This window comes from Puma concolor, chromosome D1 (assembly GCF_028749965.1).
Source record: "Puma concolor isolate L17-30 chromosome D1, mPumCon1.1.hap2, whole genome shotgun sequence".
NCBI classification, from domain to species: Eukaryota; Metazoa; Chordata; class Mammalia; order Carnivora; family Felidae; genus Puma; species Puma concolor.
In genome coordinates this window covers 94,135,361-94,196,308 of record NC_141676.1, presented here as the reverse complement: position 1 = coordinate 94,196,308, position 60,948 = coordinate 94,135,361, and the positions used below count along the sequence as shown (strand labels likewise).

Sequence of the window (60,948 nt, the reverse complement as noted above, 5' to 3'; positions counted from 1 at the left end):
ACAATCATGAGATTGAGCCCCACATGGGGGTCTGTGCTGAGCGTGGAGCCTGCTTAAGGTTCTCTTTCTCTCTCTTTGTTCCTCCCCCACACTCCCTCTCTAAAAAAAATAAAAATAAAAAAAAGTGTATTCTGAATCCCCTTCACCTATTTCACCCATTGCCCCCCCCATCTCCCTCTAGTAACCATCTGTTTGTTCTCTACAGTTAAGAGTCTGTTTTTTTGGTTTGTCTCTGTTTTTCTTTTTTTTGTTTCTTAAATTTTACATGAGATCATACGGTATTTGTCTTTCTCTGACTTATTTCACTTTGCACTCTCTCTAGATGCATCCATCTTGTTGCACCTGGCAAGATTGCATTCCTTTTATGGCTGAATAATATTCCATTGTGGGGTGTGTGTGTGTGTGTGTGTGTGTGTGTACGTGTGTGTACATGTGTACGCACACCTGTGTATATCTCATATCTTCTTTTTCCATTCATCTACGGATGTACACTTGGGCTTCTTCTATAATTTGGCTATTGTAAATAATGCTGCAATAAACGTAGGGATGTATATATCCTTTTAAATTAACATTTTGTATTCTTTGGGTAAATACCCAGTAGTGTGATTTCTGGACCAGATGGTAATTCTATTTCAAAAATTTTGAGGAGCCTCCATACTGTTTTCCAAAGTGGCTGTGCCAGTTTACATTCCCACCGATAGTACATGAAGGTTCATTTTTCTCCACATCCTTGCCAACATGTGTTGTTTCTTACGGGTTTTTTTTGTTTGTTTTGTTTTGTGTTTTTTTTTTTTAGCCATTCTAACATGTGAGGTGATAGTTCCTTGTGATTGATTGTTTATTGTCCTTTTTCTTTTTCTTTCCTATTGGCATTTTCAGGTTGCCAGATTCTTCACCTCCATATCTGGAATATCTGAGGGTAAAAAAAACAAACAGGGAACTTAACACTGTTTTTCCTTGCATCCCGAGGTCCCTAGCTAGTTTACTTTCTTGTCTCCTCCTTTCAGATTCATATATTTTATAATGTCCAGGGGTTTTGGTTGTCCTTTGAGGGAGGCATAGGGAAAAGTATGTTTACTCCATCTCACAGAAGCGGAAGTTTAGACGTGTATCAGTTTTAAGTGTCAACGTATGGAATATATTTTAATTCTTTGAGACATTATTATTTTATTTATGCAATGTAGATTGAGCCAGATTCTTCTTTTCCTTTTCTTTCTTCCTTTCTTCCTTTCTTTCTTTCTTTCTTTCTTTCTTTCTTTCTTTCTTTCTTTCTTTCTTTCTTTCCTTCCTTCCTTCCTTCCTTCCTTCCTTCCTTCCTTCCTTCCTTCCTTCTCATTTCTTCTTATGGAGTTTCTGGGATAATTTTCCTTTTGTTTGAAGTTCATCTTTTTAATTTTTCCTTTAGGGTCTGTTGGTGGTGATACTCTTAGTTTTCACTTGTCTGAAAATGTCCTATTTTTTTTTTTATATTTCTTTCTTTTTTTTATTGTTTATTTTTTTTTTAATTCTTTTTTTTTTTTTTTAATTTTTTTTTTCAACGTTTATTTATTTTTTTTGGGACAGAGAGAGACAGAGCATGAACGGGGGAGGGGCAGAGAGAGAGGGAGACACAGAATCGGAAACAGGCTCCAGGCTCTGAGCCATCAGCCCAGAGCCCGACGCGGGGCTCGAACTCACGGACCGTGAGATCGTGACCTGGCTGAAGTCGGACGCTTAACCGACTGCGCCACCCAGGCGCCCCTTAATTCTTTTTTTTAATGTTTATTTATTTTGAGGGAGAGATGGTGAGCAGGAGAGGGCAGAGGGAGAGAGAGAAAAAAATCCCAAGCAGGCTCCACACTGTCAGTATGGAGCCCAGTGTGGGGCTCAAACCCATGAACCCCGAGATCATGACCTGAGTCGAAGTCACTCGCTCAACCTACTGATCCTCCCAGGCACTGCTAAATATTTTAAATATTTTCCAGTATTTTTGGTTTTGTTTTTTTTTTTCAGTATGAGGAGTAGTCCAAATAGCCTGTTTCAGTTGGTGTTATTTTTCCTCTGAATAATTCAATATGCATTTCCTAGGAACAAGGACCTTCTCATAGACAACCTAGTTTAGTTTATAGAAATCCAGAAACTTAACACTGATATAATACTCTTATCCAGTTCATAGTGTATATTCAAATCTTATCCATTTTCTCAATAATATTCTTTAGAAAAATGTTTAGGTCAGGGTCATGCATGGTTTTCATGTCTCCTTATTCTCCTTGAATTTGAAACAGTTCCTCTGTCTTTATGTTTCTTGACCTTGACATTTTTGAAGATTATAGACCTGCTATTTCATATAATTTCCCTAAGTTTTGTTTTGTATGATGTTTTCAGATGATTAGGTTCAGATTATGTATTTTGGGTAGGAAGATCACTGATGGTGTGTCCACAGTTTTTGATGTTTGGATTTTTGTTTACCATATTGACACTCTTTGTCTACCAGTTTTCAATTTGGCCCAAGGGATTGTTCTTTTATTTTTTTTTTCCTTTTCTACCTTATTTGAGTTAATCAAATATTTTTTTAGTATTCCATTTAAAATTTTCTATTGGGTTTTTAGCTATCGCTTTCTGTATTTTTTTAAAATTTTTTTTAATGTTTATTTATTTTTGAGACAGAGAGAGACAGAGCATGAATGGGGGAGGGGCAGAGAGAGAGAGAGAGACACAGAATCTGAAGCAGGCTCCAGGCTCTGAGCTGTCAGCACAGAGCTCGACACGGGGCTCGAACTCACGGACCGTGAGATCATGACCTGAACCGAAGCCGGACGCTTAACCGCTTAACCGGCTGAGCCACCCAGGCGCCCCGCTTTCTGTATTTTTTAAAATGACTTTTCTCTAAGGATTACTCTATCTTTTCTCAGTTGAGTTAAATTAATATTGTACTATTTCACTTAAGAAACTTTTGAAATACTTCCAGTGACCTCCCCTGTCCTTTGTGCTATTATTGTTATATATATTATATCTTCCTACATTACAAATAATTTTACCTTTAAGTGAGCATGACTTTTAAAATTATGAAAAGAAGGGGCGCCTGGGTGGCTCAGTCAGGTAAGTGTCCGACTTTGGCTCAGGTCATGATCTCACGGTTCATGAATTTAGCCCCATGTCAGGCTCTTTGCTGATGGCTTGGAGCCTGGAGCCTGCTTCGGATTTTGTGTCTCCCTCTCTCTGCCTCTCTTCTGCTCACACTCTGTCTCTCTCTCTCAAAAATAAACATTAAATTTTTTTTTAGTTAGGAAAAGAAATAGTATACATGTCTTAAATTTACCCACATATTTACTTTACCTGTTCTCCACATTTCTTCCTGTAGATCAGAGTTGCCATCTGGCATCATTTTCCTTTAGCTTCCTTGCACATGAAGAAATTCCTGTAGCTTTTTTTTTGTAGTATGGGTCTGCTGGTTGTGAATTCTCTTCCTGTTTGGTTATATGAAAATGTCTTCATCACCTTCATTTTTGAAGGGTAATTGTCTTGTTTGTAACATTCTGACTGACAGGATTTTTTTTTTCTTTTATGGCTTTAAACATGTAATTCCCTTGTTTTCTGTTCTTTTTTTTTTTTTTTTGATAAGAAGTCAGCTGACATTTGTATCAGTGTTCTATATAATAATGTATCTTTCGTTGGGACGAATTTTGAGTTTTTTCCCCTTTATCTTTGAATTTTAGTAATTAGACTGTTACGTGCCTATGTGGTTTTCAATTGTATTTCTCCTACCTTCAGTACACTGAACTTCTTAGATGTGTAAGTTTATGTTTTTCAACCCATTTGCGGAAATTTGGGCCATTATTTTTTTTTTTCCGTCTCATTATCTCTCCCCTATTCTTCTGGGACTCCAATTACCTATATGTTATGTTGCTTGATATTGTCCCGTGCAAGTTACTGAGGATTTGTTCTCTTTCTTTAATATTTTTTCTCTGTTTTTCAGATTGGATAATTTCTGTTGAGCTCTCTTCAAAATTGCTGACTCTTATGTGATCTCTAATATGCTGTTAAAAGTATCTAGTGATTTTTTTTCAGTTATGGTCCTTTTCAGTTCTGAAATTTCCATCTGATTCTTTTTTATAGTTTCAGTTTCTATGTTGAGATTCTGTATCTGTTCGTTCATATGACACTATTTTCCTTCAGATTCTTGAACATATCTCTAATAGCTGCTTACTGCTTTTGTTCACTGATTCCAATGTCTGGTACATCTTGGGGTCAGTAACCTTTTTTTTCTTTGCTATGGGTCACATTTTAATTTCTGTGTCTATTAATTTCTTATATATTGGACATAGTGAATGATGCATTGTAGAGATTCTGGATTCTGTTCCTCTGAAGTGTGTCGACTTGTGTTCTACTAGGTAGTTATCTTAGGTTGACTTGTACTCCAAACTCTATCTCCTTTGAGGTATACAGCAGCACAAATCTCTGCTCAGTTCTTTTAGCTTCCAGCTGCTATTGTTGTCAGACCTCCTGAAGTCAGTGATCAGCCAAGAATTTGGTCACAGTTTATACACATTTTGAGGCTTATCTGTGGCTTCTTCCTTTCCAGAATTTCCCTAATTTTACAGCTGCTTTGCCAGCCCTAATCTTGGTTCTCTGAATCTTCAAACCAGTAAACTGTGGGGTTGTGCCCTCCCTGTGTTACGTGGATGAAGAAGTGCCCTTAGGTAGAAAGCCACAGACTTGTAAATCTCACCCATTGCTGTTCCTATCTTTTTAGGGGTGACTTCCCTCCAGTTCCTTTCTTTTTTATTTTTTTGTGTATTTATTTTGAGAGTGTTCACATGAGTGAGAGTCGGGGAGGGGCAGAGAGAGAGGGAGAGAGAGAGAATCCCAAGCAGGCTCTGCACTGTCAGCACAGATCCTGATATGGGGCTCAGTCTCACAAACTGTGAGATCATGACCTGAGCCAATCAAGAGTCAGACACTTACCCAACTAAGCCACCAACGTACCCCTCTTCATTTCCTTTCAAGGAACTTTTAAATAGTTTTTTCTTGGGGCCCCTGGGTGGCGCAGTAGGTTAAGCGTCCGACTTCAGCCAGGTCACGATCTCGCGATCTCGCGGTCCGTGAGTTCGAGCCCCGCGTCGGGCTCTGGGCTGATGGCTCAGAGCCTGGAGTCTGTTTCCGATTCTATGTCTCCCTCTCTCTGCCCCTCCCCCGTTCATGCTCTGTCTCTGTCCCAAAAATAAAATAAACGTTGAAAAAAAAAATTAAATAGTTCTTTCTTATATTTTACCCAGTTTATAATTTGCAGGCATGAGCAAGACATCCAACTTGTATATTCTTATCTAAAGGAGGGGTAGTTCAACCAAACTATTCCACTGTTAATGGAAGCCAGAACTTCCCTTCTTTTAAATTTTAACATATTTGAACTTATTTCCTCAAAATACATAGCTAATAGATTTAGCTATATTTTATAGAATAGATTTAGCTGATAATTATCCCCTTCCCTCAAAAAAAAAAGTGTCAACTCTGTTAGTAGGATTTCATTTTCATTCTTGCCCTCAGTAGACCATATTTCAATTGAGAATTCATTTGTAATTTTAGTTCCAGGTTTGGGGGGTCTTTAGTTTTGAATGCCAGTTTATCAAGGGATAGTACTATGTATCTAAAATAATTCTCACTCAGAAATTTGAAAAGGAGTGTGAAAGAGTCTCGATACCACTGCCGTTTATTTTAGCTTGTGACAAGATTCTCCAGTTTGTCTTGCTTAGGATTCTGCAATTTTAACAATTTTGTATGGTTGTTTTCAAGATTAAAAGAGAAAGCATAAACAAAACTGCTTCTCATGGCACAGAGTATATATTCTGTAAATGCTATTCCCACCCTCTTCACACTGATGATTGTCTTCATGGAAATACATACACAACATCAGTGCCCAACTCATTCATTTGGTTCTTAAATAGGATATATTTAAATCCATAGGTGAAAATGCTAAATTAACCACAGCTTATATTTCTCTATTAACGTACAAAAATGTTGAATGTGTTGTCAATATGGATATTCCCATAAAAAAAAAAAGTATGAATGTAACCATCACTGAGTTTTAGCCAACGGAAATACATGCCAAGAAACATGTTGTTTTGTTTTGTTTTAAGAAATTTGAAGTTCCATTGTCTTCCAGGCAACAGTTATTGCCAACAAAGAGTCTGTTACCAATATGTTTTTGGGAGAGGGTTCATGGTGTGTGTGTGTGTGTGTGTGTGTGTGTGTGTGTGTGTGTGTGTTTAATTTTTAAATTTCACAAACAGTAAAATTTGTTTCTTGATGTACTATTCCAAGAGTTCTTAAGCATGAAATCTAAAGCCCTGTACATAAAAGAAAAAAAAAATGATAAATTGGATTTTACCAAAACTAAAGGCTTTTGCTCTGCAAAAGACATTGTTAAGACCACCCAGCTGACTGAAAACTATAGAAAGCTTATGAAAGAAATTGAAGAAGACACACACACACACACACACACACAAAGGAAAAATATTCCATGCTCATGGATTGGAAGGACAAATATTGTTAAAATGTCGATACTACCCAAAGCAATCTACATATTCACCACAATCTGTATCAAAATAACACCAGCATTCTTCACAGAGCTAGAACAAACAATCCTAAAATTTGTATGGAACCAGAAAAGACCCTGAATAGCCAAAGCAATCCTGAAAAAGAAAACCAAAGCTGGAGGCATCACAATCCTGGACTTCAAGATGTATTACAAAGCTGTAATCATCAAGATGGTATGGTACTGGCACAAGAACAGACACTCAGATCAATGGAACAGAATAGAGAACCCACAAACGTATGGCCAACTAATCTTTGATAAAGCAGGAAAGAATATTCAATGGAATAAAGACAGTCTTTTCAGCTAATAGTGCTGGGAAAAGTGGATGACGACATGCAGAAAAATGAACCTGAACCACTTTCTTCCACCATACACAAAAATAAACTCAAAATGGATGAAAGACCTAAACATAAGACAGGAAGCCATCAAAATTCTAGAGGAGAAAGCAGACAAAAACCTCTTAATCCTTAGCTGCAGCAACTTCTTACTCAACACCTCTCTGGAGGCAAGGGAAACCAAAGCAAAAATGAACTATTAGGACCTCATCAAAATAAAATTTTTTGCACAGCGAAGGAAACAATCAACAAAACTAAAAGGCAACCGGCAGAATGGGAGAAGATATTTGCAAATGACATATCAGATAAAGGGTTAGTATCCAAAATCTATAAAGAACTTATCAAACTCAACACCCAAAAACAAACAATCCAGTGAAGAAATGGGCAAAAGACATGAACAGATACTTCTCCAAAGAAGACATCCAGATGGCTAACAGACACATGAAAAAATGCTCAATATCACTCATCATCAGGGAAATGCGAATTAAAACCACAATGAGATACCACCTCACACCAATCAGAATGGCTAAAATAAACAACTCAGTCAACAATAGATATTGGCAAGGATGCGGAGAAAGAGTATCCCTTTCGCACTGCTGGTGGGAATGCAAACTGGTGCAGCCACTCTGGAAAACAGTATGGAGCTTCCTCAAAAAATTAAAAATAGAACTACCCTACAAATTGCACTACCAGGTATTTATCCAAGGGACACAGGTGTGCTGTTTCAAAGGGATACTCCAGTGTTTATAGCAGTGCTATCAACAGTAGCCAAAGTATGGAAAGAGCCCAAATGTCCATCGACGGATGAATGGATAAAGAAGATGTAGTATATATATACGCTAGAGTATTACTCGGCAATCAAAAAGAATGAAATCTTGCCATTTGCAACTACGTGGATGGAACTAGAGGGTATTATGCTAAACGAAATTAGTCAATCAGAGAAAGACAAATATATGACTTTACTCATATGAGGACTTTAAGATATAAAACAGATGAATATAAGGGAAGGGAAGCAAAAATAATATAAAAACAAGGAGGGGGACAAAACATGAGAGACTTAAATACACAGAACAAATTGAGGGTTGCTGGAGGGGTTGTGGGTGGGGGGATGGGCTAAATGGGTAAGGTGCATTAAGGAAGACACTTAGGATGAGCACTGGGTGTTATATATAGGGGATGAATCATGGGAATCTACTCCTGAAATCATTATTGAACTATATGCTAACAAACTCGGATGTAAAATTTAAAAAAAAAAAAAAAAAAAAAAAAGACCACTCAGCTGATCTCAGGAGTTTTAAACAGAGGTTTGGGGGAGCAGTGGCTGAAAGGAGATGGGCTTGCGTAGGAAGAGAGGATTGATTTTGGTCTTGAAAGAACCATTCTGGCTAATATTTATAGTGTAGTGGAAACAACTCAAATTGACATCATGCAGATTTGGTTTTGAAATCTGGCCCTGGCTCACTGTAGCTCTGTAACCATGGCAAGTTTGGAACAACATGAAATATGAATAAATTCTGTGTGTTTGTACACTAAAGATGATGCTATCTTTTTTGTCTACTTTTCTGGGCTCTTTTCTGAGGATCAGATGAAACCATGTGTGTGAAAACACACTGAAGAATATAACACTAATACAGGTAGGTGAGGGACTATTAATTTCCACTCGCCCCTCTATGCTGATATGATCCCGTAACATTGTGTGAGAAAAATATTTAAGCAGTATGACCTACTACATATTTATATAGCAAATAAATTTTTAAAAAGAGTCATTTTATTGTTAAAATCAAGAGTAGACTCTTGAATACTGAAAATTCTCCAGAGCCAAAGAAGGTGAGTTTTAGACATCCTGACAAGTAGACAGGGGTGGGGTTCCTATTGAGATGGAAAGGTAGGGGGTTCAGAGAAGGTTCCACAGTGTTGTTTAAGCTACTTTGCATTTCTCTTTGTGGTCTCTGCCCTGGGGGACCCCTCCACTTTGAGGAAGGTGGAGTGATTTAAAATGCATCCACTTTAAGCTCCGGCTGACCCTGCAACTGGCTAATGGGAAAAGAAGTCTGTCGCCAGCCTATATTCTTTACCATACGAATTTATTGAGAAAGAAAAGAATGTTAAGAGATGGGGTAAGGGAAGGCAGATGACAGAGAAGAATGGCTTATAGGGCATGGATAGGAGAGGAAAGGTGAGGGATTTGAACATCCTGTCTGACACTCAGGCGGAGACAGATGTGGTTAGTTATAGACTGGGGGAGAAACAATATAACTTGAGCCCAGTAGGGTAATGGAGAATTTTTGCTGCCTGAGTCAGAGCGGGAAGCAAGGGCACAGGCTTCTAGATCTTGTTGCAGAAAGATTGATTCCGACAGCATATAATTTGCATCCTGGTTCCATGGGAGAAGAGGTTCATTGATGGGCACATATTCTCACAACCCTGAACCATGAATTGGAGTTTTCCACCTGAAAGAAGTAGAGATAGACTATAGTGAGCAGAAGGCTTCCTTCTCCCACCTTAGCCTTCATCCATGGTCCCCGGTGTCCCCATACAGGCACGACCAAGGTCTCCAGCTTGTATATTCTTCCACCCCTTCTCTTTCCATCCGCCTTTTCTGGGCCCTTCCCCATATCTGTTGCCCACTGCCTCTATTGAGGGACTAGACAAACCACAAGGGAAATCAGGCAGTGTGGTTCACGGGAAATCAGGCAGTTTTGGTGATGAGGAGTGAGTATAAGAGTAGAGAGGTATGAGACTATACTAAGATAGTTCTGGCAACCTATGAACACTGACTGATAGACAATTCTTTATTCATTTATTCAATATTCACTAAATGCCTTCCATGAACTAAACATTGTGCTAAGTGCTAGGAATATATAGCCATGAACAAGACAGACATAGTCCCGGGCTTATGGTCAATGTGTCAACATCTCAAAGTGCAACTCACACATTTCTTTAATACAAAGAGTCTCCCTGTCTCCTTTTAAGACATCATAGGCTTGCTCTATGGAGGGCCTCTACCTCTCCATCAGTAGCTGGAATGCTGCTCTTAATTCTTGAAAGGATAAGGTTCTCCTGAATCTCCAAGTTTCTGGGGAATCACAACTTGACCCCTCCTCAGACTGCCACCACTGCAACTACTCCCAAGAGTACTCAAGTTAGTGGATGTGTTTCCCTGGCAAAGATTGTATCATGAAGTCCCCACATACCTTCAAAGATCTTCTTTAACATGCACTGCTGGGAATTCTGAGTGGAGCAGACTCCCTCTCCACGAAGACATTTTCCTTGATCATTCATATATGAGCATGTGTGGCAATTTAATATTGGGCCTGCCAATTTAAGATAAGCCTAATGAAATTCCCTGGTGGTCCAGGTGTATAGCTATGAGTCACAAGGGGTGGGATGATGGGTAGCAAGGAGCCTGGATACACACATTTCATTGCTTGGCTCTCACTGAGCATCTGAGGGCCCTGCGTCTGATAGAGCATAGTCTCTGTTCTGTACCTGAGGAAATGCCTTCATTCTTACTGCTTCATCTATGATTTTCATTGCTGAAGAATCCCAGATTGCTCCCTATATTACTGATGTTTGTTCCATGCCCCCACTGGCTTCCTGGATATTTAGTTAGATGCCCTTCTGCCACGTCTGACTCCATAGGAGCAAAGTAGAACTTTTGTCACTTGACTGGCTCCCCTTTGTACTCCCCTGTCATGCTCTTACCCATACGGGACAAATGGAGTAAAAACTGATTAATAAGCTATGTTAGAATACTCTAACGTTGCAAACTCTGTAAAGGGTGATCAGTCTCCAATTTCAAACTGACCTTCAACAATGTCAATTTGTCACAAAGGGCATTCTTTTTGAAATGCTTCCGTTTTGCCTCTTTTGCTATCTCCATTCCCAATTCCCTAGTTGAGGAAGCACAAAGAAATCGAAAGGATGTGGGCTGAAGAGTCAGGCTGACCCAAGTTTGAATCCAAGGATTGCTCCTCTCTAGCAATGTGATGTTAGCCTTACTTCTTAGAAGATTTGGAATACTACTACTTATGCAATGGGAGGAAATATGAAGTACTTATATTTGGTAATATCTTGAGACATCAAACTCTGGGTCTTGTTTTCCTTCCTTGGACAACCCTTTTTAGTAAGAGCTAAAACATTGCAGTTTTACTGGGAACTTATTTGTGGATCTAATAGACAAAAGTGTGCTCATGCTTTATTGTCCATGTTCAAACAAAACAGAGCCACCTAGCCAGGGCTAGATATCCACTTACAGAGTTTGAAAAGCATTCTAACATAGTTTGTTGGGGCAGATTTAGCATGAAGCTCATGGAGCCTAGTCTTCCACGAGCCCCTTCCAAGGGAGTGTATTCATAGTTTCTTATGTAGAATAAAGATGGGGGGACTGCTGGCATTTTGTATTTGTGTGTGTGTGTGTGTGTGTGTGTGTGTGTGTGTGTGTGTGTGTGTGTTTTAAAGAGGGCCCTCAAAACTGCTTAGCTCTCAGGGCCCCACAAAACCTGCATCCTGCCTCCTGGTATTATTATCAAGAGACGTAAAGAGCGTCTTTGAGAGAGCTCTTCGTGAAGTGTTTGTGAATTAGTCTCTCTTCCATACCCTCTCCTTAAAGTTGGGTTTCTTGATGTTCTGCCTAGGTCACACCTGAAGTCAAGGACTAGTACCCATCCAGATGGGTACTGAAAAGGGGCCTCACCTGAAAGTGTGCTTGAAGGTGGAATGCCTGAAGGCTGTTCACCCGGTGGCTTTTCACCTGAAGCTTGTTCACCTGAAGCTTGTTCACCTGAAGCTTGTTCACCTGAAGCTTGTTCACCGGAAGCCTGTTCACCTGAAGGCTTCTCACTCAAAACTTGTTCACCTGAAGGCTTTTCAGCTGAAACCCGTTCACCTGAAGGCTTTTCAGCCACAACTTGTTCACCTGAAGGCTTTTCACTAGAAGACTGTTCACCAGAAGTCTGTTCACCTGAAGGCTTTTCACCAGAAGTCTGTTCACCTGAAGGTTGTTCACCAGAAGTGTGCTCCCCTGTGGTGTGTTCACCTGACATGTGTTCACCCACAGCATGCTCACCTGAAGTGTGTTCACCTGAAGCCTGCTCACCTGAGGCGTGTTCAACTGAAGCGTGCCCACCTGAGGTGTGCTCACTTAAACTGCTCTCGTCTGAAGAAGTCTCATACAAAGCCTCACCATCTGAAGGGTTTCCAAGTGAAAAGTACCCACCTGAAAATTGCTGAACGGAAGCTTGATGATCCATAGAACCAGGAGGTTCATCAGGCTGACCTGATGCTCCTGGGGTGGAGAAGGAACAGAAGAGAGAGTGAAGGTGAGAGAAAGAATGTCTGGGATAAAGACTGCTTTTCGTATGCAGTAAGGCTAATGTTGTGGGATTCCTGGGTTTCCTGTGGGCCAGATCAGGCACGTGAAGATATTACAGAGGTTGGGGGAACTCACTGAATTACCCAAGAGACCATGAAGGTCAGAGGCATTAGTAATGAAACACACAAAGACCAACCCTGGCATTTAAAGGAAGAATTTTAAGATCTGCGTTGTTAAGAAATGCACAGGGGGGCCCACTTGCCCATGTACCAAAAGCACCTAAAGGGAAAATAACGTGCTCCCCCTGACAAAGCCAGCATTTGGAAATCAAAGTACCATCATCACTCACATAACCAGAAGTCCACCCCAGCCCTCCCTCCAGTGTCTCTGTGGGTGAAAGGCAAGAAGGATGAGGATATGAAAGGGAAAGAGAAGCTAAGTAGTTCTGGCTGGAATTTAGCGTGGAAGGTTTTAACCTTGACAGGATAAATTTTAAATTAGAGATGACAAATATCTAAGGAACCCACAAAAATTATGAGACAGGATTTAAGACACTTTTATTTGGCAAATTCAGGTTCTTGCTCACACTCAGTCACCAATCCATGTGGGTTGGAGACTCAAAGTTGCCATCAATTATTGAGGTAAGGGATGCCTGGGGGGCTCAGTTGGTTGGGCATCCGACTTCAGCTCAGGTCATGATCTCACACTCTGTGAGTTTGAGCCCTGTGTTGGGCTCTGTGCTAACAGCTCAGAGCCTGGAATCTGCTTCAGATTCTGTCTCCCTTTCTCTTTGCCCTCCCCCGCTCATGCTCTGTGTCTCTCTCTCTCTCCTTGAAAAATAAACATTAAAAAATTATTAAGATAAAAACATTCTTTGCTTATTTATTTCTGAATTGATATTCCTTGTGACATATACCATTTATATCCACTTCACTTCATGTAGTTGTCATGAGTCTTCAATAAGATAAATTGTGAAGTTCCTAGTTTATTCCTTAGGTGCTCAACTTATTTTTCTCTCCTTCCCACTTTACACTGGGACTTAACAAAACTCTTAACTGGTCATTCTCTTCTGGCCAATTTCTTCTATCTTTAATCCATTTCACCAATGACTATCACACAAACATTCTTTAAGTATGACTTTCATTTTGTTGGAATGTAGCACCAAACAATTTGATTATTACTCTTTGATTAGACTGAGTAACCCAGAGAAGAGTAGGTAGGCTACTGAGTTATTAATCCCAGCCAAAAGCTGAGAGGAATTACAAGATCTTTTGAGGCTAAGGTAGCCTAAGTCTCTAAAATACCCTTATCTCTGCAAGAGTTCTGCAATTATATATATATATATATATATATATATATATATATATATATATATATATATTATGGGTGATTTGTAGTCCTTATAATCAATGACTTTCTGAAAGACTAGGATTAGAATACATTGATAAAGCAATGATTTGTTAAGGCTTTTGGGAAGTTTTTATTTTTATTTTTTAATTTTTTTTAATGTTTATTTTTGAGAGACAGAGAGACAGAGAACAAGCAGGGGAGGGGCAGAGAGAGAGGGAGACAGAGAATCCAAAGCAGGCTCTAGGCTCCACACTGTCAGCCCAGAGCCTGACGTGGGGCTTGAACCCACAAACCGCGAGGTCATGACCTGAGTCAAAGTCACACTTAACCAACTGAGCCACCCAGGCGCCCTTGGGAGGCTTTTATTTTTAAAAGTTGTTACTGAAATATCTGCTTTGCTGATTCTTCAATATTTAAAAACATTTTTTTAAACATATTTTTTAGAGAGGGAGAGCACAAGTTGGGGGAGAGGAGCAGAGGGAGAGAGAGAATCTTAAGCCATCTGCACGCTCAGCACGGAGCCCGACATGCAGGACTCAATCCCATAACCCTGGGATCCTGACCTGAGCTGAAATCAAGAGTCAGGCACTCAACCGATTTAGCCATGCAGGCACCCCTTATTCTTCAATATATTAGCCATGCAGGCACCCCTTATTCTTCAATAGTTAACAGAAGTTTTAGTACAGAGATTTCTGATACAGAAAGGTTGAAAAAGCACACTAATTTCTTAGTCATTCTTATAGTTGATGACTTAACTGTTTCACCACGTGGCTGGCATTTCTGAGTCAATTTTTGAAAGTCTAAGAAAGTAAAAACCAAAATTCTTTGAGAACCAACATTACATTTGTCATTTAATTGACACCTCAGAGCTCACGGCCTCTCTCTTCTCCTCTAGGAGGAATGAGGGAGCACAGCCCTTCATGACTGAGGATCCTGAAAGAGGAAATACAGACAATTGGATAGATAGAACATGGCCATGAAGGAGAGGCTCGTAAGGTCTCTGGCCCATAGCTATGCTCTGAGATGGATTTCTAGGTACATCACATTCCCGTCTCCTTGTATCTTTCCTTGCTACATCAACTACATAAGGATCCCTTGCACTCAGTTAATTGGGACAAACCTTCAATGGACTTCCACAGAACCCCTAGACTTATCTTCTCATCTCACAGAGCAACAGGTTCAAATGGTGAGTGGTTGAAAGAAGTAGGAATGAGACTCTGCCAAGCCAGTGGGCTTCTCTGGTGGTAAAGCCATAACTAGGAGGAATCAACGGACTCAGGAGCTCTCAGAGTTGAACTCGTTTAGCTCTTCCTGATTCTGAGTCAGATTGGTTTGGGTAACTTTCTTCTTCAAGGGCTAAAAGACCTTAAAGAGGCCTCCTAGAGCCAATATAAGGGACTCACCTCTGGCAGATCCAACCAGATAAAGACTCATTAGTAAGAGAAACTTCTTCATCTGGATTTTGGGGAAGAGGGGACCCTGGTGTGGGGCACCCAAGAGCTGTGAAGTAAACCTGTGAGCAGAAGCTCCCAATGCTAGGTTACAGCTTCTGGGAATTCTAGAATCTCAGAGACCACCCGTGTTGCCTCACAATGGGTTTGAGCTTTGAGGTTCTCCTGTAGGCTGCTCAGGCAGGAAGGCCCTCTAACAACCCACGGCAAATTGTGCCAATGAAGACTAATTTGCCATGTGTCAGGTGGTGTCTTGGGGCTCAATCTCTCTGCCCTATCTTTTTTTAAAAAACATCTTATTACCAAAATAACATACTCTCTTTGAAATAAAATTTAGAAGTTATTTACTCTCTTTCAAAAGTGTTCTTGACAATGAATTGTGATTGGCTGATTATTATCTATTTGGCTCTTTAGATCAGCCTTTTTTGGCCCTGTAGGCTGACCTCTATTGATTCGATCACCTGAATGCTAGCTGGGTTTGGCTGCAGACTAAATTTAGCCTTTGGAAGACTGGAGGGGGAAATACACACACACACACACACACACACACACACACACACACACACAGATTGAGATTGAAATATTTCTTCTTTTCCTGCCACAGTTTTGACACTGGTTGGATCTTGACATGGCAAAGCTTCTACAGCTCCTGCTCTTCACCAGGCAGTGGTAACATGTTGGTTTTGGCAAATACATGATATGGGCACAAATAGAGATTGACAAGGGATCGTTGAGAGCTGTGCCTTGAGCTGTAATTTCTGTCAAGGGGGTAGAAGATGGATGCAATGAGGCCTCCACCTGGTATATTGGGGATTGGGTGGCAGAGATCCCCTGGCCCTCACCTCCTACTTCTTCCCTACCTTCCTCCCTTGTAGCACTTTGTTACATGTACTACTGGATGCTGGACCCAGAATAGATGTATTTGTCACTCATAATTATGTGTTTAATATATGTCTCCTCCATTTGACTCTAAACTCCTTGAAGGCAGGGTCCTTGTCTGTCTTGATCACTGTAGTATCCCCACTACCTAGCAGCAGGTTTGCCACAGAATACATACTTAATAAATGCTTCCTGAATGAAGGAATGGATGAATTGTCTTTCTAGACAAGCTGTTCCTCCCTCTTCATCCTACGTCCATCCCAAGCCCTACCCATAGCCAACTTCTAGCTCTTCTCTGAATATGCAATGCTCTCTGCCTTTTCCTAGTGCTCCTCCCCACTTTTCCTGAAATTGTACTTCTCCATCCCGTCTTCCTGATGAGAATTCTTACTCTTTACACACTCCCTAAGAAGCCTTATCATGTCCGCCACCACCTACAAATTGAGGGCTCCTCATATCTGCAAGCTGGCCCACAGAGCCTTCCCTCCTTAGTTCAGATCCAGATTTCCAACTACCAGCTGGACGTTTCTATCCAAGTATTCCCACAACATCTCAAACTCAACATTCGTAATACTGAATTCATCATTTGTACCCCAATTCCGTTCCTGGGACCTTTGGTTCAGTAACGGGCTCCTCCTTCTCCCACTCCTCACACAATACATCAATTTTACCTCTAACTACTTCTTCAGTTTATCAGCCCTTCTCTACTCCCACTGACACAACCCAAGTTCAGGCTCATCCCTCCCCTGCACCACTGAAACAGCTTCTTCTTGGTCTGTTGTCCTCATCAGAATTTTCCTTTGTTCTGTCGCCATAACTGACTTCTAAAACTAAAATCCTGAGCAATGAAGTTCTTCCTAACCTGCTGCAGAAACTCCAAACAAAGATGTCCAAGATCAGGCTTCTCCAGGTTCGGTTTCCACAGCCTTACAGCCCTGCCAGTCGCACAGCACACAAACAGATGGTTAGACTCAGTCCTTTTGAGACCACGCATTCTTGAATACGGCACGAACCTGAGAAGGAGAGGCCTGTTCAAAGGTGGGGACATCCTCTGTTTGGCTGTCTGTATAGATTTGTTCCTTCTGTGATATATCAACTCAAGTCAGGGATGGGCTGTGTGATATTATCACTGGGAATTGTGTGAGTAAAGGGATACAGCAATTTCTACCTTTCACTTTACCAGCTTCTTTGCATGATAGTGACTTAACCCGTGGTGTGCTGGGAGCTGGCTTGAACTGGCGGATGAGAGCTGATGGTGAAAGTTCAGGAATTTTACAAGCTACTTGTCGAACACAGCTATTATTATTTTTTTCAATGTTTATTTACTTATTTAGAGGGAAGAGCACACACGAGTGAGCACAAGCAGGGTAGGGGCAGTAAGGGAGGAAGAGAGGGAGAATCCCAAGCAGGCTCCGCACTGTCAGTGTAGAGCCTGATGCAGGGCTCGCTCTCATAATCCATGAGATCATGACCTGAACTGAAATCGGGAGTCAGACGCTCAACTGACTGACCCACCCAAGCACCCTAAACACAGATATTATTAAAGTTAACATATAAACTGACAAATCATATTAGAAACAGAGGTAAAAAATACTAAAAACCTCATCAATTCTTTATTATTTTACATTTTACTATTATCTGTGCTTATAATGTTATTTAGTACCCTTGTTTGCTGGAAATACTATATAATGGTGGGCACGTGTCTTCTCAACATCCGATTCAGCGATGTCAGGATGGCAGGTGGTAATTTCCATTTGCACCATGGAAATCTATAAATGCTACAAATCGGGACCTTTTTCACTAGCCTCACCCCACGAGCACCCCAGCACACCAGGAGGCTGAATCCATGTACTGTAACCTGGGGAAGGTGGCCAACTTTTCAGGACATTGAAACTTTTCAGAACTTTTCAAGACATTGAAACCTTGCAAATTCCTTCAGCATAGGAACTCATATCTAACAGGACAACTGATAAGTATTTTTAAAACTAAAAGCCAGGAATTCTGTGGTTGAAGCCAGATAAGGAATGATAGTTTGTGCTAATGGTTGCATCCAATGGATGTAGTCTTTTGTCCCCACTGGTTATTGATAAAGGTTATTAGTAGCCATTGTACAAGGGCCTGCTCTTCCCAGCCTGGGAATTCTGCCACCTATGTGACAAACTTAGGTCTTGCCCTGGAATGTTTCCTGAGGCTAGGACCCTGATGCCCAGGACTCCGCCTTCACTGTATGCATCCACAGCTATTCTTCTGATTCCTTGGGAACCAGGCCACCTAATTTTTTATTTTTTTTAAATTTTTTTAATGTTTATTTTTGAGAGAGAGAGAGAGAAGGTGAGGGGCAGAGAGAGGGAGACACAGAATCCGAAGCAGGCTCCAGGCTCTGGGCTGTCAGCACAGAACCTGACACTAGGCTCGAACCCATGAGCCGTGGTGAGATCATGAGCTGAACCAAAGTTGGACCATTAACTGTTAACCAACTGAGCCACCCAGGCACCCTGTGGCCACCTTCTTTTTAAATGTTTATTTACTTTTGTGATAGAGGGAGTACAAGCCAGTAGGGACATTCCTTGACAGTGTTCAGAAGGGGGTTGACTGCTTTCTGATACCACCATGAGCTGTGATGACTTTGTCAAGCTTTATGTAGTTTGTATTAAGAAAGCAAAACTTTTTTTTTTTCCAGATCAGTGTTTTTCTTCTTATTTTTTAAGTTTGTTTATTTTGAGAGAGAGAAAGCATGAGCAGGGGAGGGGCAGAGAGAATCCCAAGCAGGCACCTCACTCTCAGTCCCCGCTGGGGCTTGAACTCCCGGATTGGGAGATCACGACCAAGCCCACGAGTTGGAAGCTTGATCCACTAGAGTAACCCAGGCGCCCCTCCACATCGGTGTTTTAAAATTACACTCAGCCGGTTAAGTCTGAGTCTTCAGCTCAGGTCATGAGGTCATGATCTCGCGGTTTGTGAGTTCGAGCCCTTCGAGTCTGTGCTGACAGCTTCTGTGTCTCCCTCTCTCTCTGCCCCTCCCTTGCTCACGCTCTGTCACTGTCTCAAAAATAAATAAATAAATAAATAAATAAATAAATAAATAAATAACATTAAAATTACATTCAGCAGTGTATAAACGAGCAAAAATCTCTAGTCTGGCATGCAGCCTGCCTGGAAGATTACCCCAAATCTGCTTTTTCAGGTTTAGTGATTTATTTAGCACCAGTGCAGGCACGTATCCATCTCCGTGAAATCAGGAGATTCCCGAGTCTGTGCTCACACCGCATTCAGGGAAGTGGTCTCGAGTCCAGAAAATCCTGGCGTCACGTGCCCCACCCCTCCAGGTTCCTCAGCTCACCTGAATCTCAAGAATTCTTGGGCTGAGCAAGGCGGACACGATTCTCCCATTAAAAGCTGGGGGGGGGGGGGCATGTGACCAAAAGAAGCCGTGAAAGGACGTGGCTCCCCAGCGGGGCCAGTTGGAGGTGAGCGGAGACCCGGAGGCGGGCGGGGAGGCTGGGGCTCCCACCAGGCTCTCTGTTCACTCCAGGGTCTGTGGAAGCCCAGCCCTCAGCTCCCATTGGTGGCCGCTCCCCGCCGGGGGGCATAAAGCCAGATACTCAGGGGCTGACGCCAGTGGCTCTGTCCCTCCTTCTGTGGCCTGGTCTGAGATGGGTGCGCGCCTCCTGCTGCTGGGCCTCTCCTTGTTGCTGGGCTTCCTGCAAGGTGAGCCAGTGCAGGGCCTCTGGAAGGACCTTGGGCACTGGGGCTGGGTGCTCTGTGCGTTGGTGGGTCAGGGGGAGGTGAGGAGCAAGGCACCAGGGCCTAACCTTAACCTCAGAGGCGATCGTGGTCCTTACCTCCTCGCCCCACTGTTTTTCCTCCGTCTCTGCCTCCCCTCTCCGATGCTTCCTCCACTTTTGTCACTGCTTTTTCCTTTCTCCTTTCTCCCCTCTTCCCACTTTTACTTCATCTCCTTCCCACCTCAGTTCTCATCCGATACTCCCCAGTTCCTCAAGCTTTCTTGCCGAGAGCCCTACATTTGCGTAAAAGGGAGCAAAGAAGGTTCTTTGTGGGTGGCGAAGGCAGTGGGGGCCGTCCAGAAGGATTGGGAAGATCGGTGACGGGCCATATGAGGGGGGTTGGCAGAGCTGTGGTGTAGGACTTGACCTTCAGCACAGTCCGTCCCTGGGAGTAGAGGGGCATCCTGTCGTACTGGCCCGCTTGCCTCCTCCCAGGGGTGTGCCAAGCACCCAGAAGTCCCCTGCTCTCAGCCACCTCTTCAGGCCTGGGAACCAGCCCCGTCCAGGCTGCGTGTGGCCCAGAAGGTGTGCTCCCTGCTGATCTGCCAGGAGGCAGTGGTGGCCGAGGCTCATCATGCGGGTTTTGACTTTCCAGCTCTACCATGTCTCCAGTGCCCACGAGTCAACGCCAGTGGGGTTTGCGAGACTGGGGAAAGTGTCTGCGAGACTCAAGGCAGCCAGCGGTGCTTCCTGAGGAAGGTCTACGAAGGTAGGTGGGTCCTGAGAAGTCACCTGGGTGACCCTTGCCTGATCCTGTGGGAGCTGGCTCTCAGGAGCCCTGAGGGCAAAAGCAGAGAGTTTGGGAAGGAAGTTTTTCTTAAAAAGTTGGAAGGGGATTTCCTGGACCTGGTGCTGGACTGCCACTAGCCCTTGACAGGACCAGCAGACCTGTTAGGAGAAAAAGTGCTTGTTGAGGGGTCCCTGGGTCGTTGGGCCGTCCCCATGCTACTCAGGGGTGGGAGGGACTGGCTAAGAAAATTCCAGGGGAGCTTGTGTGTGGTAGTGCTTTTGGGAACTGGTGGCCTTAGTTCAGGCAAGGTAAGGGGTTGGAGCAAGATGGCCCACGAGGGGCTCACCTCTGTCTTTGCAGGGTGGCCAATGTCCCTTATTACCTGGCAGCCCGACTCCTTAGGACTATGTGCTGTTTCTCCTTATTCTCTGAATCCCCCATTCTTTCAACAAATGTTTATTGCTTTACCTCTTAAGTGGCAAACACTTTTGAACTTGGAAGTCACAAATCCGAGGTCCTCTTCTCTTGTCTTCCTCTCCAGATGACAGGCTCCTGTATGGATACCAGGGCTGTGGGGACCTGTGCCTCTCCATGTCTTTCTTCAGACAAAGTGTTCAAGTGGATTTTGTATGCTGCAATGACACCCCTTTCTGTAACAGATTTTAGAGACTTGGCCCTTTAGCCCTTTTCTCCCATTTAGCCCTTTTCTGTACTCCTGCAGCCTCAAAGGACGGGGCCATCCTTCCCCAGCACCGTTCAAGCCCCGAAGCCTGCTCCTACTAAGCTACGGGTGGTGACGTTTCCACAGCTTCACCCACCAGACCGATGCTTCCTGTTTCCCATCGCCCCTGCTGCTCTTTTTCTCAAATTCCTGTCTCCCCCCCCCTTTCTCTCTCTGTACCCACATCCCTCCTCGCTTCCCTTGTCATTGGCTGGCATATAACAAGCTCTCCCTCCTCCCCCTTTTCCTTCCTCTGACAAATATTTTCTGACGGCTAAGCCCGGGAGTTCGATGCTGATTAGAGAGCAGTGAATAAAACAGACCTGATCTCTGTCCTCAATCAATGTGCCTTCATTTTAGTGGCTCCTTTTCTGCCAGGTGACCAGGGTCACAATAGCTCCAGTATCTTGCCTCGTTCTTACTCACAGGACTTAAGGCTGGAAGGGACTCCTTCACCAGCCCCTCTGTCTCACACACACACACACACACACACACACACACACACACACACACTCTTTTTCTCTGTCTCCCTCAGTCTTCCCCCCTTTCCACTGTGTAGCTTTTTCTGAGTAAATCTTGCATCGTGGTGTTGCTTAGATTTTTGTTTTTATGTTTAAATTAAATGAGTAAATATTCAATTTAGGAAAAATATAAAATAGTGATCAGAATAGACAACCCCACCCTACCATGCAGAGACATACCTTGTTTTAGGGCTTATGGTATAACTCCTTAAGTTATCACATTTGCTTAAAATAAAGTGCCTTTTTTTCCTGCTGTGTTCAAGATTTGCTCTCTATCTTTGGTTTTAAGCAGTTTGATGTTTGTGGTGATGTTGTTTTCAGTGCTCATCTGTTACAGATTCTTTCAGCTTCTTTGGGTCTGTGTTTTGCTGCTTTTCATTATTTTTCGGAAATGGTGCCTATTATGTTTTTAAGTATATATTCCACCTCATTTTCTGTTTCTTCTCTGTCTGGGGAACTAATTGAGTATGTTAGAATGTTTGGTATTATCCTGCAGCTCTTGGATGCTGTGTGCTGGTTTATTATTGTTATTATTTATTACTTTATTATATCTCCTCATGTTTCAGTCTAATTTCTATTGCCCAATCTTCAAGTTCACTGATTTTTTCCTCCACTGTATTGAGTCTACCGATGAGCCCATGACAGAAATTCTTTACCTCTGATATTGTGTTATTTTATTTCTAGCATCTCCGTTTGACTCTTTCCTAGAGATTCCGTTTCTTCTTTCAAATCCTTCATCTGTTCATGCATCCTAACTTTTCTGTTCAATCTTTTTAACATATTATAGTTAATGTCCCTGATTAATAGTTCCAACAACAGGCCATTGCACAGTTCAGTTATGATAGTTACTTTATCTCTTAACAATGGGTTGGGTTTTGTTTTTTTTTTGTTTGCTTTTTTGTGTTTGTAATTTTTATTTTATTTATTTTTTTAATGTATTTATTTTTGAGAGAGACAGAGACAGAGACAGAGTGTGAGCAGGGGAGGGGCAGAGAGAGAGAGGGAGACACAGAATCCAAAGCAGGCTCCAGGCTCTAAGCTGTCAGCACAGAGCCTGATGCTGGTTTTGAACCCACAAACTGCGAGATCCTGACCTGAGCCGAAGTCGGACGCTTAACTGACTGACCCACCCAGGCACCCCTGTGTTTGTAATTTTTAAATCAAATGTTTGGCACTGGGGGTAGAATCGTAGAGCATGAGGTAAAATGGACATGCTTATTTTTATAATTTTTTAACTTTATTTATTTTGAGAGAGAGAGAGACAGAGAGAGAGTATGAGTGGGGGAGGAACAGAGAGAGAGAGAGACAATCCCAAGTAGGCTCAGTGCAGAGCCTAACACGGGGCTCGGTCTCACGAATCATGAGATCATGACCTGAGCCAAAATCAAGTCAGAGGCTTAACCAACTGAGCCACCCAGGCGCCCTGGTGCTTCTTTTTGAGTGAGACTGTCATTGTGAGGGGCTGAGGCAATCTAGTCGGACATTGTGACAGGTTACATTTTATTGTTGCTATTGTTGCTATTGTTACTTTCCATGTGCAGGAGGCTTCACACTCCTCCAGTGATGGAATGTTGTTTTCTTGTGTCAGGGAGGGTTTCTCTTTCTGTCCATGCCCTCTTCCCAGCTACTAGACATCCCTGTATTCCTGCACAACCAGGTCTCTCTCCAAGCTTATACTCTAATGTGGCGGAGGAAAACCAATTTTCCCTCTACCTATCTGGATTCTTGGCTAAGACTGCCCTGTAAGACAAGATTAAAGAAAAACAGAATTTAATAGCATGCTTGCCTCTTGTATACATGGGAGATTCCCAGGCAAACTGAGTGACTCTTCTCCAAACAGGCTCAAACCACCACCTTAAATACCATCCCCAGCGAAAGACAAAAGAAGACATTGCAGGGAGAGGGCGGCAGTTACCAGAAAAAGCATAATCAACAAGGGTAAGGTTGTTGTACAGATTTAAGTCGTTGCCTTGTCCACTGTAAGACTTTCTAGAGATTTTAGTCATCTTCTTCCTGGTACACAGAGGGAGACCCCCTTACAAATGGAAATTTCCCTTATGAATGTATGTACTCAATTTTCAGAGCTTTTCCTATGTCTGCTGTGTCTTAAAAATGACCAGCTTAAAACAACCCTTATTCCAAAGACACTTATTTTAGGGAGCCATATTCTGCTCCCCTTCAGTCCTCTGTCAGCATGATAATGCTGCTGCTTATCATTTGGTGCTGAATTTGTGGTTATGAGTCTCTGTTTTCCTGGTTCAACTGCAATCTGAGCCTGTCTGAGAATGCCTGGGCCACTTTCAGTATGCCTGCCCCTCCTTTCTGTGGATTTCTGCCTCGTTCTAGGGCTAGTCTTAGGAGATAGTTTTTGGCCTTCTCAAAGCAGCAAAGATTTAAGAAAAAAAAAATGTTTAATGTTTATTTTTGAGAGAAAGAGAGAGAGACAGAGTGTGAGTAGGGGAGGGGCAGAGAGCGAGGGAGACACAGAAGCTGAAACAGGCTCCAGGCTCTGAGCTGCCAGCACAGAGCCCGACGCGACGCGGGGCTCCAACTCATGAAACTCGAGATCGTGACCTGAGCGGAAGTCGGATGCTCCATCGACCAAGCCACCCGGACACCTCAGAAGTACAGATTTGTAAAAAATTGTTGTTTTACTTATCCTTATCCCAGCCACAATAGGACTTTGTGTCCTATGGTCAGGATTTTCTGCCCTTCTCCCAGAAATGTAAAGCATTTGCTTTAGAGGAAAAAAGGTCAAAGAAAGTAAGGGGGGCTGTGTGTCTTTTTTCAGCAGCTGCCGATCAGGTCTTGCAAGTCTGCAAGGCCTTGGGGTGGAGGGTGGGTCCGCCTTGCTTCTGATCTTTCTCATTAGCTCTGGGTAGAGATCTCTGGAATACAGGTTGTAAGCAAGTACAAAATACTATTAGGTCTGAGGCCCTCATTTCTTTCCTACTGACACTTGAGTCCTCACTTGGTTTTTAATGCTTGTTAAAAGCTTAGCTAGTCAATTCTTATGCCTTTTCTTTTCTTTCTTTCTTTCTTTCTTTCTTTCTTTCTTTCTTTCTTTCTGAGAGAGAGTGAGATCATGGGCTGGGAAGGGGCAGAGGGAGAGGGAGAGAGAATCTTAAGCAGGCTCCCTGCCCAGTGCAGAACTCGATCTCTGACTGTGAGATCATGACCTGAGCTGAAATCTAGAGTTGGATGCCCAACTGAGCCATCCAGGTGCCCTGCTTTTGTGTTTTACTCGGCTTTTATGGAGGCTACTTCTTTCCTCTGTGCTCTGCCACAGGTAAGCCAGTTTGTGTGTCTACTCACAGCTACCACGACTCCCCATTTAATCAGTCTGTTCTTAAAATTGGCCCTTAGAAAATGTGGGGGTTTTTTTTGAGGCTTTTTTAGGGGCCCCATTCTGGGTCCCTTCTTGTCTCTATAAGCAAATTGACAGAGAAGAACTATTTTACTCAAATCGTTCTTCTAGACTGCTTATATGATTTTTGGAGATCTCGAGCTCTGAGGCCAAAGTCAGCTCAGTCCTGAGAGATTCATTTCTTTGAAGTCTCACCCTGACTCTGTCTACAAAGGATCCAGTCCAGAGGACTCTCCCAGTTCATAATGTTTGCCTCCCTGGATTATGAGGGATTGAGAGCTGAACCTCTGGACATCAGAGCCTACTGCCTGTGCAGTGGTTCTTTTGAGAAAGAAAATAAACATTAACTACCGTCATAACACAAACTACAAAAGTTAAACCATAACAAAAATCTCACTGTGGGAATACAGGGAAAGACTGCCACAGTTTCCTGCTGGGTGAGTCAGGCCTGCAAACACAAGGTGGAAACCATACTCCCCTAGCATTTGTTATCTTGATGGTATGGAAGCCAAAAGCCAGTTGCCCCAAGATGTACCACTCCAGCATGCAGATTATTTTGAGCTGAAACAATCAAGGCCCAAAATACTCAGGAAGAAATTTTGACTTTCCTTCTAAATGCCTAAAAAGAATTTAGATAGAATACTTGTTCCAAGAAGAAAACTATCACCATAGATAACTACATTATAATATGAACTAGGAATAGTAGACAGGGAGGAATTTTAGAAAAGTCTGTTTGCTAAAATTCCTCTCTACCTCCCATTGTTTCTGTATGGTCCAGCAATAAATTTGCTAATAAATTTGCTAATAAAACATTCACTCTTTCTCAACTTCCTGTGAATTGTTTTCTTTCCCTTTGAAGTCCCAGACCCCCACTCCCTTCTCCTCAGTTCAGGATAACATAAATATGTCATTGTGCCTAACTATCCTTGAAATCTCATGTCTATGTGAACTCCCCATATGTACGTGAGTAAATTTGATTTTTTTCCTCTGTTAATCTGTCTCATGTCAACTTAATTTGTAGACCACCTATAAGAATCTTGAAGGGCATAGGAAAATTTTTCCTCCCCCACAGTGCATTTGGGGGAAGAGGCTCTGCAATGTGAAATATTTATGATTAGCAGAATGGGTGAGAAGTTCTGAAATAATGAGGAGACCAGCTAGCTACATGGCCGACGTATGTCGCTGACAGGAAGTGCAGGTGGCTGACGTGGGGACAGCTGCACAGGGTAGGTTCTCTCCCCAGGCTCACAGGGTCAGGATAACCTGAGATTACAAGTGAAGCTGGTAGACAGCAGGCTTTCCATCCGGGTCCCACACACACATCAGCATCTCCCGAAGACCAGCCAGCAGTGCTCCCGTGAGCTCCCGCCAGGCCTGGGTCTCTGCCCCGCCAGGGGCTCTGCCCGGCCCCTCTCCTCTCACTGGAGCATAGAGACAAGCCAGGGGTTCTGCCAGCGAGCAGAATCCTATAACCTGTTTTCCTTTTGTAGAACATTCACCTCTAGGACAAAAACTATTTTGTGCCAGGATACTTAGCTGGCCTGTGAAACTCTTTTTGTCTTTCCTCTCTTCCCTTCTCACATAGCTTCCACTTTCTTCTAAGAAGTTTCCAGTCCATTTTATGCCTGCCCTCAGGGAGGATTTTGGGGAAACACAAACCGAAGTAGTTTGAGAACACACTTCTCCGCTGGCTTCTCTGGAAGCCTGAAGCCCTTGGCAGGATTGCCCAGATGGAGGGGAGAGGTTGGATGCCTGGGGGTCTTTAGGAGAATGGGGTCACTTCTCTCACCTTGTTTCTGGCAGCGCCTGCAGGAGCGGGTGACCTCACAGGGGTATGGCTGGTGGTAACTCAGAAGGTGGCCCCTCATCCCCATGGATTTCAGATTCGCCAGGAACCAGTGAGGCCCCAGCATGAAACCAAAACGGACCGGGAGCATCAGCATGGGCAAATATTTCCCCTGTAAGTTCTGGCAAAAATTCATGAACTTCCAATGATGTGTCTCTTTAGACATTCTTCCCGGAGGAAATGAGAGGTGGGGTGAAGCCCCAAAATAACAGAGATGGAATTATTTACCATCCAGGCAGTTGGGTGGGTGTCAGATTAGAGATGACTTTAAGAGAGTGAGAAATGAAGTTTCTCTTGGACACGAGGTTATACTAACAACACGTCCATACTTATTATGCCTATACTTCTTGCCCTAGTAGACTTTCAGAGAGTCCTCAAAAATCACGTGTAAGTAAATTTATTTTCAATTCAGGTGAGTCTGAGCCCCCTCCTAGTTTCTTAGGTCTTATCATACCTCCCTTGAATGTTGGACAACTAAGGCCCTCACACAGTGCCATCCTATCCCTGGTCCTATATTTTCTGGTAAACAAGGCTGTGTGACTGGTGTGTGGGAAGGATGGGGACAGGGTAGGAACCTTCTCGGAACTTCCTGCACAACTCAGATTTTATGCCTAAGGAATTAAGGAGGTGTGATCACTCCGATGCCTCAGATCCTAGGGGCAGCCGGTGTGGCACAGGTCTCCTGGTCACAGCCTGGGTGCTGGTCCTGCCTCCCTTACACTCAGAGATGCGCCAAGACTGGACTCACTTGTAGTGCAGGCTACTGGGGGGATGGTCTTCTTCCCACACAGTCTATCAAAGGAAATACCATCCAAGCCCGCTGCTGCCCGAAGCCCCCACTGCTCTCTGGGATGTTGAGGCAACTGGAGCCCAGAGAAGGAGGGGCCAACAAGAAAGTGCCTATGGCTCTGAGTGTTTCCTAAGGAAGGAACAGTAATGTTCCAAGTAGCCAGTGATGTTGGTCCTAGTGTGCACCTGCTTGTAGAGGCAGCAGGATGCCCAGCTTCTGTTTATCCCCTCATGTTCCCTGTTCCTCCCAGATGCGGACAGGCTAGAAAGCAAGGGTTAGGGTGATGGTCCTTGTGGTCCTTGGTCTCTGTGTTCCTAGTCCTGCTACCTGGAACTCATGTTGATCTGGGAGAAGCCCGAACATAAATGTTCTTTTCCTGATCCTGAGGGAGACTGCAAAGACTGAGAAGGGCAGAGAGTATTGTACCTTGTGGCAAAGATACCTGTGCCGACCAGAGGACCCAGATGTAGGCCTCGTGGCTGCAGTTGTCCATGAAGGGTAGGTGGTCTTGGGGCAATGGGAGCAGGGTCCACGTTTTCAGTGGCAGAGGTTGGGAGATCCAAGCTGAGAAAGAGACGAGGCCAGTGGTGTCTAAGGCTGTAGAGAAATCACAGAAGAGTTGGGCCCTGCTGATGAAGTTAGTAGAACAGCCAAGAAGGGGACAACCCTTCCCTTGTCCTTAAGGGGTCAGGAGTCAGCAGAAAGTGGAAAGGAGAAAATTCCACCAATGCTACAGAAAAGTAACAGAATGGCTTCATGTGCTCTGGGAGGCTCCTCCTCACAGGGCCTCCTGAGGCCAGAGGGGTGGAGAGTCCCGGGGACAAAGAGCAGGAAGGGGACATGAATTTCCCCTTGGCTGAATCCGCCACTGCTGTGTCAGGGGGGACCTGAGGAGACTTCTGGGGAAGTCTCCACACCAGCCACGATCGGGGTGTTGGCTCAGGCTGCGGTGTGTGTGTATGTGGAGGGGGGGGGTGGGGGAGGCCAAACCCCAGGTGTGTCTGAGGGATTCGCCACTTGGGGCACTTCCAATGTTTATGTGACAAGTGAGCCGCATCCGGGACAAGAGCATTTTTGATAGGATCTGAAACTGTGGCCGGACAGAGCCCGTCAGGGCGCATATTCTCAGAGGCTGCGCTGCCCTGAGCTTCATGTGGCCGCAGAGGGCAGGGCGTTCAGGACACTGGGCGCCAACATTGTCGACCTGTCTCTCCCTAAGTCCCCAGGAGCATTTGTGACTGGCTGTTCCCTCCTTCTTGAAAACCCCTTCTGGGTATTGTACCTTCCCCTCTCCTCTCCTACCTATCTGTGCCTTTCAATCTCCCAAAGCAGAGAAAAATGACAAGGACAACAAATGTATGAGGAATTCTTAGAGATGTGCAAGGTCAACCCAGAGTGCATACCAACCCACAGCATTCCAGAAAAAAAAAAAAAAGATGAATAGGAAGAATTTAATAAGGAAATAAGAAATAACAAAAAATTTCCAAATAATCTGAAATGAGACATAAATCTTCAAATAGCAGGTGTCTAGCAAATGTCAAGGGCGAAAAACCCCACTGGACACATCATTGTGAAATTTAACAAGCATATTTTATTTTATTTTATTTTTTTAATATTTATTTAGTTTTGAGAGAAGGAGGGAGACAGAGGGTGAATGGGGGAGGGGCAGAGAGAGAGAGAGGAGACACAGAAGCTGAAGCAGACTCCAGGCTCTGAGCTGTCAGCACAGAGCCCAGTGAGAGGTTCGAACTCACGAACCATGAGAGCATGACCTGCCCAAGTCGGAAGCTTAACCAACTGAGCCACCCAGGCGCCTCGAAATTTAACAAGTATACAGAAAAGATACTACTCTTTACTAGAGAGAAGCGCAGATCAACTTCAAAAAAGTTTAACTGACATTTTGCTTGTTAGTAGAAGCACTGGATGCTGGAGACAATGGAATAATGCCTTACAATTCTCAAGGGGTCTCCCAGGTTTCAGATGACAGAGGACTATTCAATCTTCTCCAGCCATCATTTCCTTCCGTGACTCAGAGGTGGGGGGATTGGGTATAAAGAACCTGTCACAGTGCCCAGCAGTTGGTGTGTGTGAGTAGTTAGTAATAAGTATTAGTACCCTCACTCACCCTGTGCTTTGAGAATTCAGGGCTCAGCAGACACGCTCCCTGACCACCTTCAGCCCTGCCAGACCCCTGTCCTGCCTATGAGCACAACCAGCACCTATGGCGTGCTGTCCAGGTCTCCAAAGCTTTTGTTCTCTTTATGTGTCTAGATGTATTAGCATGTCCCTCGAGGATAAGAATCTGCGCCCAAAAGATCTACCCAGACTCGGAAGGCTGAGGGCTCAATAGCACTTGGTTAGGGTTGTTGTAGTGATAGAAAGAACCATCCCTGGGCTCCGGGTGAGCCCCCTCCCCACCTGTACAAACCCCACCCAGCAGCTGGACACCAACAGCACGAAGAAAAAAATAGGTAAATTGGACTTCATCAAAATTAAAGACTTTTTGCTTTCAAGGACACTCTCAAGAAGGTGTAAGCCAACGATGAGAGAAAATGTTTGCTAATTATATACCTGAGAAGAACCTAGTATTCAGAGTGCGTATACATATACATATATATACTATAAAATATTTTCATTACTTACTATAATAAACACGTAAAGAATACTTACTTCTGAACAATAAAAAAAAACCACTTCAAAATCAGGCAAAACATTTCTGAACGGGCGCTTCTCCAAAGAAGACACATAAATGCATAAAAGTCCAAATAAAAGATGCTGAGCAACGTGAGTCATCAGGGATTCGAGTCAATAACACAACGAGATAGCAAGTTTACACGTGCCACAGGGACTAAAATAAACAGATGGGCAATAACATATGTTGGTGAGAAGACAGAGAAATTGGGACCCTCGTTCATGGTTGGTGGGAACATAAAATGGTGCAGCCACAAGTTCAACAATGAATTACCACGTGACCGAGCAATTCGGGTCCCAGGCACATACCTGAGAGAGCTGACAAGCCTGTGCAAACTCCCGCACACAGGTATCCATGGCAGCACAATGCATAAAAGCCAAAGAGTAGGAAAAAACAAGATGGCTGTCAACCGAGGCATGACTAAGCAGAGTGTGCATATCCCTACAGTGGATACTAATCGGCAGTGCAAGGAAATGAGGTCCTGATACACGCGACCTCACGAACGAACCTTGGAAAGAGCTTGCTAAATGAAAGAAGCCAGATTCAAGGTGACAACATTGCCTGATGTCATGTACTGAAATGTCCAGAGGAGGCAGATCCATAGAAAAGGAAAGTGGATTAGTGGCGGCCAAGGCCTGGGTGTAGGTGGTCAAGGGCAGTGGCAGCTAATGGACACAGGATGTCTGTGGTGATGAAAATGTCCTGGGTTAGGTAGTGGCAATGGTTGCCCGGCTGAGAGAGCACACAGGAACCCATGGATCTGTACACAGTGAAAGAGTGAAGCATATGGTGCATTAATAATATCCCAGTGAAAAAGGAAGGAAGGGAGGGCGGAAGGAACTAAGGAAAGAAGGAAAGGAGGAAATAAAGACAGAGAAAGATGGGAGAAGCGGGGGAGAAAAGGAAGCCCAGGGTTTAAGTCCCACCAGAGGGAGGAGAGGAGGAGATCAGGCTGAGGGAAAGAAAGGGCATCATGAATGCAGGACCTGGACGGGCTCAGGAGGGGCTGTTGCCCTGTTTCCCGGCGAGTCAGGGGAGACCCTGTGCTGTCCGAACCAGGCGGTCCCGCTGTCTGTGCTCCTGACCACCTTCAAAACCAGAGCCTCTGCCCCCAGCCCTCTTCCACCCGGAGAACAGTGATGTCACTGACACTGAGGAGCACGGGTCACAAGGCAGAGAGCAGCTTAATGGTTCACTTCCCTGCTGCAGAGACGGAGAAGACATCACCAGGTCGGAACAGGGATGCGGGCTGGTCAAGGTGCAGCACGTCCGCGCCCAGCAGGACTCCTCCCAGCAGATGGTGGCATGGGAGAGGGTTGTGTGTCTGCTTTGCCAGCAGTCTTGTGCGTTCAAAACACCAACTCCCTGTCCCGAGTCACACTGCTTGTCAGAGACATCGCTTGTCACCTCCATTAACCCCGGGAGGGTGCCTACACGGGGTCCCCTGCACTGCCCTGCTTCCAGGTGGTTGGCAAACACCTGCACCTGCCCTACCAAGGTGATGTCACAGAGAGGACTGAGCCAGCTGGCCCCTTCCCTCCCCTTCCAGAAACATTCGCAGACATTCAGAAACCGGTACTGACCGGACTCCTGCACTAAACAGACCATGAACAATCATGTGACCAGTGTGCAGTGAAAATAAGATCCCTGCTGGCTCGGCACCAGGAGCCAGGTGGACCGGCGGCTTGCTCCCCGCTATCCCTTTCCCCGGGGAGGGCCCAGTTCTCACCGCGTTGGGGGCTCTCAAAGGATTGTAAGTTCCTTGCCCTTCACCTATTACCCAGCAAGCACATGGAGCTCCCGGCCCCTTCTCAGGCCTGGCTCTCAATCTCCTGCTGAAAGATGCATGAGGGAAGCAGGATGGGGGTGCCATTAGGGACTGGGGTTCTGGAGGGTTCCGGAGGGAAAGTGCCCGGGTCTAATCGCGGGGCTGCCATGCTTTAGCTGTGTGACCTTGGGCAAATTCCACAACCTCTCTGCCTCCAGGGTAACACGGGCATGAAACCCCCCACCCCCACCCCCGTGCGTCCTTAGGGAGTTCATATGAAACAGTGGCTGCCACCCGAGGTGCTCCTCACCAGTCACGGCCACCAGGTGGTGATGTCATGGGGAGTGTTTTTACCACTCCCCATGCCGATGCCAACTCTTGAGCTTAGCAAGTCTAAACAAGCAAATATGTAAATAAGTAAAGTGCAATGAGACAAAAATCTTTCAAATGATTTCTGCTTCTTCAAAACACAACAGAAACAAAAACAGAGAGAGGTGAGACAACACAGAAGATGGCTGTTGGGCCACCACTCTCCTGTTTGTGGCTGCCTGACTCACACCTGTCGTCCAGAGGCCTGTCCTGGGGTCTCATCTAGGGAGCCCTCAGGAGGTGTCCGTGTCTGCATGTCCCTTGAGGGTCAGCATCTCAGGCTCCTCGAGTGTGAGCTGAGATGATTGTGTCTGTGCTGCATCCTGATGGCATAGGTGACCGTCTTCCCTGGCCCCTCTCCGTCCTCACACATGGACCTCAGTGACCTGTGGATTCAGGTGGGGCAGGTGGAGGGGGTCTTACCTCCTCCCCCAGTCAGATCAGAGTGAGCAGGACTGCCCCCTGCAGGCAGCCTCTAGAAGTGCAGGCACCATTCAGCCTGGCCCTTGTCCAGCCACTGTGGGCCCTGGGCAGGCATCTCGGATCCCATCGTGGTTCAGAGACTTTCCTCCTTTCTGTGCGTGCAGAGTGCACACTGTGACTCGAAGGCACAACTCACGTGGATTTCCAGGGCGCCTGCAGGGCCTCCTTCCCCCTCTCCCGCAGACACCCACCAGTCCTGCCAGCTCTCCCTAGAGGGGTATGGTCTACTCAAAACCTTCCTCTCCAGGCCCTGGCTCTGTAGGTGCAAGGAAACCCCTGTTTCAGTGACTCTGTCCCCCAGCAGGTGCTGCTGGCTGGGATCAGTGTCCATGGAATTCTTTCTCTGTACTTTGAGCCCATTGGGAAACAGGGGCTCATCAGAGCACCTCTGCCCCTGGCCTGCTCTCTCCTCACCAGGAGGCCTCCAGGCCACGTGGAAATTCTGCGTCCACACGTGTGGGGGGGAGATGCACGTGACTGTCTCTCGTGGTCACTGTGGGTTCCAAGGTCTGCCTTTCCCTGGTCTTGTGACCTCACAACACCTCACCTCCCACAGCTTCCCTCGTGCCTGAGCCCTCCCCACCCCCACCAGGAAAGTAGACCCTTTTCTGAGTTTCACCCCCTGACCTTCAACGTAGTAGAGGGCATTTGTGCACACAGGGGGTTTTAAGGGTCTAGGATTTAACAGAAGAGTTGTACACAGCAAGGTGCAGCTCCCTGGGCACTCCTCTCGCCTCCTCCCTCCCCACTCTGTGCTCTTGAGCCCTGTAACCACAACCTGGCCAGAGGCTGGCTCCTAGGACGAGGAGGAACAGTTTCCTTCCCTTCCCCTCTGGCTCACCCTGGTCCTACCTCCCACATTTACCCACTCAGCCATCTCCCTACCAAAACAAAGGTCTCAGCTTTTAGGAATGGATACGATTGAAGGTGCCTTTTCTTCTTCCTCTTCAGCAGGGTCGTCAATCCCTCTAAAGACAGTGTTTTCAAAGTCAGTGTTTTCAGTGATACTGTTTGTGTCTGTTACATGATTGTGTTCATGTGATTAATCTGTAACACACGCCTCTGCCAGCGTCTCAGGTCTCCCCCAAAGGCGTTTGATCAGGAGACGGAAGCCTACTTGGAAGGCTGTCTGCGAACCTGAGGTACAATGTGTGTGAGGGCGGACAGGACAGGGTCTGATCGTTGTCACCGCGGGACGAGCCCAGAGCCCAGTTCTGACCGAATTTTTCTTAAGCTTCTCAGGCCACTGCTGCTGAAGCCAGGCTCTAAGCTGACACACAGGCAGCCCTGTCCGGCCCTATCTGTACTCCCCATCCATCTGTACTTTCAACATTAAGTATGGACTCTCTGACCTGCCCTCACAGGCTGGGCCAGACTTTGGTCTGCAGACACTGACGTGTGCGTGTTCCCACTCATCACAAGGGGGCGCCACCGACCGGCTCCTCCTGCCCTGATTTGGGAGGCTTGGTCTCAGCAGTGATCTCAGAGTCAGTATTTGCAAAGTGTGCATTTTGCTTCTCTTGACTGCAAAACTAAGCGGAAAATGGAAGCTACAAATGGTGGAACCAGATAAGAAATACAGTTTCTGTAACTCAGTGCCTGATTTGAAAGTGAACAGCAGCGACTTGGGCACAAGTAGCACCTGTGGCTTCCATTGGAGGCTCATGGGACCTCGTCCAGGGGCTTCATGAGCACTTGTGCAGATAATTGCACAGAAGGAATGGGACTGAGACACTGATCCCATTCCCTTGTGTCCAAGGGACGGCATTAAGAATTTGGTATTTCCAGTTATGTAGGAATAGACACCTGGTTATAACACGAAGCTACTTTTCACATTAGTTTTCACAGACATTTTCAGGATCCATTGTGCCTGGAGCCCGCCTGAGCTGGCAGGAGGATCTGCCCTGAGCTGAGCCCCTACCCTTTCAGACCACGTTTGCCAGGTTTTCGGTGGAAAACCCCCAGCCCTTAAGCCTGTCCCAAGACCCCAGGGGAACTGTCAGTGGCGGGGAGCGGTACCCGGACCACGTGGATGGGGCCCGTCTGCTGGTTTGGTCCTTTCCCAGTCCAGGCCCATGGGAATTGGGGGTGGTGCACACGGGCCGTCTCCCAGCCAGGGCCCAGTGCGTTCTCTGTTACTGCCTATAGATTCAGGTGCACCTGTCTGTCCCCGTTGGTGGAGATAAAGGCTCCCACTAATGGGGCTCTTGGAGGCCAAAGAGCCACGAAAATTGGTGGGCTTTGGGTGAGCACTTAGAGCTTCAGACCACTTGACACCAAACCCAAAGACTCCTGCGTTCGGATGAGCTGGTTGTGGCACCAGTCAGATTGGCAGGAGGGCACCGCCCCACCCCGACGTCTAGAGGACCTCCGTGCAGGGAGATGCATGTAAAACACACTCCACGACCCATCCTGCGGCACAGGCCTTGTAGGTGATGAGTTGGGTTCCAAGAAACCCAGAGGTTCCCTAAGTGGATGCTTAACTCTAAAGACTCACATGTTTCTTCTCCGGGCACACCTGCTTAATTTATGTCTCCAAACTGTAAGTCCTGTAAGTTATAAATATCTACCAAAATGACGCCATGTACTGTGGCCTGAGAACTCTTTTTGGGAGGCATCCCAGGAAGGGTCCCCAAAACGGTGCTCCCCACCCATTCAGGAAAAGATATAACCAGAGAGAAATGTGGGTTGAGCTGAATTTGTGGCTCAGCTTCCTGCCGAACTGCTGCTGGCCTTCAGGATAATGGCAACGGCCATAAGGAGGAACTTTAAATTAGATAAGAAAATGTAAGAGGAGCACTTGAAAGACGGGGATTCAAAGTAAACACACAGGATGGGATACCTATTTTCATTGGCACGCAAAAGCCCCCAAAAGGCCTCACTGGAAATTCCAAAATAGCTTCCATGAAAGAGTTTTTGCAAAACACCAATGAAATACACAGATGGTGGTTGTTGAAAACTACCCGCAACACTTCCTATTAGTTCTGCCTATAAACTACAGAGTAGCTCTGTGATCAGAAATTGTCCAGATTGCACAGCGTCAAAGAATTAAAAAAATGTTTTTGATGCCTCCTCCCTGAAACTACAATGGAACTATGTACCCAGAGGGACACAAAAACCTCAAAAACCTCTGCAACCTTCCTGAATGTATTTACTTAAAAAGATAACACACTTACAAGGTGGCTCAACCTAGGATAGCCTTTTAAGTGGCAACCCAATGCCTTGAGAAATTGGGAGTAACTGTCCTCATCTTGCAAATCTTTGCAACACTAGAATGCAGCTCTAGAGGTAAGCCAAAGTTCACCCGTGCATTTTTACCCATCCCCACACCTCCCCTATTTCCCCTCAAGGGCTTGTAACTTGCCTTCTTGCCTGGGCCTCTGAGATGTAAATGGTAGACAAACTTCAGGGTGGTGATTAAACCAGAAGTGGGAACTCCATTTGGAATGTGGGCTACTGGGAAATCCTAAGTGTATGGAGTCTGGAAGGTCTCTGTTTCCTCTGTCAGTATGGTCTATACACGCGCGTTGTGTATGTGTGGTGTTTTCTACCTCCGGATGGTATGGCCAAAATTCATTGTAAAAGATCTCTATGTAATTGCTGTAAAGAAAACCAAGCACACCCCTAAATTAAGTATTCATAGAACTTCTCAAAACAGTCGTAGGAGCTAACCCCATTACTTCTCAGGGTCATAGGCTCTGGGATCATCTTTGGCAAATAAAAGCAAGTTTCACTTTGGTTTCATTAAAAGAGGCAGACTTGTCTTCAGACTTTCCAGCATGAAGTATCCTGCAGAGACACCACTTCTGTTCTACCTGGTCAAATAGGCTCATGTTCTTCTCACAAATTTGTCAGTCAGAAAGACAGCTGGGAATGATGGCTCACTGTGTCTGATGTCGCGCGAAGTTGTCGTAAACATAAAAATTAAGAACCAGTAAACTAGGTAGGTAGAAATAGCATGAAAAGTTCTTCGGTGAAGTTTTAAAAACTTTCTCCACGTCTGAGAGAGCATTTCTGAGTGCCTGCTCTGTGCCAAACATGATCCTGAAGCTTAGAATATGTAATTAATGAAGCGAATGCACAATGGCCACCTGCTGTGTGACATCCATTTGTTTGGATGTCAACCCATGTCATGTCATTGGGTACTCAGCTCCAAGACGGACATTGGCTTCACCATTCTAAAGGTGAGGAACCTGACCAGAGAAGTGAATGTACTAACAAGATTTTATCATGCTACTAAGCAGCAATGCGTGAATTCACACTTAGATGTCCATGCCAACTATAGTCGGTTCTTTCTTCCACCCAATTTCCCCTTTCTCAGTCCACTTCGATGACCTCCCCTGGACTTGAAGGGATATGGCCATTTTGTATGTTGCCAGATAGTGCAAGAATGATGCACCTACTTGTGGAAAGGTTACTTAAAAAAAAAGTTTCTCCAAATCTTTTGGTAATCTTAAGCCTTAGGTGTTTCTAAGTTAAATTAAATGATGGTCAGTCATTAACTGTCTCAGGCAATTCAAACAAGATGCAGGACTAAAACGTTAATTACCATACAGCAGCTTGCTTTTACAAGGACACTAAGGAGACCTTGCTTTTACATCGACACTGTTAGTAAACAAGCTACAAACTCTGAAAAAGAAATTACCAGAAGAAAATATGTGCCCGTGATGTATCAGGAGCACTCTGCCTACAGGTGTGCAGGACAAACTGTGGCAGGGGTGAGGAGGGTGAGGAGGAGGCAGGGATGGAGTCAGGGAGACCAGACAGGAGGCTGCTGTGACCTTCCTTCCTTCCTTCCTTCCTTCCACCCTTCCTTCCTTCTTTCCGTCCTTCCTTCCTTCCTTCCTTCCTTCCTTCCTTCCTTCCTTCCTTCTCTTTCCTTCTTTTTCTTTCCTCCCTTTTTTCCTTTCATTTGTTTATCTGATAGACTTTGCTAAAATACAATCTTCCAAATTTCTATTAAATAATAAATTTCTATGATCATCTCTGAGCATACTAACAGTGCTGAAAGTCTCCTCCGTATTTCTGTTTATTTAAGCTATCTTTAAAAAAATTAAGTGTGTGTTTGAATAAAGGCAGAAACATCTTTCCTCTGTCATCTGAAACCCAGGAAGACCCGTGAGAACTGGAGGCATGTGGCACCGTTGTCTCTGGCGTCCAGCACTACTCCTAACAGAGACAACGTCAGTTCCATTTCTTCCTGCCATTTCTGCTTCTTTCTAGAAAGGCCTAGTACCTTCCTTATACTGTCATAGGTGCTGGAGTCTCACAAAGGTGGGTGCCGTGTGGTCTTCTGCTGATTTTCCTCCTTGACGCTTGCTAGACCCTTTCTACTAAAGATTTACGTCTCCCTTGAGGAAAATGAGAAAAATTTTTTCTTTGATAAATCCTTCCCATTTTTTTTTCTGGAATGCTGAATGGATGTTGGTGTTGCCCTATGGGTTGACTTGCACATGTGTAGGAATTCCTCATACAGGGGTGTCTGGGAGGCTCAGTCGGTTGAGCATCTGACTTCAGCTCAGGTCATGATCTCAAGGCCCGAGTTCAAGCCCCACGTTGGGCTCTGTGCTGACAGCTCAGAGCCTGGAGCCTGCTTCAGATTCTGTGTCTCCCTCTCTCTCTGCCCCTTCCCTGCTCACGCTCTGTCTCTCTCTGTCTCTCAAAACAAATAAACATTTAAAAAAGAGAGAGAGAGAGACAATACCTCCTACATTATTTTTGACTTTGTCACTTTTCTGGCCCAGGGGAGATGGAAGGCACAGATAGGTAGGAGAGGAGGGGGAGGGTACAATAGCCAGAAGGGGTTTTCAAGAACGGGGGAGTAGCCAGTCGCAAATGCTCCTGGGGACTTAGGGAGAGACGGGGGGACAACGTTGGCGCCCAGTGTCCTGAACGCCCTGCCCTCTGCGGCCACATGAAGCTCAGGGCAGCGCAGCCTCTGAGAATATGCGCCCTGACGGGCTCTGTCCGGCCACAGTTTCAGATCCTATCAAAAATGCTCTTGTCCCGGGTGAGGCTCACTTGTCACATAAACATTGGAAGCGCCCCAAGTGGCGAATCCCTCAGACACACCTGGGGTTTGGCCTCCCCCGCCCCACCCACATACACACACACCGCAGCCTGAGCCAACACCCCGATCGTGGCTAGTGTGCAGACTTCCCCAGAAGTCTCCTCAGGTCCCCCCTGACACAGCAGTGGCGGATTCAGCCAAGGGGAAATTCATGTCCCCTTCCTGCTCTTTGTCCCCCGGACTCTCCACCCCTCTGGCCTCAGGAGGCCCTGTGAGGAGGAGCCTCCCAGAGCACATGAAGCCATTCTGTTACTTCTCAGAAATTGACTCTGCTTTTCCTTTACGTGATTTTTGTGGGCCCTCTGAAATCTTACCAGGGCAGGAAACATAGGGGTAGAAAGAATGGATTTGTTAGCACTGGACTCTGAGGTCCAAAAATGGCCTCACTTCTCATTCTCTTAAAGTCATCTCTGTTCTGATGCCCAACCACCACCTACCCGGGTGATGAATAATTGTGTCTCTGTTATTTGGGGGCTTCCCCCCACCTCTCATTTCCTTCGGGGGGAGGGTCTGGAGAAGAGACACATCAGTGCAGCTCATGAATTTTTGCTGAACTGACAGCAGAAATGCCCATGCTGAAGCACCTGGTCCATTTGGTTTCATGCCGGGGCCTCACAGGTTCCGGCCGAATCTGAAATCCATGGGGATCAGGGGCCACCTCTGTGCATGAAATGCCAGCCTTCCCCCTGTGAGGTCACCCGCTCCTGCAGGCGCTGCCAGAATCAAGGTGAGAGAAACGACCCCATCTCCCAGAAACCCCCAGGCATCCAGCCTCTCCCCTCCATCTGGGCAATCCTGCCAAGGGCTTCAGGCTTCCAGAGAAACCAGCAAGTGGCGAAGTTGTTCTCCAACTACTTCTGTTTGTGCTTGCCAAAAAATCCTCCCTGAGGCCACGAATAAAAGGGACTGGAAGCTTCTTAGAAGAAAGTGGAAACTATGTGGGAAGGGGAGAGAGGAAAGACAAGAGTTTAGGAGGTCAGCCAGGTGTCCTGACACAAAATGGTTTTGTCCTTGAGTTGGATGTCCTCCAAAGGGAAAGGGGTCCTAGGGGAGCTTTCCAGCCCCCCGGCAGCCGGCTGGCACGGTGGCCTGCTTGTGTCCATGCCCCAGTGAGAGGAGAGGGGCCGGGCAGAGCCCCTGGCGGGGCAGAGACCCAGGCCTGGCGAGAGCTCCCGGGAGCACCGCTGGCTGGTCTTCGGGAGATGCTGTTGTGTGTGTGGGACCCGGATGAAAAGCCTGCTGTCTACCAGCTTCACTTGCAATCCCGACGCTGTGAGCCTGGGGGGAGCACCTGCCCTGGGCAGCTGTCCCCACGTCGGCCACCTGCACTTCCTGCGAGGGACACAGCGTAGGTCACGTAGACGGTCTTCTCATGACCTCAGAACCTCCCACCCGTTCGGCTAATCACACATATTTCACATCGTGAGACGCGTTCCCCACATACCGTCAGGATCCCAAGGTGCCCAGGGGACTGTGATTCCGCCTTCTGTCCCCAGGCCCCGATCCCCAGTGACAACCGGAGTTTATCTGTGAGTACATCCCACAGCCAAGGGGTTGTCGTGTCTCACCTCCTCCGATTCGTTTTAGGAAAGTTATTAGCACCGATTTTCCTTTTCAGGACGTGAAATACTGTCCCCCACCCGCTGCCTCCCACACATGTGATGCTGGGAATGAATCACTGTACCAGAAGCAGACTCTGGGAGGGAGGTAGCCCTCGGTCCCCTCTGGGGTAAGTCCTAAATTCAGGTCCAGTATCATGTGCTGCCCCGACGTCGTGTGGAGCCTCGACGACCCAGCCCTAAATTTCCCACCTCGTTCTGGTCCTGTGGAGAAGGTTCTAGTGAGCCAGCCCCTCATTAGGGCACCTGCTGTCGTCCTGCTCATCCCCACGCGGCAGATTTCAGGTCCCTGACAGCCATGGTATTATTCCTATGACCCGCTCACATCCTGTCTGCGAATAGGGGTCACCTTGCCTCTTCCTTCTACAGAACCGCCCTCCAAGTCCCTCTGTGGCCACAAACCCATGTGCAGCCCGCTTAGGCTCCTCCATGGCGTGTCCTGTGTGGCATGATCCGCGGGCAGTGCCGTCCTCCTCCCCTTGCCTCGAGAATGTGTGACGGAAAAAGTGTTGTCATCTCACCTGTCCCCTGTCACACGGTGAGCTGTGGCCACCTTCCTACCTGCGGAGCGGGGACCCCTCCCTCCTCAACGGGGTGAAGGAGGCACACACCACCTTCTGCTCCCGGGAAGGAAGCACCGTGGCCCGGGAGTCGGCAGGGTCCCCTGGACTCAGGTTTTGCAGACAGAGTCCGGGAGAAGCGCCGAGGGAACGTGTCCCTTCGGGCTGGGCCGAGCAGCTGGGTCCACTCCGTCTTCCTGTCAGAGCCTTTCAGAAATCACGTGAGTGACTTCACGGAGTGTAGGAAGAACCATTGGACCCATAACGGTTTTGAAGTCAATACGGCCATGGAGCCAGACCAGGGCCCCGAAGAAGTCCTCTCAGAAGCCGAGACTTTCACCAGAGACACTTCTAGAAGGTGACATGGAGCCAAGTGGTGCCGGGATTAGAGACAAACCATTTCTACTGAGGTGGCCACCGGCTCCAGGGACTGACTGGTCCTTCCCGGAGGAGTCAGAACCGCGTGGGACTGTGCGGAGCAGGGCCCACGGGTGCTGTGTGGCCAAGCGCTAGACCCCATGTATGGGAGAGAGGTACCAGCTGTGAGCCTGGCCACATCGCTGACCCTCAGTCTTCAAATGCACAAAGTGGGAGTAAGGACTCCTCGGGAACCGGAAGTGGGGGAGCAAAGGGAAATGCTCATCCAGCTCTTGTCTCAGCGGCTGGTCCTGGGTAAATGCTCAGCGAAAGTAATTATCCTTACTGAATCTTCCAGAGCCCTTCGGGCACATGGAAAATAAGAAAGCTTCCTGGAATGACCTCACTGCTCTGGGGGGCTTGGCAGGCATCGGCTGGGGAGGAAGGACAGCAGGAATGTGTGTGGGTGTGGGTGTGGGTGTGTGGGTGTGCGTGTATGCGTGTGTGTGTGTGTGTGTGTGTGAACTTGCACTGACGTCTGGGGATAAAGAAGGGTCCCTCATTCATTCAGCCTAAAGCCAAGAAGGTCTGAGCAGACCATCCCAGTGGAAGGCATACGCTTTCGGGACTAACTGTACTTGAATCGTACGTTTGGCTCTTTCCCTGGGTGGGGATAAGCATTGGGACCCTCTCTCTTGAGGGGTGAAGGCGGCAAGCCCCGGTGCCAGTCAGCCCCATTGTCAGGAGGGCCAAAAACAGGGACTCGGACACCATTCTGTCCCCGGAACCATGCTGTTTACACCTTCATGACACCCTCCAATCAATCTATGAGATCTTCACCACCCTCGCATACAATAGGCCTGCGTAGATGATTCTGCCCAACCATGGGCTGCTGTCAGTGTTCTGAGGGGTCTAAGGTGGGCCAGGCTAAGCTATGATGGGTAGCCGGTTAGGTGTGTGCTCAGTGCCCTTTTTCTTGACTTAGGATTTTTCCTACTCAGGATGAGTTTGTCCGGAAGTAATGTCATCGGAAGTCAAGGCAGATCTGCGTTAGTTTCCTGTTGCTGCTGAAAATCAACACCACGACTTAGTGGTTTAAAGCAACACGTATTTATTTCTTAGTATTCTGGAGTTCAGAGAGTCTCGTGGGGCTAAAATGGAGACGTTGGCAGGGGTGGATCCTTCCGGAAGTTCTGAGAGAAAACCCTTTCCTTGTTTCTTTCAGCTTCTGGAGGCTGCTGGCATTCCTCAGCTTATGACCCTATCACGTCATCCCAACCTCTTCCTTCCATCACCACATCTAACACTACTGACGGATGAAGGGGGCTCTGGGTGGCTCAGTTGCTTAAGCGACCGACTTCGGCTCAGATCATGATCTCGTGGTGCACAAGTGCGAGCTCTGCGTTGGGCAGTGTACAGACAGCTCTGAGCCTGGAGCCTGCTTCAGATTCTGTGTCTCCTCCCCAGCTCACACTCTGTCTCTCTCTCTCTCTCTCCCAAAAATAAATAACACTGCTGTCTGATGATCTGTCTTTCTCTGTAAGGAATCTTGTGATTACTCAAGTCCCACTCAGAAAATCTAGTCTAATATCCCCATCTCCAGAGCCGTAATGACAAGTGTAGATCCCGTCTTTGCTAACAGTCACAGGTTCCAGAGATTAGAACATGGACACATTTGAGAGCCACCGTGTGGATACTATCTACTGTCCTGTATTTAGTACATATTATTATTATATACACTACACAAACTCGCAGACACACATACACACGTGTGTGTTTACTAGCATGCATGTGTATGTGTATATATATATGCATATATATAAAGACTTTTAATATGTGTTTGTGTTTCTTTATATGTGTGTATATGTACACATATATGTATACATATAAATGTACACATATGTATACATATATAATTTATTTTCAGAAACGGACTCATGTAATCATGGGAGTGACAAGTCACGTGTATAGGATGGGCCACCTCCTGCCGGGACACTCAAGCAGGGTCTACGCCGCAGGCTTGGACAGAATTTCTTCTTCTCCAGGAAACTGCTTTTGCTCTTCAGGCCTGCAACTGATTGGAGGAGATGCACTCTTATTAGTGAGGGTGCTGTCTCTTCCTCAAAGTCAGCCGTCCACATCTGCAAAATATCTTCGCGGTAGGACCTGGACTAACGTTGGCCTCGGTCACCGCAAAATGCAGCCTACCTAGTTGACACACAAACCTTCCGTCACTGATGCGGAGATCAACGTTTTCCATCCAGTTACGCGGCATTTTCAGCCCCTGTTATTGCGGATACTTTTTCCCTCCTTTCTCTCTCCTCTCCTGAACCCCAGTACACATTTGTGTGCGGGCTTGATGGCACCCCACAACCCCCGACACTCTGCTCATTTTGTTTCACGCTTTGCTCTCTTTTCCTCAGATTGCATAGTCTCTCTCTATTGACCTCTTGAGAATTTCTGACTGCTTCTTCAACCAGTCACATGTACCCGCGACCCCTCGCAAGATGCTTTTCATGTAAGCTGACTCCAGAATGTCCGTTCGGTTCTTTTTCACAATTTCTATCTCCTTGTTGGTTTGCTGTTTGATGAGGCGTCAGTTTCCTTTAGTTCTTGAACATGGCCACGAGGGCTGCCCGGCCGTCGTGGTTAAACGTGACACCAGACTGTCTCAGAAGTTTGTCTTCTCCAGCTTCATTGAGGGATAATTGACAATAAAAATGACGTATATTTAAGAGGTCCCATGGAGTGATTTCACACACACGTATATTGTGAAGTGGTCGCCACAGCAAGCTAAGTAATCACTGCACACAGTTACCACTTGTGCGTGTGTGCTGAGGACACGTTAGATTCACTCTCGGCAAATGGCACGTACACAGCACAGTGTTCCCTATGGTCACCATGCCCACACTGGTTCCTCAGAACTCCGTCCTCTTGGAACTGAGTGTTTGAGCCCTTTGAACCACATTTCCCCCACACCCTCATCGCAGACGGATTCTGTTACCATTTCTTGGCTGCGAGTGGGTCACACTTGCCTGTTGCTTTGACGCCTCAAAGTTTTTGGATGAAACTGGATACTTTAGGTAAATTATTGTCGCAGCGCCGGGTATCGATTCCCACTCTTTCACCCCACCTCCAAAACCAGGGCTTTTGGTTGTTGTTTTCTTGACTGGACTCAGTGACTTGCCTGGACGATTTTAGTGAGGCTGATTTTCCTTCGATGAAAACGTCCACCTTCTCCCCGCAGAGGGACAGCTGTGTGCTCCCCGCAGTTACCCGGGAGGGCGGTCAAGCAGGACCCTTCCCCAAGGTCTCTTTCTCTCTGCCTCCGTGGCTTCAAGCAAACTGTGAGGCTCCAGTAATTACTGGTTAATGGTGAGTGTTTTCCACCAGGCCCTGGGGCAGAGAGAGCTCCCCAGTTTGAATTTGCTGGTTGCCTTCAGGGCTATTTCCAGAGATTTGAAATGATGGTTTACAAAAGTGTTTTTACCAGTTACGAGTGTCTCGCTGGGTGGGGTTAGGTGGGTTAGCAGTTCTCATGACACCATCTGGAATGGAAACCCTGCACTCACCGTATTCCAGCATCCTGAAGAGATAAGAAAATGTTATTAAAAAAGGAATAGTGATGGGCGCCTGGGTGGCTCAGTCGGTTAAGCATCCGACTTCGGCTCAGGTCATGATCTCACACTCCGTGAGTTCAAGCCCCGCGTCGGGCTCCTTGCTAACAGCTCAGAGCCTGGAGCCTACTTCAGATTCTGTGTCTCCCTCTCTCTGCCCCTCCCCCATTCATGCTCTGTCTTTCTCTGTCTCAAAAATAAAAATAAACATTAAAAATTAAAAAAAAAGAGAGAGAAATAGTGGGGCTGCATGGGTGCCTGATTCGGTTGAGTGTCTGACTTCGGCTCACGTCATGATCTCATGGTTGGTGAGTTTGAGCCCCACATTGGGCTCTTTGCTGTCAGCACAGAGCCCGCTTTGGATCCTCCCTTCCCCTCTCTCTCTGCACCTGCCCTGCTCATGCAGGCTCTCTCAAAAAGAAACATTTAAAATAAAATTTAAAAAAGAGTGAGATTTAAAAAACAAAAGGAAAAAAAAAGAAAAGAAAAACCAACTACGGGTTACTTGTAGCATAATACTTAAAGATTTGGGGAGAAATACTTCCCTCTGTACCAGTTTGTCCAAACAGGACAAAACAATGCAGATGTGTTTCATTTCCAAGAACTGAGTCAACACCACTACCACAATCTATTGTATCTGGCCTGCACTTTACAAAAGTCTAAGCATGTGTTTATTTCTGTCTTTATTGAATAGGAAAGAATCTTTAAAAGGGTATCTTTACTCATACCGTGCTTCAACACTTCCCTTAAATACGGCAAACTTCTTTAGAAGGGGACTCACTCCCTAATTCACTTGAATTTCTCAAATTCTTAAGTTATGTAAGCAGGCTGTATTATTCCATTTTGAGATTGGGAATTTGAGATAGAAATGAGCGATGTCCTCTTATCCAACTCGGCGCCCTCAGTTGGACCCGTGGAGGGAGCAGGGCCAGTATTGCTGGGGGGCAGGCAGGGCCCGGGCTCCTCAGGCACTGCGTCCACTCTGTGTCCCGGGATAGGGCGGCTTCGCCCAGCTGCTATTGGCCGCTCCCCCAGCCCACACGTATAAAGCCCGCGTCCTCGAGGATGCTGGGCGCCTGCAGTCCTGCCTTGTTCTGCCAGTCGTCGGGGCTGGGGCCAAACGGAGAGATGGGTCACTGCCTGTTGCTGCTGCTGCTGGTCCTGTCCTCACAGCTGGGTTTCCTACAAGGTGAGTCCCTGGGGAGCACACGGGAGGGCAGTGAGGATGACGAGGATCGGGTGAGTGGCAGACTCCAGCTCCAGAGGTGACCTCTCTCTCTCTGACTCTCTGTCTGCCTGTCTCGTCATGACTCGACCCAACAGGGAAGGTTACCATGTGAGTTATCATCGAACTGGGGACATCTGGCTTTTGTAGGGATACATGTCTGTGTCTTTCTGCTCGTACCTTTGTCTGTCATAATTTCATCTAGTTCAACACTTTTCAGGCTGAGATGTGCTGGGGCTCCCTTCCTTGAAAACTTTAAGATTTCGATCGTTGGGTTATCCTGTGGAATCAGGAAGGTCCCTCGCCCCAAACGTGGTTCAGATGTCCGGACACCGATGTGATGCCACATCGCACCCAGAGGGCATGACAAGGCTTTTCACTTGCCACCTGAGGCTTTCTGGGGAGAGCAGGGCCCGAGTCCCACTGGTATCTCAGTGGCCAAGGAGCAGGGAAGGGAGACTGGCTTGGGATTTGCATGGCACTTGGGAGAGGGCAGGGGAGGGTTCCAGGATGCAGTGAGGTCTGGATGGTTGGAACCTCCCGCCCGTGCCAATGCAGAAGCCCCAGGACCCATGTGTGGGGCAGAAGGCGTGAACCCGGAGAGCTGTCAGCTATCAAACATCAAAAAATGGAGCCAGATATTTTATTAATGGGAGGAAAATTTAGGGTTCAGTACCACTGTGGGACACTTAGATTGAATCATAAATTAGTCATTCAGAGGCTCGATCATTTTCCACAACTGCTCGCTGACAGGCGTTGCTGAAAGCAGTGTGGGTCTCATATCACCTTCGATGCAAAACTTCATTAGTTCAGCTATTGCCGCTGTGGGTGTCGGCATACGGACATATTAAAAGCCATTTATATTTGACACACATACACACACACACACACACACACACACAATGACAGTTGTTCAAACACAATTAAGATACAACTAATTTGTTTTGTAGTCACATTATCACCACAAAATAAATGAGTTTATGTTCAATGTAAATAGCAACACTGGATTTATCATAGCATTCACAGAGTCAGATGTTTTGCCGTCTACAGAATAGTGTCCACAGCTTTCATTTGATCCCGTGGATTGACTGAAACGTGCAATGGTCGCTGGCGGCATTTGTTTGCAATGTTCTCCATCTGCAGGTGGAATCAGCCTATTAAGAGTCCACGTTTCTTTTTTGGCACGTGCGCTAGAAGACTCAGAACAAAAACCGTGCCAAGTTGAGGCGCCTGGATGGCTCAGTTGGTGTAGCATCCGACTCTTGACTGAGGCTCAGGACGTGATCTCAGGGTCGTGACATCCAGCCCTGCATCGGGCGCTGCCTTGTGCCTGGAGCCTGTTTAAGATTCTCTCTTTCCTTCCTCCCTCCCCACTCACGCTCTCTCTCTCTCACCGTCAAAAAAAAAAAAAATGCTGACTGAATTCTGACAACACTCATTCCATGTAAATGAAAATTCATCATCCTGATTTGTGTTCCCTCAGAAGCTGACTCTCAGGGACAGAAATGAGTACAAATCATTTGTCCCGTAAATGACCCCGGGAAATACTAGCAGGGGAGGGAGAAAGTGAGACACGGAAGGGATGAAGCTGATAGAAGACGCATCATCAAGCTGGCTTCATGGTGGGCATGTGGAGCCCAGTTGTGTCAGGACGTTGTGGAGGACAGTGTGATTCAGGCCACCAGCCATCCCAGAGCAAGTGTGAGACAGTTGGAGTGTCTATCCACTGATTCCCCGCCCGCTCTTGGGAGAGGGATGCCTCTAGGGGCCGTGTCTCTGTAGACCCCAGCAGCCCCGTGTGCAAGGTGAGTGTGCCCCCCAGAGTCCTCGTGTGTGTGCAGCAGTAGCCGTCATCATGTGCAGGGGAAGGCTGAGGCCCCGAGGCTGGGCGAAGCCCACTGCAGCGACCCTGCTGACCAGTGGCTCCTCTCCCACTTCCTGTGTCCCCATCTCTCACCTGCCCGGGGCCTCTTTCCTGCTTTCCTCCTTAAAGTACATCATGCTCACAACACAGAAACCGTTCATGTCACTCCCCACTTTGAACCCTACAATGCCTCCTCTTGTAGAGTAAAATCCCAATTCTTACGGTGGCCCGGACGGTGGTCCCAAGGCCCGCTATGTATGTAATTCCGAGTTTCTGAGTAGACGTGTTCAAAAAATAACAAATGTGTAAAGTTAATTTTAGTAATGCATTTTATTTACCCCCAAATATCTGAAATACTAGCAGGGCACATAATCAACCTTGCACTTACTCATCAGCATTAAAAGAATTTTTTTGTACGACGTGTGGGAAATCCACTTAGGGCCCATCTAGTTGGGTTTGTTGGGTTTTTTGGTTTTGGTTTATGGTTTTTGTTTTTGTTTTTTTGGTGCAAAAAGGTGTTTTTGTTATAGCACAGGGACAGGACCTGTGGGCAGAAAGAGCTGCCCTGGGATTGTGAGAAGTGACTGAATATGTACTTGTTAGTTAGGGAGTGAAGGATAGTCTAGTCTCCAAGGAATTTGTACATGGTAAAGACAAGGTGTCCAGGACCTTGGAGCACTAGCTGTTGTTAAGATAAGGCTGCTTTTATTGTTGTCTCGTAAAACATTAGTCACAAGACCTTCAAATGTGTAGCAGCTGGGCCATATGTCTGCAAGGTGATTGCTAATATATATTTTCGGGGACGGGGGTTGTCAACGGTTATCAGAGGGAACTAACAGTAATAAGAGCAAAGCTATGGTGGTAAAACACTAAAGGAAGTCGTTGACGTGGCTGCAGGAACCTCAGGAATTCTGCCCGAGACTGTGAACCACAGCAAAGTCCCGCTTATGTTGTTTTCTCCCATCATTTTGCCCCCTGAACAAACTTGACCCTTAAATCATTAAGGTTGCTGAGGACGGAAGGTCTCATCTTCTATAACTTCTTCCTACTGAATAGGGGCATAGACAGAACCCTCCCTGTGGGTCAAGACTGGTCAGTTGAGAATTTAATAGGACTCATGCAAGGTTGAGGCAGCCATGTCTGGAGTTGGTAACATAGGGGAGTCTCCTTGAGTAGAAAGGATCGTGTGTCGGCTTGACGTTGTGGCAGTGAAGGGGTCTCAGCACCAGGCTCATTGATATTCAGAAAAAAAACCAGCAAAACAGGATCAAAATGGCAAGAAGAAAAGGAGTCCTTGGATACTTGGCCAACATGCTGGGGGCCATGTGGAACCAGTCACCCTGCACACAGACAGCAACCACGATGGTGGGGCCCCCGAGTGGACACTGCAGCCCCAAGAAGAGCCTGTTGCATCTGGTCCCTGGGACCCCTTCAGTCTCACTTCCCCAGTCTGCCAGCCTTTCCCCCTTCCTCTCCCTCTGCTGCCTTTTTCCTTCCTAGAACCGGCCAGACCAATGTGGTCTCTGAGCCTTTGCACTTGCCCATGTGTCTTCCTGGAACCGGTGTCCCAACATCTCCCAGGTGTTCAAAGAGTCAGCTTTTCTTTCTTTCAGTTGCTCATGTTTGAGCTAAGTGACCCCTCCGAACACTCCTCTGAGCCCTCAGATGAGGAAACAGCCCTACTGCCTCCCACCCCGCTAGGTCACGTTCACTCAGGACCATGTTCTTCCTCTGTCACCAGGACCCGAAGTTCTCCCTTGTCCTCTGTGAGTCATTTCTCTTATTTATTTGTTGACTTAGTGCCTAAGTGACATGCGTGTTTCATGTCTCTCTCCTGTCACTCTGTTCCCAACATCGGCGAGAGTGCCTCGCACATAGCAGGCGCTCGTAGTGGCAGAGTGAGGGCGGGGCAAGCAGCTGCCCATGCTAAGGCTGGAGACGAGTGAAGAGCTGGGGCTGCGGGTGAGACATCTGCCGGTGACACCCGCAGCTCCTCCCTCCTCCTTCCTTTCTTCTCCTTTCCTCTGCCCTCCCTGACTTGCCTCCTTCCCTCCTTCTGACCCTCCCATATCCTCCTCCATCCCTGGGAGTAGAGGAGGATCCTGTCTGTACTCATGTATGCCTCCTCCCAGGGGTGTGCCAAGCACCCAGAAGTCCCCTGCTCTCAGCCACCTCTTCGGGCCTGGGAACCAGCCCCGTCCAGGCTGCGTGTGGCCCAGAAGGTGTGCTCCCTGCTGATCTGCCAGGAGGCAGTGGTGGCCGAGGCTCATCATGCGGGTTTTGACTTTCCAGCTCTACCATGTCTCCAGTGCCCACGAGTCAACGCCAGTGGGGTTTGCGAGACTGGGGAAAGTGTCTGCGAGACTCAAGGCAGCCAGCGGTGCTTCCTGAGGAAGGTCTACGAAGGTAGGTGGGTCCTGAGAAGTCACCTGGGTGACCCTTGCCTGAAGTTAAGTGCTAGGAGTGGAGGTTCAGGGGTGGGAGTGGTATGAATCCCTCATGGGACCAATGGAGCTGGGGCCCCCAGGACAAGGCAAGTGACTCTAGGACCCAGGGAACTGGGGCCTTAGGAACCCTGGGAGTAGCAGCAGTATAGGCAGGGGTTGATTTTCTTTTGTCACTAAGCTTGTGAAGCTGTGTCACCTGGTTCAGGTACTCAGCTGCCAGTGACCCCTAATTGGGCCAGTACCTGTAAGAGAAGAAGACGGGATCTTCTGTTAGCTCCTGGGGTGACTGGAAGGGCTGCTAAAATCCCACTGACCCTGACCTGAGTGTGGTAGAGAGTTGTGTTACCAGAAGCAGACATGGGCGGGGGCGGGGAGCGGAGAGGGTATTAGGGCATTTTCTATTCACCCCTTCCTGCCCGCTGCTGTGTGGGGAGGGATTGAACCCTCGGACACAGAGCCCCCAGAGCTGGCCTACGAAGGATACACTAGGGGGCTCCATCTCAAATATCTCAATCCTGGGAGGCAGAGAGCAGGCATCCTTGAAGGATGTTTCCATTTTCTCCTCATTCCTTGATTCACCTGTTGATGCAAAGATCTACTGGTTCATTCAGCAATATTTAACGAACACTGGTCACCAGGACATGCTGAACCCCACAGCCGTGGGTCTGCAGTCCAGGCTTCGGGGTCTCATTTGTCCTCTTCTCCGCCCTTCTGCAGATGACACCCTTTCATATGGATACCAAGGTTGTAGCAGTGTGTGTTTCCCTTTGGTGCTCTTTAATCCGGCTGTTACTTTGGAGGAGAGATGTTGTAATGACTCACCTTTCTGCAACAAGTTCTAAAGATGGGGCCCAGCTTTGCCCTGAGCTGGTGGATAAAGCTGACTCAACGTACCTTTCAACTCTCATGAGCTTTAAGACGACGTGCACTGAATACGGGGAGAAATCGCAAACTAGGTCTGTGTCAGGCCCAGCCACCTTTTCTCTTCCTCGTTATGAGATGCTGCTGGGATATTTTAAAATCAAACCGGGGTGAAGAGTGGTGGGCATAGGTGGGTCCAGGCATGCCTTCTTCCTTTCGAGGACCACACTGATTTGCACTTTAAAAAAGCAAGGTCTGGGGTTTGTGATTCTGCGTGGTTCTGGAGGCAGCCAGCTGAAGGAAGAGGGAGAGTCCTGAGATGCTGAAAAGGATAGGAAATGAGGTGGCCATAAATGATGCATTAGTTGGTGTAGGCGGGCTGCTGTGACAAAAATCTCTGAAATGGCGGTGTCCTAAAACAATAAAAAATGAATGCTCACCCATGGCACAGTTCAACGAGGTGGTGGTGATTATTTAGGGATCCTAGCTCCTTTCAAGTTTTTATGCTACTGTCTTTAACATAGTCTCCAAGGTCTCTACGGAAAGGTAGATGAACATGGAGATTCATAGGGCCGGAGCTCAAAGCGTTGTACACAATTTCTCCCACACTCTGCTGTCCCTTGACTCCAAACAAATTGCAAGAAATGTGATCTTGCAATCTCATGTGCCCAAAAGAAGATCCGGATGGTCTGATGAACTCAGTGGATGGAGTCCAGTTCTGTCCCCTGACCCCCACCCTGTCCCCCACTAGCCCCCCCATCAGACGCCTTAATTTGCACCCACATTTGACCTCTGTTACAAAGGAAAGAATAACCCAGCAAATGAGGACCACAAAGCCCCATATACTGATTACAAGTAAAACATTTGTGACCTGACCAGGTATTCTGTGCTCTCCGTTTCGGTCTCCCCCACATGGAGACTGGGGCCCAGCACATCTCAGGAGCCTGCTCGTGACACCCAGTGCTCTTTTTCTTTTTGTGTCCTCGCTGTTTCCTCAGTGCTGCTCCAGGGGTCTCAGAGCTCTCTTGCTGTGTCCCCCACCCTGGGAACCCCAGTGTGCCTGCCAGTGATGTCGGGTCCTCCTTTTCCCCACAGAGCCAGCCGGCAGGAGAGGCGCTGGTCCCCAGATTCCCCTTCACACGCTGTCCTGAAACAGCTTCTCCACTTCTGCCTGTGGCTCCTTTCCTCACAGGACTCCGTAGGGAGGAACACCTTTGGATGCTGCCAGTGGCTACACTGGGAAAGGCAGATCAAGAAGAGGAAAACCAGGGGAATCTGGGTGGCTCAGTCAGTTGAGCTCTTTTTTTTTTTTAATGTTTATTTTTCATTTTTGAGAGAGAGAGAGAGACAGACAGAGCTCGAGAGGGGGAGGGCCAGAGAAAGAGGGAGACACAGAATCCGAAGCAGGCTCCAGGCTCTGAGCTGTCAGCACAGAGCCCGACGCGGGGCTCGAACTCACAAACCGCGAGATCATAACCTCAGCCGAAGTCGGACGCTTAACCGACTGAGGCACCCAGGTGCCCCATTTTTTTTTAAATGTTTATTTATTGTTGAGAGAAAGGGTGCGAATGGGGGAGGGGTAGAGAGAGAGAGAGGGAGACGCAGAATCTGAAGCAGGCTCCAGGCTCCAAGATGTCAGCACAGAGCCCACTATCGGGCTTGAACTCATGGACTGTGAGATCATGACCTGAGCCAAAACCAAGAGTCAGACGCTTAACTGAGCAAGCCACCCAGGCACCCCTAAATAAACTATTTTTTTAACCTGACATTTCTTTGTACCATGTGTGTTTAAAAAAAAAAAAAGGAAGAAGAAGAAGAGGAAAACCAAACAGAGTGTGTTGACACCAGCGTCACTCACATGTATGCACGAGCATAGCCAGTGATGAGTAACTCGAGTGAATGATCGCCACTGGCGCTCCTACAGCATCTTAACAAAGAACTACTCTGTTCAGAAGTGACAAAATGAAAGAAAAGGGGTTTATACCTCCCCAGGCGGCCAAATATGGGAAGGTAACCATATGGGGAAAAGAATGGAAGGGCTGCTTAGTAAAGATCCTTATGTCGATTCCTCAGGGCTGGTGTCTAAGGTCTCCCCTGGTGACCAAGCATCCTCCTGCCCTCCCTAGAGGGCAGAGAGTTGTTCTTGTATCTGCTTCTCAGAAATTGCTTTCAGCTCAAAATAATCCTTTGTCACCTGATGTATTTTGGGGTGGCGGACTCTGAGCCTGTTCAACTCAAATCCATCCACAAGGGCTGGACAGTCAGAAATCCCACTGCTGTCTATCTGGCTTTTTTCATCATTAGGACCCTAGCCTGTCCCCCAAACCTCCTTGTCCCAGGGCTCCTCTGTACACATGCAAATTATGCGTGAGTTCTGATGCTGGGGATGGAGCGGAGTCATTAGCTGGCAGCCCAGTTCCGGTCAGGCTGGGCAGAGGACCCGTGACGCATTCGTTGATCCAGTTTCCTGTCCATCCCGAGGAGACGCTAAAGACGCTCTGATGCTAAGCCACGCCTTCTGATGACCCCGGGCACTTGTATGGAGGCAGGATTTTCATCCACTGGGAGTTTCCTTTACTCATGAGGTTTCCCTCCTCAGAAAAGACAGGTTCTAACTGGTCGTCACCTGCTAATGATCTCAGGATGGCAACCGCGCGGCTTTGTCACAGACTCACAACTTGCCATGGGCTCGGGGGTGGGTGTGGACACACCTCCTCAAAGGCCAAACCATGTGATTCTTACAAGACTCTCTCCTCTGGTCTGAGTTGACAGTAAACATGGCGGACATTTGACCCAACTGGGCTAATGAATTCTCTTCCCTTATTAGATGTGAGAGACTAATTTTCTCATACGGGGAATGACTTGACCAAAGCAAGGAGCCATCAGGTCCAATCTTAGCCTTACGCAGCACTCAGCACACAACGACAGCAGCAGCAAAATGAAATGGAGAAGCGGTTTAAAGTGTTAGCTGTGCTTTTATGTTCAGGGTTATAGCTTCCTTGACAAACAAGAGGCGCAAGGGAAGAAAATGCAGAATGACTATTGGCCACCACTCTGCTGTTTGTCATTCATGGAATGAGTGTTGTCAGAATTCAGTCAGCATTTTTTTTTTTTTTTTTTGACGGTGAGAGAGAGAGAGCGTGAGTGGGGAGGGAGGAAGGAAAGAGAGAATCTTAAACAGGCTCCAGGCACAAGGCAGCGCCCGATGCAGGGCTGGATGTCACGACCCTGAGATCACGTCCTGAGCCTCAGTCAAGAGTCGGATGCTACACCAACTGAGCCATCCAGGCGCCTCAACTTGGCACGGTTTTTGTTCTGAGTCTTCTAGCGCACGTGCCAAAAAAGAAACGTGGACTCTTAATAGGCTGATTCCACCTGCAGATGGAGAACATTGCAAACAAATGCCGCCAGCGACCATTGCACGTTTCAGTCAATCCACGGGATCAAATGAAAGCTGTGGACACTATTCTGTAGACGGCAAAACATCTGACTCTGTGAATGCTATGATAAATCCAGTGTTGCTATTTACATTGAACATAAACTCATTTATTTTGTGGTGATAATGTGACTACAAAACAAATTAGTTGTATCTTAATTGTGTTTGAACAACTGTCATAGTCTGTGTGTGTGTGTGTGTGTGTGTGTGTATGTGTGTCAACTATAAATGGCTTTTAATATGTCCGTATGCCGACACCCACAGCGGCAATAGCTGAACTAATGAAGTTTTGCATCGAAGGTGATATGAGACCCACACTGCTTTCAGCAACGCCTGTCAGCGAGCAGTTGTGGAAAATGATCGAGCCTCTGAATGACTAATTTATGATTCAATCTAAGTGTCCCACAGTGGTACTGAACCCTAAATTTTCCTCCCATTAATAAAATATCTGGCTCCATTTTTTGATGTTTGATAGCTGACAGCTCTCCGGGTTCACGCCTTCTGCCCCACACATGGGTCCTGGGGCTTCTGCATTGGCACGGGCGGGAGGTTCCAACCATCCAGACCTCACTGCATCCTGGAACCCTCCCCTGCCCTCTCCCAAGTGCCATGCAAATCCCAAGCCAGTCTCCCTTCCCTGCTCCTTGGCCACTGAGATACCAGTGGGACTCGGGCCCTGCTCTCCCCAGAAAGCCTCAGGTGGCAAGTGAAAAGCCTTGTCATGCCCTCTGGGTGCGATGTGGCATCACATCGGTGTCCGGACATCTGAACCACGTTTGGGGCGAGGGACCTTCCTGATTCCACAGGATAACCCAACGATCGAAATCTTAAAGTTTTCAAGGAAGGGAGCCCCAGCACATCTCAGCCTGAAAAGTGTTGAACTAGATGAAATTATGACAGACAAAGGTACGAGCAGAAAGACACAGACATGTATCCCTACAAAAGCCAGATGTCCCCAGTTCGATGATAACTCACATGGTAACCTTCCCTGTTGGGTCGAGTCATGACGAGACAGGCAGACAGAGAGTCAGAGAGAGAGAGGTCACCTCTGGAGCTGGAGTCTGCCACTCACCCGATCCTCGTCATCCTCACTGCCCTCCCGTGTGCTCCCCAGGGACTCACCTTGTAGGAAACCCAGCTGTGAGGACAGGACCAGCAGCAGCAGCAACAGGCAGTGACCCATCTCTCCGTTTGGCCCCAGCCCCGACGACTGGCAGAACAAGGCAGGACTGCAGGCGCCCAGCATCCTCGAGGACGCGGGCTTTATACGTGTGGGCTGGGGGAGCGGCCAATGGCAGCTGGGCGAAGCCGCCCTTCCCCGGGACACAGAGTGGACGCAGTGCCTGAGGAGCCCGGGCCCTGCCTGCCCCCCAGCAATACTGGCCCTGCTCCCTCCACGGGTCCAACTGAGGGCACCGAGTTGGATAAGAGGACATCACTCATATGTGTCTCAAATTCCCAATTGTAGTTGGAATAATAAAGCCTGATTTACATAGTCTAAGATTTTGAGAAATTTAAGTATTAGAAAATGTGTCCCCATCTCAAGAAGTTTGCCATATTGGGGTGCCTGGGAACTCAGCCGGCTAAGCGTCTGACTTTACGTCAGGTCATGACCTCATGATTCATGAGTTCGAGGCCCACATCAGGCCCAAAGCTCAGAGCCTAGAGCCTGCTTTGGATTCTGTGTCTCCCTCTCTCTCTGCCCCGCTCATGCTCACTCTCTCTCAAAAATAAACATTAAAAAAACATTTTTTAGACAATCTTAAAAAAAAAGAAGTTTGCCATATTTAAGGGAAGTACTGAAATACGGTGTGGACAAAGACCCCCACCTTTAAAGTTTATTTCTTATTCAATAACACAGAGATATACACATGTGCTTAGACTTTTATAAAGTGCAGGCCAGAACACAACGGAACACAATAGATTGTGGTGGTGGTGTTGACTCAGTACTTGGAAATGAAACATGTCTGCCTTGTTTTGTCCTGTTTGGCCAATCTGGAGCGCAGGAAAGCATTTGTCCCCAGCTGTAAGAGTTATGCTACAAGAAACCCATAATAGGTTTTCGTTTTTTGTTTTTTGTTTTTTAATCACACTATTTTGTTCTAAATAACCTTTATTTTCTCTTCAGGATGCTGGAATACGGTGAGTGCAGGGTTTCCTTTCCAGATGGTCTCATGAGAACTGCTAACCCACCTCACCCCGCCCAGTGAGACACATAACTGGTGAAAAATACTTTTGTAAACCATCGTTCCAAATCTCTGGAAATAGCCCTGAAGATATCCAGCAAATTCAAACTGGGGAGCTCTCTCTGCCCCAGGGCCTGGTGGAAAACACTCAGCCATTAACCAGTAATTACTGGAGCCTCACAGTTTGCTTGAAGCCACGGAGGCAGAGAGCCTAACACAGGGCAGAGAGAAAGAGACTTTGGGGAAGGGTCCTGCTAGACCGCCCTCCCGGGTAACTGCGGGGGGCACACAGCTGTCCCTCTGCGGGGAGAAGGTGGACGTTTTCATCGAAGGAAAATCAGCCTCACTAAAATCGTCCAGGCAAGTCACTGAGTCCAGTCAAGAAAACAACAACCAAAAGCCCTGGTTTGGAGGTGGGGTGAAAGAGTGGGAATCGATACCCGGCGCTGCGACAATAATTTACCTAAAGTATCCAGTTTCATCCAAAAACTTTGAGGCGTCAAAGCAACAGGCAAGTGTGACCCACTCGCAGCCAAGAAATGGTAACAGAATCCGTCTGCGATGAGGGTGTGGGGGAAATGTGGTTCAAAGGGCTCAAACACTCAGTTCCAAGAGGACGAGTTCTGAGGAACCAGTGTGGGCATGGTGACCATAGGGAACACTGTGCTGTGTACGTGCCATTTGCCGAGAGTGAATCTAACGTGTCCTCAGCACACACGCACAAGTGGTAACTGTGTGCAGTGATTACTTAGCTTGCTGTGGCGACCACTTCACAATATACGTGTGTGTGAAATCACTCCATGGGACCTCTTAAATATACATCATTTTTATTGTCAATTATCCCTCAATGAAGCTGGAGAAGACAAACTTCTGAGACAGTCTGGTGTCACGTTTAACCACGACGGCCGGGCAGCCCTCGTGGCCATGTTCAAGAACTAAAGGAAACTGACGCCTCATAAAACAGCAAACCAACAAGGAGATAGAAATTGTGAAAAAGAACCGAACGGACATTCTGGAGTCAGCTTACATGAAAAGCATCTTGCGAGGGGTCGCGGGTACATGTGACTGGTTGAAGAAGCAGTCAGAAATTCTCAAGAGGTCAATAGAGAGAGACTATGCAATCTGAGGAAAAGAGAGCAAAGCGTGAAACAAAATGAGCGGAGTGTCGGGGGTTGTGGGGTGCCATCAAGCCCGCACACAGATGTGTATTGGGGTTCAGGAGAGGAGAGAGAAAGGAGGGAAAAAGTATCCGCAATAACAGGGGCTGAAAATGCCGCGTAACTGGATGGAAAACGTTGATCTCCGCATCAGTGACGGAAGGTTTGTGTGTCAACTAGGTAGGCTGCATTTTGCGGTGACCGAGGCCAACGTTAGTCCAGGTCCTACCGCGAAGATATTTTGCAGATGTGGACGGTTGACTTTGAGGAAGAGACAGCACCCTCACTAATAAGAATGCATCTCCTCCAATCAGTTGCAGGCCTGAAGAGCAAAAGCAGTTTCCTGGAGAAGAAGAAATTCTGTCCAAGCCTGCGGCGTAGACCCTGCTTGAGTGTCCCGGCAGGAGGTGGCCCATCCTATACACGTGACTTGTCCACTCCCATGATTACATGAGTCCGTTTCTGAAAATAAATTATATATGTATACATATGTGTACATATATATGTATACATATATGTGTACATATACACACACATATAAAGAAACACAAACACATATTAAAAGTCTTTATATATATGCATATATATATACACATATACATGCATGCTAGTAAACACACACGTGTGTATGTGTGTCTGCGAGTTTGTGTAGTGTATATAATAATAATATGTACTAAATACAGGACAGTAGATAGTATCCACACGGTGGCTCTCAAATGTGTCCATGTTCTAATCTCTGGAACCTGTGACTGTTAGCAAAGACGGGATCTACACTTGTCATTACGGCTCTGGAGATGGGGATATTAGACTAGATTTTCTGAGTGGGACTTGAGTAATCACAAGATTCCTTACAGAGAAAGACAGATCATCAGACAGCAGTGTTATTTATTTTTGAGAGAGAGAGAGAGAGACAGAGTGTGAGCTGGGGAGGAGACACAGAATCTGAAGCAGGCTCCAGGCTCGGAGCTGTCTGTACACTGCCCAACGCAGAGCTCGCACTTGTGCACCACAAGATCATGATCTGAGCCGAAGTCGGTCGCTTAAGCAACTGAGCCACCCAGAGCCCCCTTCATCCGTCAGTAGTGTTAGATGTGGTGATGGAAGGAAGAAGTTGGGATGACGTGATAGGGTCATAAGCTGAGGAATGCCAGCAGCCTCCAGAAGCTGAAAGAAACAAGGAAAGGGTTTTCTCTCAGAACTTCCGGAAGGATCCACCCCTGCCGACATCTCCATTTTAGCCCCACGAGACTCTCTGAACTCCAGAATACTAAGAAATAAATACGTGTTGCTTTAAACCACTAAGTCGTGGTGTTGATTTTCAGCAGCAACAGGAAACTAACGCAGATCTGCCTTGACTTCCGATGACATTACTTCCGGACAAACTCATCCTGAGTAGGAAAAATCCTAAGTCAAGAAAAAGGGCACTGAGCACACACCTAACCGGCTACCCATCATAGCTTAGCCTGGCCCACCTTAGACCCCTCAGAACACTGACAGCAGCCCATGGTTGGGCAGAATCATCTACGCAGGCCTATTGTATGCGAGGGTGGTGAAGATCTCATAGATTGATTGGAGGGTGTCATGAAGGTGTAAACAGCATGGTTCCGGGGACAGAATGGTGTCCGAGTCCCTGTTTTTGGCCCTCCTGACAATGGGGCTGACTGGCACCGGGGCTTGCCGCCTTCACCCCTCAAGAGAGAGGGTCCCAATGCTTATCCCCACCCAGGGAAAGAGCCAAACGTACGATTCAAGTACAGTTAGTCCCGAAAGCGTATGCCTTCCACTGGGATGGTCTGCTCAGACCTTCTTGGCTTTAGGCTGAATGAATGAGGGACCCTTCTTTATCCCCAGACGTCAGTGCAAGTTCACACACACACACACACACACACACACACACACACGCATACACGCACACCCACACACCCACACCCACACCCACACACATTCCTGCTGTCCTTCCTCCCCAGCCGATGCCTGCCAAGCCCCCCAGAGCAGTGAGGTCATTCCAGGAAGCTTTCTTATTTTCCATGTGCCCGAAGGGCTCTGGAAGATTCAGTAAGGATAATTACTTTCGCTGAGCATTTACCCAGGACCAGCCGCTGAGACAAGAACTGGATGAGCATTTCCCTTTGCTCCCCCACTTCCGGTTCCCGAGGAGTCCTTACTCCCACTTTGTGCATTTGAAGACTGAGGGTCAGCGATGTGGCCAGGCTCACAGCTGGTACCTCTCTCCCATACATGGGGTCTAGCGCTTGGCCACACAGCACCCGTGGGCCCTGCTCCGCACAGTCCCACGCGGTTCTGACTCCTCCGGGAAGGACCAGTCAGTCCCTGGAGCCGGTGGCCACCTCAGTAGAAATGGTTTGTCTCTAATCCCGGCACCACTTGGCTCCATGTCACCTTCTAGAAGTGTCTCTGGTGAAAGTCTCAGCTTCTGAGAGGACTTCTTCGGGGCCCTGGTCTGGCTCCATGGCCGTATTGACTTCAAAACCGTTATGGGTCCAATGGTTCTTCCTACACTCCGTGAAGTCACTCACGTGATTTCTGAAAGGCTCTGACAGGAAGACAGAGTGGACC

General features: G+C 46.9%; 3 protein-coding genes and 1 long non-coding RNA gene across 6 annotated transcripts; 2 read left to right on the top strand and 2 right to left on the bottom strand.

The window, feature by feature from the left end:
* Positions 1 to 8,652: 8,652 nt before the first annotated feature.
* On the bottom strand, positions 8,653 to 15,115 carry LOC112865431 (sperm acrosomal protein FSA-ACR.1-like). Of its 2 annotated transcripts, XM_086678750.1 has the most exons (5): positions 14,974 to 15,115; positions 11,825 to 12,193; positions 11,603 to 11,779; positions 10,101 to 10,220; positions 8,653 to 9,356 (listed from the first exon to the last, which is right to left on the bottom strand). In XM_086678750.1, exons 1-5 carry the CDS (start codon positions 15,023 to 15,025, stop codon positions 9,232 to 9,234), a joined length of 843 nt encoding a protein of 280 aa, XP_086534876.1. In that variant the 5' UTR covers positions 15,026 to 15,115; the 3' UTR covers positions 8,653 to 9,231. The 2 variants fall into 2 exon arrangements, with proteins under 2 accessions (XP_086534876.1, XP_086534875.1); XM_086678749.1 differs by having other exon boundaries at positions 11,603 to 12,193.
* A 4,438-nt stretch (positions 15,116 to 19,553) lies between these two features.
* On the top strand, positions 19,554 to 21,734 carry LOC112866100 (protein PIP-1-like). Its single transcript, XM_025929137.2, has 3 exons — positions 19,554 to 19,608; positions 20,281 to 20,394; positions 20,957 to 21,734. The coding sequence occupies exons 1-3, from the start codon at positions 19,554 to 19,556 to the stop codon at positions 21,079 to 21,081; spliced, it is 294 nt and encodes a 97-aa protein (XP_025784922.1). The 3' UTR covers positions 21,082 to 21,734.
* Positions 21,735 to 24,081: 2,347 nt separating this feature from the next.
* Positions 24,082 to 31,642, bottom strand: LOC147576880 (uncharacterized). The gene is made up of 3 exons (XR_015241235.1): positions 31,339 to 31,642; positions 28,087 to 28,257; positions 24,082 to 24,545 (listed from the first exon to the last, which is right to left on the bottom strand). It is a non-coding gene; the product is annotated as an uncharacterized LOC147576880 (long non-coding RNA).
* Positions 31,643 to 46,323: 14,681 nt separating this feature from the next.
* Positions 46,324 to 52,040, top strand: LOC112865361 (protein PIP-1-like). 2 transcript variants are annotated; one of them, XM_086676371.1, is made up of 3 exons: positions 46,324 to 46,384; positions 50,577 to 50,690; positions 51,449 to 52,040. In XM_086676371.1, exons 1-3 carry the CDS (start codon positions 46,324 to 46,326, stop codon positions 51,571 to 51,573), a joined length of 300 nt encoding a protein of 99 aa, XP_086532497.1. In that variant the 3' UTR covers positions 51,574 to 52,040. The 2 variants fall into 2 exon arrangements, with proteins under 2 accessions (XP_086532497.1, XP_025784219.1); XM_025928434.2 differs by lacking the exon at positions 46,324 to 46,384 and having other exon boundaries at positions 50,082 to 50,690.
* The last annotated feature ends 8,908 nt before the right edge of the window (positions 52,041 to 60,948 follow it).

Coding starts and splice junctions, on each gene's coding strand:
- LOC112865431 (XM_086678749.1), bottom strand. CDS start 15,025: ATGAAGAAGTTTCTCTTACTAATGAGTCTTTATCTGGTTGGATCTGCC. Junction 12,194..14,973: donor TCTGGTTGGATCTGCCAGAG/GTGAGTCCCTTA, acceptor TCTCCACCCCAG/GAGCATCAGGTCAGCCTGAT. Junction 9,357..10,100: donor GTTAAAGAAGATCTTTGAAG/GTATGTGGGGAC, acceptor TACTTCTTTCAG/GTGGAAAACTCCAATTCATG.
- LOC112866100 (XM_025929137.2), top strand. CDS start 19,554: ATGGGTGCGCGCCTCCTGCTGCTGGGCCTCTCCTTGTTGCTGGGCTTC. Junction 19,609..20,280: donor GTTGCTGGGCTTCCTGCAAG/GTGAGCCAGTGC, acceptor TTGACTTTCCAG/CTCTACCATGTCTCCAGTGC. Junction 20,395..20,956: donor CCTGAGGAAGGTCTACGAAG/GTAGGTGGGTCC, acceptor CTTCCTCTCCAG/ATGACAGGCTCCTGTATGGA.
- LOC112865361 (XM_025928434.2), top strand. CDS start 50,399: ATGTATGCCTCCTCCCAGGGGTGTGCCAAGCACCCAGAAGTCCCCTGC. Junction 50,691..51,448: donor CCTGAGGAAGGTCTACGAAG/GTAGGTGGGTCC, acceptor GCCCTTCTGCAG/ATGACACCCTTTCATATGGA.